General features: G+C 36.3%; 1 protein-coding gene across 2 annotated transcripts; it reads left to right on the top strand.

Annotated features, from left to right (window-relative positions):
- Positions 1-8,813: 8,813 nt before the first annotated feature.
- On the top strand, positions 8,814-64,399 carry LOC145662389 (uncharacterized). Of its 2 annotated transcripts, none has more exons than XM_081727917.1 (8): positions 8,814-9,130; positions 20,848-20,998; positions 39,461-39,629; positions 46,024-46,212; positions 51,760-52,001; positions 54,045-54,251; positions 55,111-55,303; positions 61,617-64,399. In XM_081727917.1, the coding sequence occupies exons 1-8, from the start codon at positions 9,014-9,016 to the stop codon at positions 61,753-61,755; spliced, it is 1,407 nt and encodes a 468-aa protein (XP_081584043.1). In that variant the 5' UTR covers positions 8,814-9,013; the 3' UTR covers positions 61,756-64,399. The 2 variants fall into 2 exon arrangements, with proteins under 2 accessions (XP_081584043.1, XP_081584044.1); XM_081727918.1 differs by lacking the exon at positions 8,814-9,130 and adding an exon at positions 17,853-17,999.
- Positions 64,400-69,409: the final 5,010 nt, after the last annotated feature.

Here is a 69,409-nt window from a genome sequence, read left to right as displayed (position 1 = left end):
GCAATGAGTCACGTCCTGTTGTCCCACGACGCACTAATCTACTCACAAATTTTGCCCCACTCCATCTCTGTTGATACCTTTTTCTGTATGGATGTTTAAATATAATGAACTACAAAGTTTGGAACGAATGTCCTTTACGTAGATTTGTAATCAGAACTTTAAAACAGGAGGCTGAAATTACTTTGCGGGGCTACCTTGAGTTAACTTTACCTTTATGCATGCATACCAACAAACAACTGGAAGTTTCAGGGATTGAAGGTTCTCAGAGGAGGGAATGAGTCTTCCCTAGTTACCCTTGAGCTGTAAGTCTCCACGAACAGTACATATATTTCTACATGTCATTCTCCGTTCAGAATCGGTAGGAGAAATGTAGGCCTTAGATGTTTACGGATAATAAAAGTGGCAACACTACTGTTACAACATGTGGTAATTGTCAATGTCACATATCTTGCCTTTATTTTTTCACTACGCATGTGTCGTTTGCTTTTACATCTGTATGTGCGAATTTGTTTCGTGTTTTGGTGTTCTCTGAATACATTTGTGATTAAAATGGAAAGAACAAAAGCAGGATATTCGCAGATAATTAGGAAATACTCGAGAACTGATTACCTTTTTAAGTGATTCAAACTTGAAAGACAGTGGATTGCGAAGACGATTAGGGATATACTGATGTGATTTTATTTCCCTTTTTTGATATTACAAAGCATTCATACAATGGTAGTAGCAACTTCCTCCACTTCACAACCCGAAGATGCCGACCGTACACATGGATTAGTGGTAAGTATTTTTGACTTTTATATAGCTTATTGAATATATATAGACTGTTATTAATTAAAATATTATGCAACTTTCTTAGCAATAGCGGAATGGGTGTTACCCATTAGAACACGAATTTAATATTTAAACTGAAAAATAAATTTAATCATCGATATAAAATGTTCCTTATTTCTGCAAAATATCAACGAAAGAAATACTGTTCGAATTTTGAAAAATTCGTATATTTGCTCTATATCCAGTCCAGACTCTCTATATAAGACTTTAGGTAAACTCTTGGCCAGGCACGCACCCAAAAATTGTTGTTAGGAGCAGGAGCGGATCCAGAACGGACTTCTGGGGGGCGGTGGGTTGTAATACTGCTATTTAGAGCTACTTTTAAGACCTCCAAACTCTGGGATGGGTTTTATTTATATGTACAATAAGAAAGTTTCCTCTTCTGAGGGGGGGGGGGGAGCGATTGCCCCTGGTTAGGAAGGGTCAAAGTTTTGGTCATCCAATACTACAAGCCACTACGTCTACGTGGTATTAAACGGATATTATTCTGCACCTCAAAAGAATAATTGAAGGGCAAGGGGGAAAAACAAGGAATGTCACAAAACTACATTTTCGAGATAACGGCTTTTTAATATTGGAAACCGCGTACAAAGAATAGGATTATGAAATATTTTGCCACTTTTTACATGAACATTTCTACATCTACGCATGCATGGCATAGATAGTCAAATAGTGCCAAGAGTCACCAACAGATAGGACAAAGCACCCGAGAAAGCACATACATGGACATTCCTTGTTTTTTCCCCGTACCCTTCAATTGTAAAAGTAATTGTAAAATATTTCTATCTACATTAAAAAAAAAAAAAAAAAAAAGAACTAGAATGTTTTTATAAGAGAAAACGTACAGATGAAGTGTAAGATCAAAGTCTTATGCTACATCAATAATTTCTCTGCTAAACAATTATAGTTTTATTGAGAATACGTAGAAATGTGTTGAGTTTTTTTTTTTTTTTTTTTTTTTTTTTTTTGTGGGGAGCCAACTCGGTGGACTACTCATTGGGTGCGTCCCTGCTCTTGACATTGTTTGGGTGCGTGGTCATTTACAGTGGGCTTAACTTTTCAAAGTTTATTTACTTTGTTAATATTACATAGGACCTATATAAAATTTATTTATTTATTCCAACACTGCTCTTTTAATTTATTTTAAATAGTGTAGTGGAAATCTCCAGTCTCATTATATATTTTCAAATCACAATACGTACAATCTTTTTTCCCTCAACAAATTTTGAGGAATTTTGAGTGGTTTCGTTGGTAACAATGAAAGCGAATTTAAAATTTCTTGACCATAGCCAGGGGCGGATCCAGGACGGACTTTTGGGGGGCAGTGCTACTTAGAGCTACTTTTAAGAGCTCCAAACTCCAAAATAGTGTAGTGAAATGGGTTTTATTTATGCATAAAATAAAACAAAAGTGTCCTCTTCTGGCGAGGGCGATTGCCCCTATCGCCCCCCTGGATCCGCCACTGACCATAGCACTCTATTAGCACCACAGACAATAGATCTAACAGTAAAAAATTGTAGGCTAGCCACTGCTAAGGTTGGCCCTATGTTGTAATTAGCCATCTTGCCGACCATTGCTCAATCAACTAAATTTACATTGCAATCCATTGCAATATATTAATTGCGAACAATGCCGTCTTATGTAAGGCCCACAAAGTATGCTGGTAGAGGATACGGATACATCACATATTAATTTCTGCTAACGATAGTAAAGAAAATCAGGCGAATCATGTCTTTTTGAATGAATGGGACTTGCGTTTATAAAAAGGGTTAAGAACATCGAAATATTTTTCGCCTAGATGGTTATGCAGCCCATTGCCCTTACATGCTCTGAGGTTTGCATAGTAGCGTTACACAATTTTGAATGAATGGGATACGGAAAAACACCGTTAAAACCACCATAACCCGTAAATATGTTAGCAATTGATCCATTAACGAACGCGGCCGACATAATCCCTCTAGTTGTCTATTGCAAGAAGAAGAAGAAGAAGAAGAAGAAGAAAACAGAATTCAAAAATTCGCTCTTTTTCAAGAATTATGTGTGGATTAACAGATAGACCGATATACTAGCATTACAATCTTATAAGGCTCTTAAGTGTAATCCTTATAACGCAATGTAGAGGTTTCTATTACAAAATGTATTAAGAATATCTGCCCTGAATTTTCCTTGCCATTCGTGAAATATACGGTAATGACAGGACTTATTACCAGCAAGATAGCGCCCCACCGCACCACACTATCATAGGAATGTGCGAGCATACCTGAATTAAAATGTACCAGGCCAACATATATAAGACGAAGGGGACCAATCGAATGTCTTCCATCTTCTCCAGATCTAATGCTTCTCAACTTTTCTTATGAGGCACAGTAAAAGATGAGGTGTACCATCGCAAACCACATAAGCTGGTACATTGTGGTGGGAGATTCAAATGGTATGCCCCAGGGGCGGATCCAGGGAGGAGATCGGGCGATCGTCCTCCAGAAGAAGAAACTTTCTTATTTTATAAATTAAAAAAAAAAGCTCATCCCGAAGTTTGGAGCTCTTAAAAGTAGCTCTTAGTAGCAGTATTGCAACCCACCATACCCTCAGAAGTCCGTTCTGGAGCTGCCCTGCCACTTTGGACACTTTGGTGCGAAGCACAGAAGTAGTCAGATATGTATCGATGCTGAAAGCCACCATTTTGATCATTTATTTTATAATCACCATTTGGAACATTCAATTTCATCAGAAGGTACACTTACTTTTTAAATTGAATTGTAGTCTTACCTTTCTCAGAAATTTAACCTTGTAGTTTGGAAAATGAATTTTCTATGCATTTTCACAATAAATATACACATTGTGTTTCAAAACAACACCGACAACCTTTGGGAGGGTACTCCTGGCATCGAGTATCGAGATAAGACAAAAAGCATAGACCATTAGACCAATCTGGTTGTAGAAGTGCTTCCTTTCGGCCCTCTAACCAAACGAATATTTGTAGGAAAATGAAAGAAACAGCCATAACTAAGAACAAAATATTGGATCGAAATTCAGTAAAAGGGAATGTCCATTATTTTTAGTTCTAGATTCCATTAATGGACAATTCGATGTGGTACAGACGGTGATCCCCCAAGAAAAAGAAGAATTTTGTGATACTTTATCAAATATTGACTGTGGAAAATTAATTACAATTAAATATGATATTTCAACGATTTCAACGAATAAAAGTTGCAGCATGTCGTTCGAGTAAAAAGAACACTGTTAGATTTCGAAAAAAAAGGAGAGATTTATATTTGATTGATCTACTTCTCAGTACAGAATAGGCTATCGAAGGAAGAATTAGGATAGTTTAAAACGGAAGCATTTATCGTAGCATTTCTCGCAGCAGATATGCTGCCAAAAATCTCATATGATATTCTATGGCATCAAAAGTATATGGTGCTTTTACACGGTAGCATTTTGATAAGCATCTTGTCGTGACGTAACAAACAAATCACTGGAGAAGAGCGCAATTATGGCTCCGAAACTAAAACCAGAGATTTCAGTCGCTATTTCTTCTAGACCCCTTTGTCGCATATGCTTATATGATACAAAGAACTTTTAATTTTGTACAAACAAGGATGCTCCTCATATTTTTCAATCAGCGTAATAATTGCATCCCTACTCCAATTCATTTTTCTTTGCTACAATTCAATAAGTCCGGGTGCCAAGACCGAAAACATTTTTTGTTGTATGGTAAAGGTTTTATGATTGATTTTGATAACTTAATATGTGTGGATTTCGAAACTGCTTGATGCCACTTTGCCACCATTGGGCAAACTTAAATATTCAAGATAGCGTCCAAAATGGCGGATCAAATGTGCATATTGTAAATGTAAAACGATTTCTGTAAACAAGGTATCATTTTCTATGTTTTTAGGGTGGATAATTAAAAATGAGGTCTAATCAGTGTTAAAATTAACTTTATTTTCCAAATATGTCTTAAGTAATTCTTTTTAATGAATAATTTTACGGTAGTCATGCAATAGTAAAGAAAAGTTGTAATTTATAACCTGAATATCATTCTATTTTCTGTTACATTAGCTATATTTTTTTAATATGTCCTGAACAATAATTAATTAATCCTCGATCACTAAATTCATCTTCACTATCACTCATCCTTTCTTATTCTCCCAAATTATACGGTTTACAACAATTACAGTATTTCCTGAGTGTACGCGGTGACAAAGAATGCTGCACGAAATATTACTTGACCTGCAGTAGCATCTGACTGTTTAGCAGGGTTTATTTGACAGACAGAAACGCTTCGTCATGTCAAAAATGTCTTGGAGAGCTCTACAGTGCTTTTGGAATAATAATGGGGATTACCCATTATTGTTTTTTTCTTTTTCAAATCATCCAAAAGAAAAGGGGTTGATATTTGGCAAAGTCACTTACTTACAGCTACAAACTTACTTGAAAATAAACCCATTTAACATTTTCTACGAAACTTTTAGTGATATTTTCCATAAGTAGAAGCTTTACTTTGTATAGGCTATATCTGGTGTAGTAAAAAGTAATCCATTATTTTGCCAATAGATGGCTTCAGTGATCTGTACCTCGTGTTGTATAAGTCCGATCGGGTTCAACGAGATGGCGTTCAAACGATGAGATTGCATACTACAAACACTGTTCAGATAGTTGTGATGAGTTGACTCAGTGTTGTGTGAGCGCGAGTCAAAATGGACACTAGCAAAGAGAAAATACGCTATATTTTACAGTTTTTCTTCGATAAAGGCGAAAACGCAAGCCAAGTGGCTGCAAATGTGAATAGTGTTTATGGTCCTGATACTGTAACAGCCAATCACGCGCAATTTTGGTTTCGTCGATTCCGTTCCGGTAATTTTGACGTCAAAGATGCACCACGCACTGGAAGGCCAAGTGTCGAAAATGTCGATAAAATCATGGGCATTGTTGCGTCCGACCGTCATGTAAGCACTGTGTCGATTGCCTAAGAACTAAACATTGCACAAAAACCGTGTGGAACCATTTGCATAAGGCTGGATACAAAAAGAAACTTGATGTATGGGTGCCACACGAGTTAACAGAAAAAAAAAACTCATGGACCGAATTTCCATCTGCGAATCGCTGCTGAATCGCAACAAAATCGAACCATTTCTGAAGCGGTTGATGACTGGCGATGAAAAGTGGATCACTTACGACAACGTCACGCGAAAACGGTCGTAGTCGAAGCACAGTGAGCCAGCGCAAACGGTGCCAAAGCCAGGATTGACGGCCAGGAAGGTTTTGCTGTGTGTTTGGTGGGATTGGCAGGGAATTATCTACTATAAGCTGCTCCCCTATGGCCAAACCCTTAACTCGAAACTGTACTGTCAACAATTGGACCGTCTGAAGGCAACAATCGCCCAGAAGTGGACAGCTTTGGCCAATAGGAGAGGCATTGTGTTCTACCAGGACAACACCAGACCACACACATTGATAGTGACTCGCCAGAAGCTCCGGGAGCTTCGTTGGGAGGTTCTTATGCATCCACCTTATAGTCCGGACCTGGCACCGAGCGATTACCATCTGTTTCTGTCCATGGCGAACACGTTTGCTGGTGAAAAGGTCGCTTCAAGAGAGGCTCGTGAAAATCGACTGTCTCAGTTTTTTGTCACTAGGGACAAGGGCTTCTATGAGAGAGGCATCATGATATTACCTTCCAAATGGCAACACGTTATCGAACAAAACGGCACATATGTGACCTAAATCGGATCATTCTAACTATGGTAAATCAAGCCTTCAATGTCATGCCAAAATAATGGACTACTTTTTACTACACCAGATAATTACATACACACTAATTGTTTGCTGGGCAAAACCATATAGTTTCATTAAAAATTAAATATGCGTTACAGTTTCACTAACTCTTTGGGTTCATCAGACACTATGAGATACAGGATACCTGTACAATCTTATATACAGAGATTGTAGATATAATAATAATAATTGTTCTTTATTGTTCTGTTTATTGTTTATCGTTATTGTGTATTGTTATTGTGTATTGTTTATTGTTTATTGTGTATCTTTATTGTTATTGTTCTTTATTACCACAATTTCTTCATTTCTCGATCCTGAAACAGAAAATGACATTTTGTTTATGGAAATTACTTTATATTTAAAATGCATATTTGAAAAAAATCTTTAAGTTTAACCTCCCACTTTTATGCCGGTTAGGCTAAAGGAGACGGTGATATTGAGAAATGAGTGAAATGGTGGAATGAAGACAGTGGGAGGAAACGGGAGAACCCCGAGAAAACCCACGAGCATGGTGTTTGTCCATCACAAAGTCCACACGGCGCGAGCTGGGATCGAACCAGGGACCCCAAGCACTGGAGGTGAACGCTATACCACTGAGCCACCGCGCCCCCAAATGCATATTTGATCCACCATTCCCAGGTCGCGCCGGGTGAGCTTTGTGGTAGACAAACACCGTGTGCGTGGGTTTTCTCGGGGTTATCCCGTTTCCTCCCACTTTCTTCATTCCACTGTTTAATTCCTTTCTCATCATCAGCGTCTTCTGTAGCCTAGTCGGCATAAACGTGGGACGTAAAAACTTAAAATTTTGATCTTCCATATTGGACGCCATCTTGAATATTTAGATTTCTGTAGCTTCGTTTAAGAAGTGGAGTTCATTCTTGAATTCTTCGACACAGAAAACAAAAAGAGAAAATGCCATCTTGTTTACAGAAATCGCTTTACATTTACAATAAGCATATTTGCTCCGCCATATTGGACGCCATCTTGAATATTTAAGTTTGCCCAAGGGTAACAAAGTGGCATCAAGAAGTTTCGAAATCCACACATACTAAACTATCAAATTCAATCATAAAACCTTTGACATACCACTAACAAAGGTAACCCATACTTTTCTCGTCTGGCACCCGGACTAAATTTCACACACAAAACAAAGAGCATGGATATTTGGCACAAAATATTTCGCTTCCTTTTAGCACACCACGGCGCTGCAATCGGACCGGAAATGCTGGAGAAAATGCTACCAAATAGGGCAGGTTCTATCGACAAGAAATGCCATAGGATATGCCATGCATGGGAAATGCTATAGCATTTACTACTTTACACGGTAGGATATAGATGATACGATTTTTGCTACGATAAATGCTTCCGACTAAAACTAGCCTTAAAATGATACGAAGTCTATAACATTTAACTTTTATATCTTCTAGGCTAATGAAGACTGAGATATCACTCATGACACGCGGTTTTAGCATGGAAAACTCGACTTCGATTTCCAGCAGGACTTCATATGGTTAGGATCCCACATGAGGGTGTAAGTCCACATATTATATAGCCTTGCTGCTGAAAGGGACACTAAACTCAAATCAAATTTTAAAAAATCAAATCCGATTCAATAATGGAAATAGGTGATAATTGAAAGTTAATTGATGTGCAAGAAGTCGAGAAATGAGAGTGTAGGAGAAAACAGCACAATTCCGAGAGAAATCATGGATACGATATTATACATCACAAACTTTTGTAGTCTGGAATCGAACGAGGCTCCCTCCGCGTAAGCTTATAGGCTAAAAGTTGTTCTGTTTCTATTTTCATGAACATTCGCAGAACTTTTAGAGGAGAAAAAATATTATCCCTGCAGCGAATTAAAATTTTCTTCTAGATAGGGATAAAATTTTCTCGGGCGAGAATCCTTTTCCTCGTGGCCTTAGGTTGTTATCCGAGAAGTTCAAGTGACCTTGCCATGAAAAGGCTTGGACAATATTCTTATTAAAGAAAAAAAAAATCGAGTAAGGATTGAGAAAAGTCTATCTACAGTTCATCTTTCTTTTGGTTTTTAATTTTTCCATTTTTATATATTTTTTGCTTTTCTTTCTTCTTCTTGTTGTTTATTTATTTTAATGTTTTGAATTGAGATCGCGTGACTCCATGCTGTCTTGTTTAGATCGGAGCATCCGGGGAAATTCCAGTTCTCAGTGAACCTGGTAACATTGATATGTTTGGTCTCTAATGTTTTCTGCTCAGTTTGTGGCGCACGTTCGACCGAGAGAGGACGTTGACTGTGGTACGATATACGTAATAGGAACATTTGCTGTGCGAAGAATGAAGTAGACGTTTTGGACTTGAAAGTGGCTACTTGTTTATTTATTTTCTGTGTTTGTGAGATACTGTTTTATTCCAACAGTTAGCTATGGGCTCGTTAAAAGTGAACAGTTATGATACCAGTGGTACCAAGGACCCAATCTGGACAAAAGTTTCGTGTAATCCATCTGACAGCCTTCTGTCTAAAAGCAACGCTAATGAAAGTGTAAGTTTATTTATTTATGGATTTATTACAGCTACCTTTGTTGTTCTGTTACCAGTCTTTTTTCCTCCTCTTACGAATCTCGTTATTTCTAAGGTTCCAGGTGCTACAAACTATGAAGGGCTTTGGTTCAGTGGTGACCAGTCCGATAGCCAGCCCAAAAATGTAGGGAGGGGGGCGATCCAACTATATTATAGTTCATCGCCATATTATAGTTCATTTGTAAGCCTACCGTGAAAATTTTAGGGGGGCAGCAAAAATTTAGGGGGGCCCGGCCCCTCCTAGTCCCCCCTGGATACGGGACTGGTGGTGACACCTACGAGGAACAGAGGGGGTGGTCAACCGCTCGGTGACATCGTCTTCCCTCCAGACACGGTACATTGTTATGCAGATCAATTAATAATATTTTCGGTGTACTATAATAATAACTGCTCCTCCCGAGTGTCTGCTTCTCCCTCCAAGAAATTAATGCTTTCTAGCAAGATGGCTTTTTAAATTCTTTGGATGATATTTGGTCAGCACATCGATTCCCATTCCCGCCCCCTGCGACCGCGATGTCTCAGTGGTAGGACGTTCATCTGTGGTGCATGGGGCCTTTGGTTCGATCACACTCGCGCCAAGTGAACTTTGTGGTGGACAAACACCGTGTGCGTTGGTTTCTCGGGGTTCTCCCGTTTCCTCCCACTTTCTTCATTTCACCATTTCATTCATTAAATTTTATTTTTCCCGTCCCCGCCGGCTATTTTTGACTTTCTTGACCGGAGTTCGATACCTTTCAAGTTTGTTTTTTTTTAAATCTAATTCCGGCCCAATGTCGGCTCATTACAAAGTAGTTTATGTTTAGTTTCGAGCAACGGTTCGGAGGGAATAACTTTGAGACCATAAGAAAAATTAAATAAATTTTAAATGTTGAAGGACTTGCACGGTGCATGCTCGAAAAGCGATTTTGCATGTCTATCCTGATCGTCTTTGGGGCACTGGGTCTCGGGTTCGATTCCCGGTGGGAGATTCTTGAAATTTCAACACAATTACGGTGGTCCGGATTTCACCTGAAACTGTGGGTCCACTTCTCATATAGCCGTGGCGCTGAAAAGATACGTTAAACTCTAACCAGCAAATGGTCTTGTTCCTGCCTCCGAAAATGAGGTGGCCTTAATTTATTGAAGAGTCAGAATTGAAACTTGCAGTTTTCCTAAAGACGGGTTTAACGATTCTCTTTATATTTCGTAGATCAGTACTTTATTGACAATCTTATGACATGGATATTTCTACAAGGAATAGTTGTCTCTCTTGGTTGGATGTTTTTTTGTTTCATTTTCTCGAACGATTATCTCAAAAATGACTCCGTCGATTTTGTTCATCTTTCATGGATAAGTATCCTACTTATACAGTCTTACAATATGAAACAGCGATTTTCTTGAAAAAGTCCACAATGAGTTTACTCTTGGGAATTTTTCTCAGAAACTGTCAAGAGGATTTTTTTTTTTTATTTTCACAAGTTTTGCATTAACAACCCTATTATACAGGGTGTTTCAAAACAACGACAATGTTTATGAGGTGATTCCTGACACCAAGATAAGACAAAAAAATATAGACCAACCTGGGTGCACAAATGCTTCTTTTCGGAGTTATAGGCTGCCGAAAAAAAAAAATAAAAAATGAAGTTTAAATGGCCATAATTCTAAAACTATAGTACCTATCGTAGTCGGGTCAAGACTTCACTTATGAACTAATATGTTCGTTATCCAAAAATACATGTTTCAGAATCCTGCGGTACTCACGCAGCAATTTTTATAGAGGCATTTTGGCTACAAGCATATAATTTCAAGTACTCACCAACTACCTCTATGAAAATTGTTACGGAAGTACCTTAGGATTCTGAAATCTGAATATTTGGATAGGGAACATAGTAGTTCCTATGTGAAGTATTGACCCGATTACGGTAGGCCCTATAGTTCTGGAACTATGGACCTTTGAAGTTTATTTCATCATGTTTTCAGCAGCTTATAACTCCGAAAGGAAGCATTTGTGCATCCAGGTTGGTCTATACTTTTTATCTTGATGTCGGGAATCACTTCCCAAACGTTGTCGGTGTTTTTTGAAACACCCTGTATAGCATAGTATTTTCTTTGGTAAAAGGTAGATGGAGTGAGTTTTTGTTCTTCATAGGATAATATTAGGTAAGACTTGGTCGTAGTGAGAAATATAAACCCGACATTACAATGGACTTACGCCGTATGTGCCTAAATAGTAAGTTTTGGATTCCGTCCGTCCGTCTGTCTTCACTGCAGTGATGATTTCAGATTTTCTTTGGAAGGGTGGGGGGATTTCGCTACACTGGAAGTTAAAAGTAATATTACGAACACACAATCCACGTTGAGCACGAAAGAATATACGGTTCCAGGGAGGAATTTTGTTGCTCCGGGAAGAAATGCTCGTGGACCGCCCTCTGAAGTCATCACTGCTTCACAATGTCTAGCACAAATTTTAACCATTTTTTAAAAATTAGATTCTCCGAATTTTCCTCCTACTTCAAAATATCAGGGTAGGCTAATTGGGCAGAGAGCGAAAATCAATATTATCGTTTTTCTCAAAATTGGTTGTGTTATACGTTTATATTTCACTAACATTAACATTAACGTATATATTTCATTAACAAGTATATCATTATACAGTATCCGTGGCGAACGTTAGGAAGAAGAAGGGGTTCAAGACACCCTTGAACAAGATATTAAGCAAAAATAAATATTTACCATATTGAGATACGTATACAAACATCTGAAATGGTATGGAATCTTTAACCTTCCTTTGATGAATTCCAGCGCACGCCACTACACAGTATTGATAAATATTTCATTAATGATGTTATAGTAATTCATTTATCCTCATAAAATATCAGAAAGGCTTGTTTGCTTGAGTTAATGTAAGATGTTCTTGAATTTTGCAAATATTTCTCTATTAACCCTAGAATATGGCATGATCGGTATCTTTTGAAGAGTATGAAGACCTTGGAAATGGTGTTCTGCTGGTATGTTGAGTTTTCTTCGGACGAAGTTTTCCGAAAACACCCATTATAATTTCACTAATATTTAGAAACAAAAGTTCATAATGACTGAAGAATGATGATACTGTGTACTTAATAGGCTATAAGAAGAGTTTAGTGCAGTAGGCCTCAATAGCGCCGATCCTGGGGGAGGGGCAGCCCCCCCAAAGCCCATGTGGGCCCCTATTGTATTTATGAATATACGGTATTTTTCATAATTTGAATGCAATTTGTCTCAAAATCCTCATATATATATATATATATATATATATATATATATATATATATATATATATATATATATATTTACCTTCTGCATCAGAATGCCCCCTCCCCAAATTTACAGAGAAATCGGCGCCCTTGGTGGGCCTGTACCTTGTATTCAAACTTGATCTTGAAAGCTAATTTATGAGATCAAACGACTTGATGCTTATGAGAAACAATTGGGTTTAGTATATATTTTTTAAAACCTTTATACTGTTACCACTTTACATGAGATTTTTAAACTCCGCGCTTTTACCACTTTATATGACAAACAATTGGGTTGTATTTTTTTTAGCTCGTTATGTTGAAACTTCTTTGGAAACGTGAACAAAGATTGAGTTTTTATGTTGCGTTTTTAACTCTTTATACCAGTGGTTCCCAAACTGGGGACCGTGAAGAACGATTAGGGAGGGCGCGAGTTGTAGACAGATGTAAGTTTTAAAATTATGGCATTATTTGTAATGACCGTTTACAATTTAAGTTCGACAAAGTTTACAGGCGCTACATGTTTGACTACTAACTACTACTCTCTTTCTACATTAGGCCCACCCGTAACTCTTAAGCCTTTCGGTTAACAATAAAATTAACTTATTGTACTGTCCAAATGGTTGTCTGTATAATGATAATATGTGCATCAGTGCATGTTACTATGGACAATGGTCCGTAACGTATGATATAATTTTCTTCTATGGCCAGATCTGCTTATTTATGTTATTTATTATAGTTTGGGCCAGACATGAATATCTAGGCTTTTTATAGTTATTATTAGAACGCTTTGCTGTGGGTTTCCTCAGGTTTTTTCCTTAGTTACCGTACAAATTTTCATTCCACTAATTCTTCTGAAATCAGTCACTTTCGTTTATCATCGGCCTATTTAGTTCCAAAGGCAGGCATGAAATACTGAAATAAGAATTTATTTATTTATTTTACCAGCATGTAGAAAATGCGTCGTTATCACGTATTAGTCTGTAGCTACTAACCGAACGTTTCTCTATCTTGCATATCTTTTTCGGAAACATTAAAAACCCGTGCATTTACTTTTATGTTGTCTTTTGGACATGTTTGCTTTATCAACTGAAGTTTCTCGAACGTACCCTAGAATAGGGATGCGCACGAGACAAGATTTCTGGCTTTCTCGTCTCGAAAATGTGCTGTAAATGTGATGTCTCGACTCGAAAAATGTATATTTTTCTATTGGAAGAGCAGTGTCTCGACTCGAATTTTGTCAGGAAAATCCCTGTCTCGACTCGACTCGTGCGCATCCCTACCCTAGAAGCAAGGGCGCCGATTTATCTGAAATTTTTTTTTGGGGGGGGGGAGCAATGGTCGAAGTGATGCGGTATGCGGTGGTATGCCATACCGCCTCTGGTTTTTCAGTAATGAGGACATGCCGTCTCTGGTTTTCCAGTGATCAAGACAATATTTAAATATCCGGTATGTTGAGTCAAAATCATAATAAAACATACCGCCTCTGCTTTTTTTTTCCACCTCGAACACTGGGGGGCCCATTCAGATGCAGAAGGCATATAAATTGCATTCAAATTATACCAAATATTGTATATTCATAAATACAATACGGGAGCCCACATGAGCTTTGGGTGGACCCGGGTTCCCTTGCCTCCCAGGATCGGCGCCCTTGCCTAGAAGTACTAGATGTACTTACAAAAGAAGCATTAGTGTGTGAAGTCTCTTCACGACAGTTCTCGTGACTGTTTTGAATTTTAACGAATAATTTCGACAGTCTTATATAGTATGTTTGTTTGTATGTCCCGTATACAAATCTACGCCGTTAGCTGTGGCATAGCGAAAGAAACTTTAGCCGCGTAGAATTTATTTGTACGTATTCTAGGTACTGGCGCAAATTCCAGGAGAGATGAAGGGGACATGTCTCCTCCAATCTTGTAACTAGGGGGGACTGTCCCCCCAATAATCCGATTTGAAATATGTTTTTGGGGGAGAAATGTGATGATTTGTGTCCTACTGCCACAAAGGAAAGTGAGATGAAATTGATGTCCCCGCAGAATAAGCCTCAAATCTGCCCGCTTCCCAATGTTGAAGACAGTGCTGCTTCCCTGATCCTGCACAGTATTGCTTTTCAACTTCATAAATATTTTGAACATCACTATATATATATATATGCCGATGCCCGTTCCCCCCAATGTTGACGACAGATTTGCGCCGATTATTCTAGGCGAGGAGGTTCAAAGGAAAGTGGGTTAAAATTTGTGCCACAAGTAGAGTAGAGTATTTCAGACATTCTTCAAGTTAGGGAGATGAAACTCAGGAGATAACTTGTCATCACACATTTTCTACCGGTTTTTTTTTTTTTTTTGACTAGTCTGCTTAGGGAGGGAGGAGGAAGGGGTGTTTTTTCCTAATATTGTTTGTATGTTGTTCACAAATTTACACCGTTGGACCGTCTGAAATGAATTTTGGATCATAGACGGAAAATTAACATCGTTTTAGCACTTTGGTTGAGCAGGGTTATTGTTTCACTTTCATCGAAATACATCCTAATAGAATTGGTTCGTTGGATGAAATTTATCGTTCTTCCCAACATCGAGGCTATATGATACGTGGCCTAAATTAGCTTGATGTGAGATCGGAACCGTATGAGCTCCCGCGGATTCCAATCCGGGTCTCCTTGCACCCTAGGTGCATACGTTAAGCATATTAGACAGAAGGGAGTCGCATGCTAAAAGGTTTCAAATATACCTGTGTCTCTCATCATCTCAGGAAGAAGGCTGAACTGTTTAAAATGAATTTTTGGAATATAGCATCGATAATCACAGAGGGTATCTTGAAACCAGCTGAAATTCTTAGATGTGAAATGGTTCCTGTGATAAGTCATTCGACTCTAGGAAGTAACCAAAAGAACGAATCCGATATCAGATTTTATCTAATTTTATTCCTGTGATTGTGATCTTTCAGTGAGATCAGCATGTTAATAATCATGAGACGATTTTGGATGTCTTTTCGTTTTTTAAAGTTGTCGTTAAAACCAGAATTACACTAACCCTTCAGCATCGCATGGACATTGTGTTAATGAGTGCTGGACCCAGTACTCGAATGATTGCGAATGTAGGGGATTGATGATTCAATTCCCTACATCCGGAAAATCAACCCATATCATATAGTTGTAAGATTCTGACCAAATTAAGGGAAATAGGATCAGTGTACGACAAACCACGCAGTGGACGTTCGAAGACCGATACGAACAACAACAAAGAAACATCAACTGCTGTATCGGCTGTGTTTCTGAAGAGCCGAACCTGCAGTACTCGTCATGTAGCATGTGCTAGCGATGTCGCGAGGTCAAAGATCAATTGTACAATGCAACCAGTGGTACCCCTACAAGCTGCAATTATAGCAACATGTATCCGTGGATGACCCAGATAGGCAATTACCTATTTCTCAATGGCCCCTGGAAGCAGTGAGGACACTGGAGGGAGAGAGCAAAGGATAAGCACTTCTAGTGGCATCATGGCACCCCCACTGCTTCGCAGACATGTATTGTAATGTAGGTAAGGCAATATAATACAATTACATCATCATAAAAAACACCTGCTCCCCCCCAAAAAAAATGCCTCTGTCCCTCCCCTCACGAAATTAAATTTGGTGTCGTCACTGCCTGGAACAGTGTTATGTTAATCGACAGTTTCCGCATGGGGTGTTGTTCAGTGACGAGGCATTTTCCTTCACGAATACTTACGTAAACAAGCAGAACCACCGATGCTGGTGAGACAAGAACCTCCCATTGAACTGATGTATAGGTGGACAGCTGTATTGTGGAATATGGGACACATGCATTGTGGGTTCCTTGTTCATTGTAGGCACATTGAATACTAGTTGATATGGGAATCTATGACGCGAGAAGGTGTTTCCATCACTTCTTAATCCAGAAGTTGTGTTTCCAACGTATTTTCAGGATAAGAGTGCGCCTCAGCACTATGAGGTGCAAGTACGACGGTGGTTGGATCGACCGACGTCGGCCAGTGGAGTGGCCACCGCGAACCCCAGACCTTAGGACTCTGAACTTTTATCTGTAAGAACATGTAAAAGCCAGTGTGCATCCGCTTAAAATCAGCAGCGTCCTGTGCCAGCGTGGATCCTAATATGCCCCCAAAAATGCATGACAACTAAAGAAAACACTTTGTGGTGTGCATGAAGAGAGCTGGACAACTCGTTGACACGTTGAACTTTATATTAATGAAGTTAGGTAAAGACCGATGTCGGATTAATGTTTTTGCTACATTTCTGGCCTCAAATGGCATATCACATGACCTACTTCCCATCCAAAAAAAAAAAAGTCTGATTCAAGATGGCTTCCGTGATGGTCATAAAATGTAAGCTCACCCTTAATAACCAAAAGGCAAATTTCACCCCAATTCTTGCAATCATTTCCAGTTACAAAGGTGTGATCACCCAGTACATGAAAAGCTTGCTGGATGGCAGTATATGAACAAACATTGTTGAGGTCACGCTACAGCAATAGAATCTTACGTTTTTCTTTCGGAAAAAATTATATATAGTATCTATAAATAATATTTTAAGCTATTTTAAAAACCATAGCTATATATATTTTTTATTAGAACACTTGGCCAAATTATTATTTGAATTTTAAGTGTTAGAAGATTAAAGGTTCAGTTAGTATTCCTGTGATGCAACCAATAGATAACAAGGTTTTCTTTCATAATTATATAATGAGGTCAACAATTTTAGTTGGACTTAACGAATGATTTATTATCTTCTATGCAAAGAGTGGAAAACAACAACAGTAATAGTTTTGTGTGCTAAGACTGAAGAGAGCAAATAGATCTTAGATTGTAATATAAAATTTCCCTCCTATCATTTGTTCCCTGATGAAATGTTCTGTAACTATTGCATCAGCCAATATTTTTCCTATCATAGTGCAATGCTTATTTATTGACTAACTTTAAGATAGGCCTAGTCTATATAATTTCAAAATCCGAAAATGATACTTCCCGAAACAAAATGTATTACACTTTTGGTATAAAGTAAAATTTTTCGAGATTAATTTATGAAAAAATGGGAATCTCATTTGAATGTTAGCTTCGTCGCTGCCTCCTGGAAGCGTATCAAAACATGAAGTCTATGGCTTTTGAAGTCCTGCGTACTTTCGTAGTGACAACCTTGGTGATAATCATTTTAATATATAGTAAATGTACAGTACTGGCTAAATTGTGTACTTAACAAAAGTTCTGTGACACAATTGTATACATTGACATCTCATTCTGTCTAAACAGAAAGGTCATATCTTCGAGTCACTCGTGAGACTGTTGCACGTGGGACTGACCACTCGCTTATCATCAACCATAACAGAGGTTTCTCTTTGTTTACAATTTATCTCTCGTGAAGGTTATACCAGTAATTTTCTCTTCTATTTGGTTAGAAGAAATGATAAATTCTTTACTATATATTCGGTTTTATTCACAGTCCGACTGTTGTGTTTAGATAATGTTATCATAATGTAATTTGCTTTTCACATTAGATCTCAGAATGTGAAACGTAAGTGTTCAACTGAGGCTGAAGAGGAGTGCGTTGGTAAGTTCAAAGAAAGTGTAATAAGGTTTCAAGAAAATTATTTGTATGTCGCTCATCTTAGCTTCAGATCTAATGTATAGAACCACTCTACCTTCGTAAACTACTCCATTATTACTAAATAACTCAGTTATATTTTCGGCAATATAACCATTGCCTTCATCATACACATTTTGTATGATAATTGTAACACAAGTTATTAATTAAACCTTCCTTAATGGACACCTTCATAACATGTCCGAACATATTTTGTCCAGGCAAAAGTGTATATATATATATAACAAAAATTCTGCCTTATCTCTGTCTCTGAACGGGCACTCTGAACGGATCAGGACACAGACAGATTTCTTTTGTTCCAGCCTTTGGCGCGGGAGACCCGGGTTCGACTCCCGGCGGGAGCTTATGTGGTTCGGATTCCACGTTAATCAGTAGGTCCACGTCTCATATAGCCTCGCTGCTGAAAAGGGACGTTAAACTCAAAATCAACTCAACTCAACTCTTTTGCTCCAAACATTTTAATTGGATTTTGGATTCGAATTTAGCGTCCTTTTCACCAGTGAAGCTATTTGGGACATGGACCTACAGTTCAACATGGGATCCGAACCACATGAACTCCCACCGGGAATCCAATCCAGGTCTCATGCACCAAAGACGTGCACGCTTAATCTACATAGTCACGGAGAGCTTCTGAACGTTTTAATAACCTCTTCACAACGGAAAACAAAAATTATTTTCATTTCATACTTTCTGCAATTTGAAAACAACAAATCTGCGATGTGGTTCAGTAGACAGAAAATCAGTTCTTCACAAAGTACCTTCGTGACGGGTGAACCACTCTGCAGAATAGTTGCATGCTGAATCTGAAATTATTCTTTCGCCAGTCCGTGATAAATTGTTTTCCAGTATGAATCCTAGAAAATCTTCAATGAATTGCTTTTACTTTTAGTAGAGTCAGTGTGTGCAAATTAAAATATTATTACGGGGGGAGGGAGTTATTTGAGAAGAAAGTTATTATACTTGCAGTACATTTGGCAGTATAGGCCCTTATAAACACATCCAACTGCGATTTTATTTTATTTTATTTTATTTTATTTTATTTTATTTTATTTATTTATTCATTTATTTATTTAGAGCTGGAATCCCTGTAAGCATCTTCCTCATCCCCCAGTAATTCGAACACTGGGGTACAGTATATTCATATTAGCCTGGAATTACATTATTAACCAATCTATTTACTGTACACTGTATACAATTACCGCATGGACTGAGAGTAATGTAATTTATGGGACCTCTTTGGAACGAACATCTCATTTACGGACAAGGAATCATGTTCTATCGTTGTTGGGAGGTTTCACTCTATCAGTTTTTCATTTTTTTTTTTGACTATAATTAAGTGTAAAGTAAATATAATCAACTTTTTAACTATTTGTTTATTGTAGTGACTTTATTTCGAGTTCAGCGCCCTTTCAGTACGGAAGCTATGTAAGATGTGGACCTTCAGCCTAATGTAGGATCCAAACCACATAAGAATTGTTTATCTTATTATGGTATAATCACATCTTTCTCTTAGCCCCAGAGAATCAGGTTTCCAAGCTTAGAAGTCATCAGTCTTTAAAGTATTTGAATTTTGCTTTATCTTCATTCAATAGCTAAGTTTATAGTGGACAAGATATGGGGCCTTCTACGTATTTACATACATTCGAAACTATGAAGGGGTTTGAATAGAACTACAGCCTTTTCACTACACTCACTCTCTCTTCTCAAAGATTTCTGCATTACTTGAGCACGTCACAGGTCACTGGTTTTGAAACATTTTGATATACGAGGGGTGTTCATTATATTCTAAGCTGAAAGGTGGCGCAACGATCGTGGAGTGACGAAACTTAGTGATACGATTGCATCACTTTTCTTTAGCATAAAAACAAAAGTAGTATACACTACCATGTTATCGTTCGGCTTCAGTAATGTGCAAAAGTTACTCAGTGATGTCTACGAATAAGTCGCGATATTACGATACCCAGCGAGGAACTTTTTCTAAAGCTGCTATTCAACAGTGCGAATACAAACTTCTTCCCCATCCACCCTATTCTCCAGACTTGGCACCAAGCCACTTCATCTTTTTCAAAAATTAAAGAAATACTTGTGTGTTCCACGGTACAGCGACGATGATGTGTTAACGATGTTCCTTTATACTGTCCAAAACTGGTTTGACGGCTTTGATAAAAACTTCTTTTTTTTTTGCTGGTATTCGACGTCTTACTGCTTGATGTGGTATGAAGCAGTATAAGATAATGGAAAGCACCTCATATATACTCACTAACCAGAAAATGATAGCAAATAATTGCAAACGGAAAAGTACAAACATGTCTTGCTGCTTAATTGTCTTTTTGGTATTTAAATTGCAGAAGGGGCCGCGGTAGCTCAGTAGTAGAGTACTCTGGTGCCTGGAGTCCTTGGTTCGATGCCAGCTCGCGCCAAGTGAACTTCGTGGTTTACAAACACTGTGTGGGTGGGTTTTCTCTGGGTCACCCCGTTTCCTCCCACTTTCTTTATTCCATCGTTTCATTCATTTCTCATTATCATCGTCTCCTTTAGCCTAGCCGGCAAGATCGTGGGACGTAAACCTTAAAGATTTCATTTAATTTCATTTAACTTGCAGGATGATTGTATGGTGGACAAGATGATTGTATGGTGGTGCAGGGTGATGAAAAGTGTAAAAAGATTTTGTATAACAACAAACTGCTCCAGATAAGAGACAAGGTAAACAATAAGGTTTATCGCCAACATAACAGTCATCTCGGATTCGAATTTTTTAAATGTGTAATATATATTCTTTTATTTTTTTTTTCAGGAATGTGGTACCTCGGGAAGCGATAGTAGTTCTTTGTCAGGGTCTATGCGTCCAAAGAATATGTTGACAGCGTTCTCAGCAGCTATCTTCATTGCTGGAGAGATGGCTGGGAGCGGCGTATTGGCTTTACCAAGAGCTGTAGCCGACGCTGGTAAGTATTCATAATCATTCTTGTATTTAATATTTATCTCAGTTTCGAAATTATTAGTTATCGATATGAATATTCGGGATTAAACCTTTGAGCTTTTTACTGCTTTCAATATATAACAGGTATTGTTTAAAGCAAAAAAGGTAGGTAGGTTTAAGATAAGTGTGGTAAGGTAACTTTAAGGTAAGGCTTGGGTGACTGCATTCGGGATGAGAAGCAAAGAACAATGTTTCGGAGACAGACGCTCTCCCATAATAGTGTACATAACAGGGATGGATCCAGGGCTCCCCGGTCGCCCCCCCCCCCCAAGAAGAGGAAACTTTCTTATTTTATATACTTATAAATAAAATCCATCCACGAGTTTGGAGCTCTTAAAAGTAGCTTTAAGTAACAGTATTAAAACCCACCGCCCCCCCAAAAGTCCGTCCTGGGTCCGCCCCTGGTACATAACATCCATCTATCCACTTGAAACAAAAACTTGACATAAATCACATTTGCTAACTTTAATGATGTTTTGAGAACTCTCAAAATCGGTCAGATACGATATCTCTCAGGACATGAAGCCGAATTTTGTAAATGGAAAGTTTTAATTTTTATATACAAAGGTAAGCCATAAGTCTTGCAATATTTCTACAGCATTTGAGTGCCATTATCGACTAAGTACAAGGTCAGACTGGCCCAAGAGGTAGCGTGGAAGCGGACTGTTTAACAATATGTTTAGGTAGTTGTAAGTGGCAATGACGATTAGTGCTACAACGTCGTGAACTGTCACTGTATCAGTTCGAACTCGGGCATAACGCTGCGGCAGCAACCCAAACCATTTCTCATGCGATAGAGGAAGGCACAGTGAAGCACAGCACAGCAACTCGTTAGTTCCCGAAATTTCATGCAGATTCTAAAAATGTCGAACCCGGGTTCGATTCCCGGCGGGAGCTCATGTGGTTCGGATTCCACGTTAATCAGTAGGTCCACGTCTCATATAGCCTCGCTGCTGAAAGGGACGCTAAACTAAAATCAACTCAACTCAACTCTAAAAATGTCGAAGATTAGCCTAGGTCCAGCCGCTCCAGGGTACCAGATTCCCAGATCATATGACACACCATTGAGAAAAATTCACCTACGAGCACTCTGCGATTGTCAAACCAGCTCGGCAGCTTCACTGAAGTGCGTAATCTTCACGGACTCGGGCAGAGTTGGCGTGGGTCAATGAAAACTTGACCCACGACCCACTGACCCACCACCCATCATGACCCACTCTGACCCACGACCCACCACCCACGGTGATCCACTCTGACCCACCACCCACCATGACCCACTCTGACCCACCATGACCCACCACCCACCATGAACTACTCTCATCCACTTTGACCTACTCTGACTCACCAAAATCCATCTTCATCAACTCTGAACACGATCCACGGCCTCTTCTGAACTGACTAAAGAGTTTACACTTGTAATAAAACAAGACTGTGAAATTGTCACTAATCGGAGTTTGAATTTCTAGTCAATCGCTCAAGCACCACTCTGTTACAATAACAGTGGATCTGACCTTTACGATATAAAATGGTAAAGTGTTTGGCAGTGAAGAAATTGAAACAGTTCGAGGTGGGGGAAATTAGTGTATGCCTAAAATATACTTGTACTAAGAGAATATTCTTTCAAGTGTTAATTTCTGAACGCATTCCACAAAAAAACTTCTATTCGCAGGAAAATACCCCTGTAATATATGGAAAAAGTTATGGTTTCTCAGTTCACAGTATTTTTCTCACAAAAGACGAAAAATCAGTTGTTCATAGGGTATAAAGGTGCTCGGGTACCCTCTGTGAGAGCATCTCCATAAAGTATGCTCATAATTGTAATTTGTGTAATCACTAAAACACCACGTTAAATTTAAGTTACAAATATGCATAATTGCAATTATTATAAATATTTATTCAAAGTAGTTTACCTAAAGCAAAAAAGAGACTTACTAAAAATTAGGTACAAAGTTGAATAACACAAATAAGCCATTAGTAATATAAGTATACATTTTCCGTAACTCGTAATTTTCCACCTTAAAACAAATCTGATATCGGATTTATTTTCTGTTGGTAACTTTTTCGTGGTAAATCGTCCGCAGTGGAATGATGTCCATCCTTCAGTAAAGAAATAACTAGCTCGTCTACTTTGAGCTTGTCTAGCGGTGGTCCATTAACATTGATGAGCAACAAGTTAGACAATGTTTGAGCACTTAGTGTATTTCTAATATCAGTCATCTGTAAATTCATAAGGGGAAATCCCCTTTCGCACTCTGTCGTGGAAATTGATAATACTTCTACCCGATTTCTGCAACTTCTCATCGACAATCTACTGGTTAGACTTAAGTCTGATAACGATTTTTCTTGGTCAGGTTTGAAATACTCAGCAAGAAGTATCATCTCTCTATCACCATACAACATCTTTTCCATATCGACCATGTCAGTTGGTAATGTCGACCCATGTAGAACAGAAACTTCATCTACCACGCCTTTGATAGGGAATCTTGTGAATAAATTATCAATTAAAGCCTGATAAACTGATGATTTCTTATTTATTTATAAATTTAATTTTTGTAATTACACATGAAGGTTTGATACCATTACTAAGTTCCCTCCCCCGTCTAGAAAGCGAAAGGGAACGAGGTTCCTGGAAAGTGTTCAGAATTGAATGGGAATTTCCCTCCTCCTTCAACTTCAATTACCACACTACTGTTTGCCATGTGCCAAATTGCGATGAATTTCAATTAAATTATCATAGTATAATTATTTCCTTGTTGAATTATCAATACTTTTCAGTGAAAAAAAGGATGAAATTTCAAAGTTCTAAATCAAAGTAAGTAGACCAGCGTAAAGGGAGAAAAAGTGTAAAATTTTCCATACAATTATGCGTACAATCCAAACTTCAAATTTCTGTGTAATTAAGCTTACAGTACAAATTTTATGCCTATTTTTCTCACAACTTTATGGGTTGATTGCCCTGTGCTGTAAGCGCTCCATATAATAAACATAAGCTTCAGCAATTATTATAGCAGAAAGCAATTGATATATGAAGCCAAGCACTGTATTTTTTGTTTCTAATTTTTTTCTTAAATAACATCGATCGTTTTCGATCATTTTTACAAATCAACTCACTACCAATTTTCCATATATAGAAAGTGCCCTCCCCCCCACATAAAGGAGAATTTAAAAAAATGCTAGGACACACACTGTTTATTTTCAATAAAGAGTTAATACACTGAATTTCATCTCCGTAAGTTTAACGGCTTGCGAGATACTCATTTTTTTTTCCGCAAAAATTCGGATCCTCACTACCTCCTTAGGATATTATGCATTATAATAAAAGCAATATAACATCCCAATTTGGATTAAGGCCTAACTATATACCAAAAGTAATTTCATTTGACTTTGACCGTGATGATCAGGCACACATAGTTACATTCAATTTTTTATAAATAATTTATACATTACAGTGATTCAAAAATGTATTTTTTCAGTAGTTAGCTCTAAAAACTTACAGGTCTCGAAAGCCAAGTAGTGGTGTAAGTCCTATTGCTATTATTACTATTAACAATATCAATATCCAAAAGTGCCTGAAGTTCTTTTTTCACTTGGTTAGATATACTCACCTCAGGTAAGTAGACAGAAACAAGTGGAAAAGAAAGGGAAATGAAGGTCTTGAAAGTAAAACGGAGACAAATTTACTAGTCCTCAGAAGATATTGTCTACAATGCAGTGAGCAGAGAGGGTCGGTAGATCATACTGAGTCGGTGGGTCGCAGTGGGTCACGGTGGGTGGTGGGTCGCAGTGGGTCACGGTGGGAAGTGGGTCACAGTGGGTCATGATGGGTGGTGGGTCACATGCTGTTGACCCACGACCCACTGACCCACTCCATCTCTGGACTCGGGAAAACCATCAGAAGCTACTGCGTTGTGCCAAATGAGTTGAACCCAGCTCAGGCCAGAGGAGAGTGGACGTGTCTTGGAACTGCACATCCAGTCTCTTGAAACACCCTTACTCAATTTAATCATTAATGATTGTATCAGGTAGTCTAAAAAGATTAGACCTTTTGCGCACGAGATGGCGTTAGTGTCCCAAATATCAGGATGTTTGAGTCGCAGTGCGTCAGGCTTAACGTCATTGTGACAGCTGAAAGGTGATGCTAGTAGATGTGCAAAACGATACATTTTACAATTTTATCTCGATAATAGCGCAAATGCTACGCAGGCATGTGACGTAATTTGTGCTTTTTATGGGCAAGATATGTTATCAAAAGCAGCAGCCAAAACGTTTCAGTCGCTTTTGTTCTGGAAATTTTGATGTCCAAAGTACTTTTCGCAGTGGGTGACCAATCACAGCAAAAGTAGATGATATTCTGGTAAAAGTCAATCAAAACCGTCATGTAATCAGTCATGACATTGCCAATGACCTAAACATCAATCACCAGACAATGTCAAATCATTTGGAGAAAGCTGGCTATAAAAGAAGAAGCTCAACGCTAGGGTACCACATGACCTGATTGTAAATTTGGTGGGATTCCAGCGAAGTCGAGGAGTGAGCCGTAATGTTACGATACCCAGCAAGGAGTTGCTTCTAAAGCTGCTATTTTAAAATACGGATACAAGCTTCTTCCTCATCCACTCTATTTTCCAGTCTTAGCACCAGTCTATTGTGCTGCCAAAATGTCTTGAGCCGTGGCAAAAATGCAAACTAAAGCTCACACCCTCACACACCCACGCGTTGAGCCAATAAGGGTTCAGCTGTTGCTAAGCGAGAGAAAGCGAGTGGAATTCCTTCAGCCGATAGCAGCGCTTGCAACGGAAGACTGAAGTCAAGTCAATGTGATATCTTTATACTTTGTCTTGCTTCAAAAACTGAGGAAATAGTTGCGACAGCAAAGATGATGAGTTAACGGTGTTCCACTGTGCTATTCAAGATTAGTTTGACGGCTGTGACGTGTAAGGGTATCAGGAGCTTCTGCCGCTCAGCAGAAAGATAGACTTGGACCTGTACTATCGGTAATTAGCGCGAATGTATCTAGCAAGCCAAAAGAAATGGCCGGGGTTGTCAACAGAGAGACACATACACAGACATAGAGAATTCAGTAACGAAATTTTAACTTCGTTGAATATTATGTAGTGAGATAATTTAAAAATGTGACAGTGTTCCACTAAGATACGGAAACTACCACAGGATAGTTTTTCCAATTTTCTGCCCTACTTTGATCAACCTTTGACGCTGCTCAAGATAATTTGCAATGTGGTATCTTTGATATTACATTTGCAGTATCAAAAATTTTATCTGAAGTTTCGCAACATTTAAAATTTCCTTTCTCCTTCCTCCGCAATTAGTTTTGGTATGTCATGAGCATGACATTGATATCACCAGAAAGACTGATAATAGAATTTATGATTTATATTTAGAAAATACCAGTTTTGTCTGTTTACATTGCAGATCTGAATTAGTTCGAGCATTTATTAAACAAAAGTCCATAGTTCAGCCTATATTAGTAAATCATGTGATCTGATCGCCTAAGCTTTAAGAAATAAGATAAAAATTATTTGACAAATATTCTATTATTTTATTCTAATAATATGGTCATTTGAAAAGAACGAGTTTCTTGTGCGTTTTTATATTCTTGATTCCATTACCGCAGTGGCGGCTCCAGAGTTCTACAACAGGAACAGCGAAGTCACATCGGCAATGGCAATGAACTCCTTCATCCCTACGCATAGGGGCCGCGGTGGCTCAGTGGTAGAGCGTTAACCTCCGGTGCTTGGGATCCATGGTTTGATCACAGCTCAAACACCGTGCTCGTGGGTTTTCACGGGGTTCCTCACCGTCTCTTTTAGCCTAACCGGAATAATCGTGGGACATAAAACTTAAAGATTTCATTTCATTTTTCCACCCCTTCGCCGCAAAATCATTACCCTGGTTTTGGAGCCTACAGTGGTGTTTTGCTTTGAAGGCATTCTTGAAATTCTGATGCAGAAAACATTTGCCATTATACAGTAAACAGTTCTGTCCGTTTGATGAAGTTAGTTTCTTAAGTAACTTCAGAATGGAGAGACAATTTCAGTAGGCCTACAGCTTTCAGTAAATTGAAAAGAATGTAATTTTCGGTATGTTCCAGTCTTGGAACTCGGTGAAACAGTGTACGTTCCACCGTTATTCTCAAAATAAATTTTAACAAACGGAAAGAACTTTTGTCGCTGATTGTACATATCTAATATATCTCTTATGTACATAATTATTTGTATGATACATACTTCATTCAGCACAAAAAATTCAAGTTATGCAAGAACTGGAAAACAACCCACATAGCACACGGCGTCACATTTTGATCCCAATTATCCCATATATTTTTCGAGATTATCGGAACAATGAGTAGACATCCTGGGTGTCTATCGGTCATGAAAATCACGAAAAACTTACGAAATCAGAAAACGATCATTAAAGTCAAGATGGGTCACGATTTTTTTTTTATCTGTACAAATATAGGTACAACGGAAAAATTCAGCACTAAAAATGCCTATGGTCGGTTTTAGACGCTACTAAATCTAGAGCAAAGCACTCTTCTATGGCATGCATGAAAATTCGCCCTAATTCGATCTTGAGAATTTTATGGTTTCGGCAAGAATTGGTCAAGAAAATGTCACGAAATTTCATTTTGGAATTTTAGTAGACACCCTGACATTCCATGGACGCCCTGCATGGGACGTCCTAAAGAATTGCCACGTTGGACGTCCACGAAACGTTCCGAATGGGACAGGAGATTCCAGGGCTATCCCATGCTGGACATACCTAGGACCACATTATCCCACGATTTACCAGTGGACATCCCTTTGAGGTTCCGTTAAATATCCCGTTTTCCAGGATATTAGCGGACAGATGGATATCCCGAAGAGATTCTTTGGATGTCCCGGGAGCAAATTCGGTTGATCCTGGAATGTCCCGTTGTCCGTTGCGGATCAGTCTCAGACGTCTCGTGGACGTCCGTGTGTTATATGGGAATTGATGTTTATAACACTACTCAACCTAATCTTTCAATTGAATTTTCGTAATCGATTCTGCAAATGAAATGAAACCTCTGGTTGTACGTCTCATACTACTGCCGTATCGGCTAATGAAGACGGATGAATTAATAAAATTGAATTATGAAATAATTGGTAGGATGGGAATGTTAGAGGAAACGGGGGAATTCAGAGGAAGCCCACGGACACGACATTTTCAAGCTCAATTTCGCGTGGGGGATCAAGCAAGAGTTCCCCCTCACACCAGTGATGAGGATTTTTAACACTGCGACATCGTGCTTTCTTCTCAGTCGATCTGTAAAAGTCGTTCGGTTACATACCCATTAATATACACACTCAAGAATGTAATTTGGGACGAGATTAGAAAACTAAGTGTTATGAAAAAGTTAATTAGCTTCCTTTATTGCATATTTATTTATTTACTTTTAGAATAGATACACGATAATATTTTCAATATGCATTGAAATAAGTATGCAGGAGCGGCTCTATAATGTAGTCAGAAAGTCATGTGCCTTCCCAATTAATACGAAGAAAAATACTTAGGGAAAAGAATGCACATTTATTCCTGTATTAGAGTGAGCAACAAGCAAAGAAGAAAAACATATTTTAATATGAGCTTTGCACCCTATAGTGTTATGCAATAACACACAGATCGTATTAAAATGTACCTCATTTGTTTCGTTACGATTTCGACCTACCGCGAACGCATTTTATATTCGCTACTATCAAGGCTACCTTTTTCCTTACTTCGGACCCACCTTTATGTCAAAACATGTCTGCCAGTTCCATAGGTGCTTGCGTTCGTAATAATGCGTGTTTCAATGTAGTTTCCTACGCTTTGGGATGGCGCTAGTGCCAAAACTATACACTTTCCCCCACATGCACATATGTACTATTTTTCTTATTTTGATGTAAGGAATCACCTCTTACAATTTGTCGGTCTAATTCATTAATACCAATACCATGTACGTATTAATACCAATACCATATATATAAGGCAGATAGTGTGTATTCCTAGACACAACAGAACTAAAAAGAAAAAGTGCCAAATTTAGTGGAACTTCTTTTAACTAAAAGTGCAAATTTTTAAAAGAAAAAAGTTTTAAAAATTAGTTTTTCGTTTTCTCTATCTTTACAGATGTAAATGAAAATTATATATATAATAATTTCATTGGACAGGAAGAGCAGGGGCGGCTTTAGGACTTTAATTTTGGGTAGGCCCACTCCTTGCTTATGGATACATATGCACATTTGATTGATTAACGATAGTATGGGATTATTTTTACAGTACTGGTTCATGCTATTTGTTAAATAATTATCTACCATTAATATAAATATTGGGAAATATGTTTTCCCTGTATTGTATCTTTTAGCGTTTATATATTTTTCAGAAGTTTTGGGTAGGTCCGTGCCTGCCCGGCCTACTCGCTAAAGCTGCTACTGAGGAGGAGTTGAAGTTTTAATTACACAAAAGAGTCATGTGGTATGTTACAGTCCATCCTTGCTTTAACTCACTAAATATACGTTCCGTTATAAACACATTGTCCATCATTCCTATCTTTTCTCTTTACGAATTTCTCTTTGATACTTGACATTTATTATCGTACTACAGTATTTGTCCGTAGGAAATGCCCTAATACATGAGTATAATGTGTTTGCATTTCCTTATTATTTTTTTTTTTTTAAGAATCTTTCACAGTGGCGGCTTTTGAGGAAAGCCACATCGGTAAAAGAAATTAAATTTTGTACCGGTACTTGTTGAAAGGTAAGAGGAAAAAAAGCTGAAGTAATGTGCCAATTCTTGCAAACAGCTTTCTGAAGCTATATGAACCTTTCTTCCCTTAGTATGTAGGATATAATCAATTTTTTTTTTTTGTCGATATGATTTTCACTATTTTTGTTACTCGTAATTACAGTTTAATTTCTCAAACGAATCCACCCTATGCTAGGTGCTAGATAGTTCCAGGGTCTTTAATCTTTTCTCCTTGAAATGTTCTAGATGAATTTGTCTGTAGCATTCCATCTTGTTAGTACTAGATAACTGTATTGTTTCAGTACTGTCCTATCCCAATTTTATCTCTGATTTCATTTCTGTTTAGAGCCGGCTACGTGATATGGCTCACCACAAAGGCAGGACCGAAAATGCGTCACTCTTTTACTGTTACGATCACAGTATCTGGAACCAATACTCCGTGGCAAAGTTTGACGTCATGTTTGATCTAGGACGTATGATTCAACGCGTACAAACAGTAAATATGACTCCTGAGTATGTCTTATCATCCAAGTGGTCATCATGGTATTTTGTGATATATCTGTTTGCTTTGTAAACTTATACGTGTGTGTGGAAGAAATGAGTACAGAGAAAACATTTTGCGTCAAACGGTCCGCGTGCTATTCTGGTCAAATTGATATTGTGAAGCACTTCCAATGACGCGTAATAAGTATTTCTTTTTCTTTCTTTCTGTCTTTCTTTTCTTTCTTTCTTTCTTTCTTTTTCTTTTTGATATGGATATAATAACTTTTATAAAATATTCAATAAGCAAACCAAAGATTTGTTGGGTTCACGTTGAGCATAGGAGACACGGTGGCTCAGGGGAAGAGAGCTTATCTTTGGTGCATAGGGTCCCTGGTTCGATCCTCGCCGAATTAAGTTTATGGTAGATAACATTGCAGGGATGCCCACAAAGGGGGGCTATGACGCAAACTGCGTAATTGAAATATTTGGGGGGGGGGTTAAAAATCTATATAAATATGTTTGAGGGGGTGTAAAAATCGAAAAGATTTTTTTCATGGAAGAACACCTATGGATAGACAATTGGGGGTGCGTCATGGACATAAGGGGGGATAGGCACCACTGACATTGTGTCCTTAAGTTTTCTCTGGGTACTCCCGTTTCCTCCCACATTCTCATTCTATCAAGTCTTCCATTATCATTCAGTTGCCTTAATCATCCGTCTCCCTTAGCCTAATGGGCATAATCGTGGGACGTTAAACTGAATGAATTCATTCAGTTTCATTTTAGTTTAGCTTCCTTTTCAGAAGTGAAGGATATGAGACTTGGACTTGCAGCTTAACATGGAATTCGAACCAGATGAGTTCTTGCTGGGAATCGAACTCGGATCTCCCACGCCGAAGGCTAGTACACTAACCATAAAACCACGAAAAAGCTCGACAATCTAAACATCTAAAGAGTATTCATCGAACAGTAAATAAATGAACATATAACATATTTTCCAGTTCATGAAATATCAAAAGAGTGAACTTCGATCTGGACTACTTGCTCACGAAATTTGGTTTAGATCTGGCCAGTAGTTTCCGAGAAATAAAGTACCACATACTCATACAACTGAAGCAAAAGTAGAAGCTCCCGTATGCTTACGTTAAGAGCTAATAAAAGAAGTTTTTCTTCCAATTACACTCTTCCGAAGTTGGTCAACAACCTCCCGAAGCTAAGGTAAATTAAATTGCTATTACATGTCACACCTGTGCAGAGGACGTCGTTTAGCAAAAGTGTTCCAGTGAAGCCCCCTCCCATTTATTTGGATCCCCAAACAAAATTGTCCGGAAGAAAGCTTGAATATAGCCCAGCACAAATGACTTGAATTTCTGGATATAGTAGAATTATTGCTAAATATAACGTAACAAAGAGTCACAAAGCCAAATGTGGAAAACAATAGCTAGAAACGCCTTATTCTCAATCAACTATCGTAAATGGATGTCAATAGAGTCTTGCGTTTATAACTTCCTGTAATTTTAGCGTCTCACACAGAGATACCCATCCCCAAAGGCTAGAGCACAACTCCCTAAATTGAGCATTCTCCCAAATTTACCATTATTTCCCCCAAATTTATCTTTCACCCCCAAATTAAACATTATTCAGTTTGATTGTACCGTTTACAATGAAGAACTATATCCTCAGAATAAACTCTCATGGGCACAACCTGTGCCTTTAAAACCTGCCAATGGACACCCTTGATCTGAGACAAGTCATTGCTATCGAACTGGGGCCGCGGTGGCTCAGTGGTACAGCGTTCACCTCTGGTGCTTGGGGTCCCGGGTTCGATCCCAGCCCCGCAAAGTGAACTTTGTGGTGCACAAACACCGTGTGCGTAAGTTTCCTCGGGGTTCTCCCGTTTCCTCCCACTTTCTTCATTCCACCATTTTCATTCATTACTCATCATCACCGTCTCCTTTAGCCTAAAAACGGCATAACGTGGGACGTAAAACTCAAAGATTTCATTTCATTTTTTGCTATTGAAATATAAAAGTATTGTAAACAAATAAATAAATAAATAAATAAATAAATAAAATAAAATAAAATGGAAAAACGTATTGATCAAAAGGGTTAAGAAATTTTAGCTTCTTGCTAGAATTTATTGACAAATTAGATTGCTTTACTGGTCGTTAGAAATTTTAATACAATTGAAACTTATTTTAGGATCACAGCCCGAATCTGAAATCATCTAAACGTTGGAAACCCTTGTCTTAAACCGGACGAATGTTGATTTCTAGAGACTCTCGAGGCAGGGCCATAGCCATTATTGCCAACCAGAATGATTAAAGCAATTGAATGATGGAAGAATTGGTGGAATGAAATTGTGGAAGGAAAGGGGAGCACCCAGAGAAAACCGCGGACACAATGTTGTCCACCACAAACTTATCTGGTCGGGGATCGAACCAGGGACCTCATACATCAGAGGTAAGCGCTCTACTACGGTATTGAGCCACCGTGGACCTCAAAATTTTGGACAGTATAGTCAACTATCAAAGCAAAAGTGGTAAATAATATTAAAATTGTAAAAGTAAATGTAAAAATCCAGTTCCATATGCACAAGCGCGTATGTAATAAATACCTTAAATTTCCAGAACTGGAGTATGAAAAAACTGGTTCTAAAAAGTTGCCGCCCCGGGCCATGGCCAATATTGGCCCATACAAAATACGGTTCTGATCTTCATATACAGTAGTAAATGTGTATTTTTCCATAATGTTTTCTTCAAGGGTAAGTGTAATCACCCCTCACTTGCATATGCTACTGCAACATCTATTTTAGGGGGTTTGGAATTAAGTTTTCCAACTAGAATATCCACGTCACTGAAAACTTTGAGAACCACTGCCTATTTCATAATTATTGAGAAAATGGAAACTCTCAGGAAGGTCAAGTATGATATTACCGCGAAACTTTGAGGTTGACTAATCGTATTACAAGATACTATTCTACAGATAACTATAGTTGCTGACCCTCAGTGCCCTCTGACGAGTCTTTTATAGCTCACTGGAATTGCCCTTTTATACAAGGAAAATTACAGAATTGGAATATTGAGATGAAAAATCAGTTTCGTGAACTTCCCTTTGACATTTCTAGCTTGCATATACTTATGACTTCATTGATGTTCTTATCAAAGCACGTGTTTACGTTATCATAGGGCAAAGCAAAGTTTATTAAATGCGTGATACTGCACGTGTTGGCACGAAAAGAACACATTTAAAAACCAAACATGGAAAGTGTAGCAGCTATCTATAATGAAATACTTAATTAGAGAGTGATTCGTTATCTACAATTAAACTGGTGACTCAAAAAGAAATAAGTTTTAGTATCTAGCACTTGATCTGAAAGAATACAGTTGGCCTACTATATTACATCCTTCCAAGGATAATAAAATATTGTATAGTGATACTTAGAAAAAGAAAGAAAGGTGTCTTGTATACGTGTATAAGGTTGGCAGAGCAGAACTCTCATTCAGATATTGAAGATTTTTTTAAAAAACTCCTAGTCATCAAGTAAATATTTAAAGTAACTAGGTTTTATGAAATAGGTTTTTTCCTACTCAAATTATACCTTGTATTGCAATGTTTCTAGAAAAACATAAACGTCATTGGTCTTTTCTGTTGCATGGAAAAAATAAGCGTTTCGAAATTTCCGGAGGGACACAGTGACCGTGATAGAGCGCTTACCTCTGGGGCATGGGGTCCCTGGTTCAGTCCGTGGCCAAGTAAGTTTGTGGTGGACAATATCGTTTCCGTGGGTTTCTCGGATACTCCCGTTTCCTTCCACATTCTTATTCCACCAATTATTCCATCATTCTCCTGTCTTCATCATAAAAAATGAAATGAAATCTTTGAGTTTTACGTCCCACGTTTATGCCGGTTAGGCTAAAGGAGACGGTGATTATGAGAGATGAGTGAAATGGTGGAATGAAGGAAGTGGGAGGAAACGGGAGAACCCCGAGAAAACCCACGAGCACGGTGTTTGTCCACCACAAAGTTCACTTGGCGGAGGCTGGGATCGAACCCGGGACCCCAAGCACCAGAGGTGTCTTCATCATAAGACCCTACATACTAAAAATAATTCAAAATTTACCATCTTTTGCTTATTTTTCATAAGTGTAAGGAGATAATGAATGCAATTTAACTACAATCATAGATAATGTTATTCTACAACAGAAAATATGAATCTAAAGAATTTTCAGTGATGCCATCCATAGAAATTATAGAGTTGCCAAAATAATATTTCCCCCAAAATCTCAGTTAAGGCAGCGACTACAGGAACGAACTCAACTGCATTTGATTACGTATCATGTTTTTGAACCCTGTGAACTACTTTTCAAATAATAGTTGTTTTTAGTTTGTAATAAACTAAATATTTTTAACATTAAAATTACATAATAATGTTATTTAAAATGTAATTTACAGGATACCAAACGAACATGATACGTAATCAAATGCAGTTGAGTTCGTTTCTCTAACCGTTGCCTTAAATTAGATTTTGGGGGAAATGTTATTCTGGCAACATTGTAATTTCTATGGATGGAAACACTGAAAGTTCTTCAGGTTCATATTTTCTGTTGTAGAATAACATTATCTATGATTGTGGTAAGTTGCATTTCATTATCTCCTTTCACTTATGAAAAACAAGCAAAAGAAAAATGGTAAATTTTGAATTATTTTTGGTATGTCAGGTTGTTAAGCGCATAATCCCTGGGACGTTAGATTGACAGATATGGAAATGTCCGATGTGAATAACCCTTCACTTTCTTAAATCAGAAAGTCATTATAGCGATTCTAGGACATCAGAACTGATCTATTTGATATGTGTGACAATTTGAAATCTCTATATAACATATTACCTCTTTTCAGTCTTCGAATCGAAGAAAACCAGAGGCGATATGTTTTATTACGATTTTGACTCGACATACCGGCTACCTAAATATTGAAATGCAGTGAGGGTATGTTACCTAAAATATTGCATTTCTATGTACACAATGACTGAAAACAATTGAGAGCTTCTCTGTAGTAACGCGGGGGGGGGGGAGCATGAAGAAACTTCGATCCCCTCCAACTTTCTAAAAAAAAATACCCCCTTATGTTGTATTATAGAGAATTATACACGAAAATGTTCAAAAACCGAATGAGGATATTAATAATTTCCTGCGGGAAAACTCCCGGTCCCCCACTCGACTGTGGGGTATTCCAAACACCCGGAAGGTCCGCTCCCACAGCAGACAACCCTTAAACCCGCCCATGCTCAAAACACAGCATTTATATGCATTAAAGCAAGAAGACACACACATACACAAGAAAGAAACAATTCAATATGCCATATCAAAATATAAACTACGTGAACTTGTTAGTAAAAGTAGGAAAAGGTAAGAAAATGTCGGTGTTGTCAACCTGGAAATTATTTCTACATAAGAAATAAAATCTTTTACGTGCAAAATTATTCGTCAATTACTGTGTATAAAATGGACTTATTAAAGGTATTTAGCATCTATTCTCCAGTGACGGTATGTTTTAATCATTGTAACGTTAAGTAAAACCAGAGACGGTATGCCTTCATCACTGAAAAACCAGACGGGGTATTGCATACCACCGCATACCGTCTCACTTTGACCACTGCCTCTTTTCCCATCCTCAAAGGTAGCTTTACCAGAATGGTTGGAGAACACCAGCAGTTTTAGGAGTTGTGAACAAGGAATACAATAAATAAAACAGCACCCTCATCTATATTTATACAGTATAAAAATCGATTACACAGTTTCACACTATCTTTTATGTATTACAATACTTTTAACAAATGACGTAACTAAGGTACAATTTACTGCAAAAGCAAAGCAAGTGCAAAAACAAACCTATTTTTGCGTATGCAACCTATTTTTGTTCATTGATTCTCAACAATTTTAAAATGTCCGGATTTTTCGTTGATTCCTTAGTAGTGTGTGTAGTAAAATTTATTCGTGGATTTCTCTTCTAGTGAATAGTATACTATACGATTTTTTCTAGCAATTTTATATGTACTTCTGTAGGCCTATGTGTATTCTTATATATTACTTTTTTTATAAATTTAAAATACAGTATAATTAACACTAGTCTTTTTTTTAATTGTTGTATATACAACACTAGTAAAGAGAATCCTTCCAATGAAACTATTAATGTCTCTATATTATAATAATAATAATAATAATAATAATAATAATAATAATAATAATAATAATAATAATAATAATAATAATAATAATAATAATTATTATTATTATTATTATTATTATTATTATTATTATTATTATTATATTTGTTATATAAAACAGCATATGATACAAGTTATTAGGTGCAATATGTTGTTTTTCGATATGCGTTCGAAAGACCAGTCGCACACCCACATTTTTTTTTAGTTGAGTTGATTTTGAGTTTAACGATTCTTTCAGCAGCGAAGCTATATGAGACGGGACCTACTGATTAACATGGAACCCGAACCACATGAGCTCCCGCCGTGAATCGAACCCGGGTCTTCCACGACAAAGGCGCCAGGCCCGTATCCAGGGATCTAGGGAAGCTCCCAAAAATTTTGGCGGCCCTCCAAAATTTTCACGGATGTAGATGAACTATAATATAGTTGTATCGGGCCTCCCTAACTTCAGCCGATCCTTCCCCTACATTTTGGGGCTGGCTACTGGCCTGAAAGGCGCGTACGGTAGCCACTTAGCCACGAAGGAGCTCCCAGAAATTTTTGTTGTGGGGAGGTCCAATATTACAAGCCACTACGTCTATGTAGTATTGAACGGTTGTTATTCTGCACCCGAAAAGAAAATAAGTAATTGTAAAATACTTCCATGTATATTAAAAAAAAAAAAACAAACTAGATTGTTTTTATAAGAGAAAGTACATATGAAGTGTAGGATCAAATTTTCTTGCTACATCAATCATTTTACCGTTATAGTATAGTTTTATTGACCGAAGTAGCTCAAGTGGTAGAGCGTTGGCTTTGCATTCGGGAGGTCGGATTCCCGCTGCCGATCATCCTGATTGGGGTTTTCCAGGGTTTTCCTCAATCCTACCAGGCAAATGCCGGGATGGTACCTACTAAAACAGGCCCTGGCCGATACCTTCCCAAATCCTTTCCATTCTTGTTGTTATTGTTATATATCCAGTATAAAATGGCCTCAGAGCTGTATCTGGTAATTGTTGAATAAATAAATAAATAAATAATTAGAAAGTGTACAAATATATACGGTATGTCGGGAAAGTAACGAAACTTTCTTCTTTACAGATAACCACTAGCGCCATCTATTTAAGCAACATATCATCGTGAAGCTGGATATCTGCTGATCAAAACGAGACCACAATCATGAGAACCGATTAACGGAGTGTCAAGTTATAGCACGAAACGTGAGTGTATCTGGTGTCACCTCGTCACAAAAACACAATGGAGCAAAGAACCAATATTAAATTTTGTCTCAAGCTAGATAAAACAGTTACACAAACATTGACAATGGTGAAACAAGTATATGGCGATTAGTGTTCATCTTGTACACGTGTGTTTGAATGGTATACGCGATTCCGGGACGGTCGGGAGTCCTTAGAAGACGACCCAAAGCCAGCCAAACAGAAAAACAAAAATCGCGATGATTTCGTGGAACAAGTGCGTGAAATGATCGCCCACGACCCGAATTCGACTGTGAGATGATGGCGGAGGAATTAAATACAACTAAAGACATGATTCACGAAATTTTGACAAAGTATTTAAAGAAACGAAAAGCCTGTGATCGATTTGTTCCACATACCTTAACTGACGATAAAAAAATTGCTCGCTTTGAACATTGAAAGCACCTGACTAAAACAGCCAGACCGAACAGAACATTCCTAGAATCGATTGTAACTGGTGGTGAGACTTGGTGTTTCAAGTACGATTCGCAACGCCAAAATGCTACGTAGAGATCCCCATGTTCTCCGAAAGCGAAAAAATTGAGTTTTCAAAAGTCACGTGAAAAGACAATGTTGATTTGATTTTACGATTCCAAAGGTATTATACTTCGGGAATTCGTTTCACAGGGTCAAACTGTTAATGTTGAACATTATCTGGATGTTATGAAGCGTTTGTGGAAGCGAATCGTTCACGTAAGGCCCAAGTATCGAGCGGCACGCAGTTGGTCTTTATTGCACGACAATGCACCTTGTCAGAACCGTCGCAGTTCGTGATGTTTTTGGCTAAAAAAACAAATCTCTGTGCTTTTACATATTCAGTGCTCCATATTCGCCTGATTTATCGCCGTGTGACTATTTCCTATTACCAAAATTGAAATTTGACATGAAAGGAACATTTTATAGCAATGTTATACACGTACAGTCTGCGATGACGAGAGTCATTGAGGTGATTCCGAAAAAGGACATTCAAAGCTCTATGCTAGTATTGGTTGAACATACTCAGCGTCGTATTGATGCGAAAGAGATGTATTTTGAATAAAATGGAACTTCAGTTTTTAAAATACGTACTTCTTTTTTTAAAATTAAAAAGTTCAGGTATTTTTCCGACATACTGTGTATGTTGAGTAAAGAAGTTTTCGGAGGATCCGAACCCGGTGAACCCCCCATGGGTGCACCCCTGCGAAAGGCGACAGTTAACTTATGATCGAATATTATATCATAATTATTGATTTTTGTTCTCCTTTCCAAAATATTACCATCCATCTTACACTTTAAACAGAAAAAAAATCTGTCTTTTCCGATGCCTGTGCCGTAAAGTTTATTTAATTTTCCCCTATTTGTACTTAAATATTTATACATATTAAATATACCAAGATTAATAGTTGAGGTTACAAAATAAGCCTATGAGAGTCGTGCGATTTGAATCTATCAATGCAATCCAAAGTATTAACATCTCTGCACATATTAATATTTCCACTTGTGTTCTGCCTTCAGATCATGCGTGAAACAACAGGGAGTACAACTGTACCACCATTCCCTCCTGGAGTTGCCAGTGTTGGAGGGTTACTTTGCTTTGGGTGTGTTTCGTTTGAATGGTAGGGGCAAACATTTAGATGTAGTATTAACGTGTTAATTTGTTCATTTTATTTACTTTCTATAAAAATTTCAACACCCTCTTCGAATCTTTTATTATTTGAAATGATGTTTGTATTTCTTTCAGGTTGGATTGGTCTTCTGCTCTTGATAATATTGTGCATAAACGCTGGCTTCGGTGGGACGAGACTAGGCATGTGTTGGTCAATAGTCGAAGAACGATATCCAGAATTTCGAGATAGAACAAGAAATCCTTATGCATCCATAGCTATGAAGGCTGTTGGCAGGAAAACAAGGTGAGTAACAACCTGACAAATAATTATTTCCCTTTATTATTATTATTATTATTATTATTATTATTATTATTATTATTATTATTATTATTATTATTATTATTATTATTATTATTATTAGCAAATGCTCCTACTTGTTTCTGAGCCCATTATTTTGCGTTCTTCTTTCTGCAAATTTCATATAGAATCTATATGAGCTTGAGGTCTCACAAATTCGAGCGTCGCGAATGAGCATCTTAGGGAAGCACTCCTACCGATTTTTCTTCTATCTAAATCTAATCTAAAGACGCTAAAACACAATTATTTTACTTAATTATTTTAGATAAAAAGTACAAACACCAAATTTCATGTCTCTAAACTTAGAGATTCCGAGATATGGATATCTTATTATAATATAATAATTGCAACCCACACCTCTTTTACTATTCGTCTTTTCCTCCCTTCTAGAACAAATATATATATTTAAAAAACGCTGAAACATATATCTAATTATTTTGAATAAAAGGTCTAAATATCAATTTTCATGTCTCTAACGTTAAAGGGTACCGAGATATGGCCATCTTATTATAATAATCTTAATAGCACCTCTCTTTTTTTCCTACCCACTATCTTTTCTTCTTTTCTAGATCAAATATTTAAAAAAATAAAGACACTGAAACACGTGTCTTATTATTGTAAATGAGAAGTTCAAACACCAAACATAAAAGTACATCTTATTATGATAAATGTAATCCCCGCCCTTTTTCTTCTTACTCTCTTTTCTTCTCTTCTAGGTCGAATATTAAAATACGCTGAAACATGTCTTTAATTAACATGTCTTAACTCTTAAGGCATTTCAAGATATGGCTTCTTATTATAATAATTGCATCCTACTTTTTTCCGTTTTTTTTTCTTCCCTTCCAAAAGAAATAGTAAAAAACACTGAAACACATATTGAATTATTTTAAGTTAAAAGCCTAAATATCACACTTCATGCCTCTATCTTTAAAGGATTTCGAGATATGGTCATCCTTTTATAACAATTGTAACCATATCCTTTTCCTTCCCGCCTTTTTCCTTCTTTCGAGGGGGAATACCGGAAAACGGTGACATACTGTATATATGTCTAATTATTTCAAATGGGAAATCCATATACCAAATTTCATGTCTTTACCATTCAGAGATTTAGAAATATGGACATTTTATTACCATAATTACCACCCCCATTTGCCCTCCTTTCCTATCGAATATCCAAAATTCTTTCCTTAGTAGTACCTTATGTCAAATTCTATACACTCTTCAAATGAAGTTTCTACTCGTAGTTTAAGTGTTTATCAGTTAGTTAGTAATTCAAGAGTTCTTTTATACCTGTATATAAACTAACTTGGAATGAGCATATTTCTCAACTCAACAAAAAATTAAGTAGTATTTGTTTCGGCTTCCGTAGACTAAGAGGTAATGTCACAACAGAGGCTTTAGTTTGGGTGTACTATGCAAAATTTCATTCTTTAATAACTTACGGTATTATTTTTTGGGGTTATTCTACTGAATGTATTAGCACGTTTCGCTTACAAAAGAAAGCACTAAGGGTTGTATTTGGATTGTCACCAAAGTCTTCTTGAAAGCCCATCTTTCGAGGACAAAAAATATTACCATTACCTTGTGTGTATCTATATAAAATTATCTTGTTTACCGTAAGTAACAAACACTTATGTATTGAAAACAGTAACGTCCATAAATACAATACTCGATTCGTTAATAATTTGCATGTTATTCCCCAAAATTTCTCGTTTTTTCAAAAAAGCGTATATATTAACTGTACAAAAATTTTCAAAAGTTACCTGACTTTCTAAAGCAAAACAAATCATATTCTATGTTTAAATCTGATCTTCACGAGTTCTTAGTAGATAAATGTTACTACTCGGTAAATGAGTTTTTTTGAAGACAATGTATAATTTTTTGTTAATTATATTATGAATGTGTAAGCCTATAAAAGTCATAGTTATATATGTATTACTCTATCTGTAAGTTATGTATGTATTACTCTATCTGTAAGTTTTTTTATAGGATATATATAATTATTTTGTAATTTTGATAACTGTATGCGTACTCGAGAATACTCTCATTTGTATGCAAAACAGGCAAATAAATAAATAAATAAATAAATAAATAAATAAATAAATAAATAAATAAATAAATATAGGGATTAGAATAAAAATTTAAAAGAAATGTGCTTGGGTTTTTTTTATCGTCCCTGAAATTCCACACAAATATACATATCTCAAGTTCTTATTCTTTTTCTTTTTCGAACTAATTACCAAACTTTATTTTCTTTGTTCTCTGATTTTTTGTATGAATATCAAGTTTAATTTCTTTCATGTTTTTCTCAAGAGCGTTTAAGGTACGCAAGTTGTCGTGGCACTCACATTAAATTGATACTTGTTGAATTTCAGATACTTGTTGAAAACTGAATCGTGGGAAGACGTTTATATTGAATGTAATGTTAACGACCAATTTAATTCCTTTTTATGTATATTTGCTGATTATTTTAATATTGTTTTTCCTAAACGAAAATTTGAAATAAATAAATCGGTAAATGTCAGTTCGAAGTGGAAGACTTTAGGAATAAAGGTTTCTGTAGAAAAAAATGCGCTATTTACATCAACTATCCCGACGGTGCCGTACTCCCGTGTTTAAACGATACCACAAAATGTACAGACGAGTTTTACATAAGGTCATAAAACAGGCAAAAATGTTAGAGAATGATACTTACATTGGGAAAGCTTCCAATAAAATTAAAGCTACATGGCAAATTATTCGGAAAGAATCTGGGGAACGAAAACCCTCCTCTAAGATAACTAGCGTTTCTTGTCAAAATAAAATTATTAAAAAACCGACTGAAATTGAAAATGCTTTTAACGATTACTTCACGAATGAAGTGGAAAAGCTTATCACTAATAACGTGAACAATAAACTATCTAGCAAACAATACGTTAGTAGACACAACGATATTTTCGAAAAATCATTGTTCTTGCACCCAGTAACTAGTCAGGAAATCTTAAATACTACGCTGAAAATGACAAATAAGAGTTCTTCAGGATATGATGAAGTTCCTGATAAAATTCTATAGCAATGCTCTTATGAAATTGCTGATATCTTATGCTTCATAGTAAATAACTCATTTAGTAGTGGCGTTTTTCCTGAAGCATTGAAACTAGCAGTTGTTAAGCCCTTATATAAAAGTAGCAAGAAAGATCTTACATCGAACTATAGATCAATATCATGTCTGTCTACCTTCTCTAAACTTTTTGAAAAACTTATGTATATAAGACTAGTTAGCTTTCTAAATAATTTTAACTTAATATCTCCTGCTCAAAATGGTTTTAGATCAAATAACTGCTCTTTACTCCTTTCTCTATTCCCCTTTAAATTCATTAAACGCTAAGAAGTATACAACTGGCATATTTCTTGATCTTAGCAAAGCTTTTGATACAATTGATCATCAAATTTTACTTAAAAAATTACAAGATGATGGTATATGGGGAAATGCTTATGAGTGGTTTAAATCGTATATATCCAACAGAAGGCAAACTGTTGAAATTAACTGTCAAACTCGAGACACACAGGGAGTAAGCAAATGCTATTCAGATACCAAAGAGTTAAAATTTGGAGTTCCTCAACGTTCCATCTTAGGCCCTATTCTATTTTTAATATATATAAATGACTTGCCACAATGTTTAGACTCTGCTAAAATTGTTCTGTATGCTGGCGATACAAATATATTAGTAACCGGAGAAACTTACGTTGAGTTATGTAATGCAGTAGATTCCACCATGTCTGCCGTCAGTGACTGGGTGGATAGAAATAAACTAATACTAAACACAACAAAGTCTTCGTACATGTGTTTTCACGTAGTAAAAAACGAGATAAAAGAACGCCCTTGTGTAACAATTAACGGCAAAACGTTGAATTACGTCTCGGATATCAAATTTCCTGGTCTTTGGGTGTCAGATACATTAGATTGTAAAATTCACATTCAAAAATTATCTAGTAAATTGGCTCAAACCTGTTACATGTTAAAGCTTTTACGAAATAGTGTCAGTCAACATGTTCTGCTCACAACTTATTTTGGACTTTTTCATTCTAAATTGAAATATGGTATTATATTCTGGGGATCTACTGCACTGCTAAATTCCATATTCGTTTTACAAAAGAGAGCTTTAAGGTTTGTGACCGGAAGTAAACCTCGAACTTCTTGTAAACCTCTATTTAATTTTTTTGGAATTTTACCTCTTCCATGTTTATATATATATATATATATATGAACTTCTAAAATTTGTAAGAAAAGATATACAGATAGGTACAAGCAGCTTCCGGTTGAACTCAAATATTCATATGCATAATACAAGACAAGCGTCAGATCTTCATGTAGAGTCCTCACGTTTAAAAGGACATAAGAATAGTACATTTCCTATGGCAGTAAATATTTATAACAAGCTTCCTTCCACTTTAAAAAACAAAACATCCGGTTTCAATAAAGCAATCAAGTACTACCTACTCAAGCACTGCTTCTATTCTGTAGAAGAATATCTCGCCTGTAGTAAATAAGGTTTAAAGTATATTTTGTATATCTATAATGTAAGGTTTTATTAACTGTTATGTTGTTTTATATCGTATGTAAATTGGAATAATGAAAAATTGTACTTTTTTTAAAACATAAATTCACACTATTTTAATATTGCATGTAGATTTAAATGTATACTTATGTACACATTCAGTGTTCTTGTCACGTGTCCAACTCATACGTTCACGTTGTGAACAATTTGTATGAAAAAGGATGAAAATAAATACAATACAATACAATACGATATGTTATCATGTCGCTCCTATGACATTTGTTTCAGACATTTTTCTAAGTACTGTAAAATATACTGATTTGCATATAGAATTTAAGGGCACAGTAACACAGTGGTAGAGTGCTCACTTTTAGACGAACCAGTGGTTAGGATACAGTACGTACTTGTGAGTTTCGCTGTGTTTTCCCTTTTTTCTCCAACGTTCTTTACTGATTCCTCTCTATTAATTCACATTCATTTATCATTGCCTTCTTTCGGTTATAGGCTATAATCATGGAAACTTAAAGATTTCATTTCGACGAGTAGATTGCAACTTAGGTTGTGGAAAGAAATTTAAACTAAAATCATGTTCAAGATGTCGTCCCACTATATCGCTTCCCATCTCATCATTTCTCGAAAAGAGAGCGTGGTTTGATCCACTTCATCGTTCGGGATGACAAGTGTGGCTTTTTCTGGTTAGCTCCCATTTCATCGCTCGGAGGAAATAAACCAGCTCGAAACAAATAAACTTTTGCAAATGTGAAATATGTAACAAAATAAAGAAAAAAAAAATAAACAAAGCAGCAGTTTCTCTGGAAACTAATCCCGATCCTAATCCTGAGCAATGAGGTGCAATATACATGGAAATCCATAATGAACGAAATAGATCTGCTTATATATCTCATCTAAGACAAACACGTAGGTGACTCCTACATTAGCCTTGTCACGGTTTTGTTGTATCCATGAAACAAATCGACATTGGAGGAAAGAATGAACACTCATTCAAGTATTACTATGTAATAGATCATTTTTGTGCACAGTTATTGCTAGAGGGTGGAAGTTAAACCAAATATATATGACCTATAAAATGCTCTAAAAACAGAAAAATGACCTTAAAATTGTGATAAAATATTGTTTGTAACGGTAACTTTAGAGAAATACAACAAACATACTAAATGATGGGCATTATATCCAAGATATCATAAAAACTGATGTAACGTCTTCAGTTGAAATATATAAGTTTGAAAATTATTTAAAATAACCAATTAAAATATAAACAATTTAATGACAAAAACAAATACAGTAAATTATTCAGTGTAAAAGGTATTCGTTTCCTTCCATCTCAACCTTCTATGTAACATTATGCATTTTCGTGTGTTGCGCGTCACTGCAAAGATAAAGAACCTGTAATAATAAAATCATACATCTTCAAAGATCTCGTTCCAATTAATTTCCATAGGAGTCTTTCACTAAGCTAATGAATGCACTTCATGTTAATTGTGTAGGATAACCTTTAAATAAAACACTGCCGAATTGCTTCGTGCTTACAAAATAATGCAATTCTTTAAAACCGAATCAATACCATATAAACCAACATAACTATGATACAAAACTATACCTTCGAAGACTCATCACCATTACGAGCATCCGTATAGAACTAAATATTTATTTATTTATTTTATACAACATAATCCTCTGAAAATTTTGTTAAGTACATAACTAAAATAAATTATAACATTTAAAAAAATATATTGTAAGACTATAATTAGTATGTAAATATTAATATGTTTTTTACATTCCAGCTTACTTGTTTCTGGGTGTGTGCAGTTCACATTATTTGGCGCTGGAACCGTATATATGTTATTAGCCTCACAAATTGTCCAAGACCTTCTTCGACCGGTTCTTCCCAATATCAATTTCTGCCTGTGGTTTCTGGTTATCGCTGCTGCCTTGTGTCCAGCTATGTGGCTTGGAACTCCAAAGGACTTTTGGTAAGAAGTAACACTTACGTTAAGCTCGTAGATAACGTATTCTACAGTACAGTAAATAACCTACATACTGCAGCAATTAAGAAACGAGAGTGTTGCTACGAAGTTAGTATTGGCACGGAGGTAGGTATTTTATAATGGTAAATCTTGCATGACACCTTCTATAACGACTCACCAAGGGTAGTCGTTAACCTGGTTCGATCAATGATATATATCCTGAGTGGTAGTAATAGTTTGCATGTAAAAATATCTTTAATAATTATACATATTATTATTCTCACCTTTTCTATCAAAATTATAACGTCGATGAACGGTATGAAATGTTTTATTAGTTGATACACTTTTATGTATTCTTATTCAAAACGTCATGCACACATACAAGATGATTAGGTATCCATAAACAACTACATAGCAACTAACTACCTAACACTATCCCATAATAATAATTTTACATATCTTGAAAAACATTCTTCTTTTGTTAATATGAAATTAACATTCTATTAAGTATAGTGCACATGTATGAGCACTTTCTGCCCACGGTACAGGTAATTATTAACCTATCCAAAATATTTTGTTATATAAAATGTCGCCCGACAAATGGACTGAATATAAAAGTCATAAGTGAGCTTGGCTTTTATCTTCAAGAACCACTGGTCCGTTTACAATACTGTTCTTACATTGCATATGTCCATCACATTTTGATCGCACCTCATATATATCTTCATTACATTTCATATATATATATATATTTATAACAAATATTACACTTCATCAATACTTATTTTTAATTACATTCATTATATTATTATTATATTTTCTTATTAAAAATATCGTCGCTCATTTATTTAATCGTTGAAGGGTGCGAATTCAAAAATCGGAAGGGACAAACATGAGTTACAAATAGTCAGGGCGCATTATATGATAATCATTTTAGGTGATATTTTAAAATAAACATTAGATTAATAAGGCATCACAACATAGAAGAATCTCATTCAAGATAGTTGTCGAATATTTAGTTTTATAGAATAGATCTTCTTCTTAACATAATCTTTGACAGTTATATATTTTTTTTTACACAAATCAATCTAATATAAATAACCTTTGCTTTTAATCATTTAAAAATCGAATTATAATTCTTACATATATTAAAAACATTAACAAGAAAGAATAAAAATCATTTGAAAATTAGCTTTTCAGTCTACCTAAAACTCTATTTAAGCACTTCAAGTATTTATAAGAATCGTTTTCATTATTGATATTAACACATAAACTTAAAAACAAAAATTCACAAGAATCTATAACTGATATGAATTCAACCCAATTTCACTAACGGTAATCAGGTTACGTTCGCACTTGCATATGAATCCAATAAAGTACACTGTACTGCACAATCATTATTATGTCTCCTATTACTGTTCTGTACAGGAATTACTTCAATACCTGGATTCGGATGTGAAGTGCCATCTCTTGATCTCCAATTATGTCTATCCGCATAGTTTACTGTATTCCTGGAATTTTGCCATACATTCCGTCTATTTTTAAACCTATTTTGATTATATGGTTTAACATATGGATTTCTACGATTAATTAGGTTAGGCGGATTCCCTACATAACTTTGTCTATTTTGCTCATTTTACTGCTAGAATTTACTCGGCTTAGGTTATGTTCCGTATCATTCACACTTCGGATATTTAGATTCCGAACAGGTACAAAATGATCTGAATTATTTTTACTTTTACCTACTCCTGCTTGTTGATTCATAGCATGGTATTGGGTTTCATAGCATTGGACAAGCATTAATAAATGGTTGAAACTCATACACTGTGTAGAGAACAAGATCTGTTGTAACTTAAATGGGAGCAAATTTCGAATCGATGCTATTATTCTAGATTCCGATTGCAAGGGATTTAACGACTTTTAATTCGTTGTATGTATTTACAACAAACTCTACAACAGATTTGTGCAAACGAGGATTGAAATGTTGATTTCTAATGGTTGCATCTCGATTTGCAAGCAAAAAGTCATTTTCATAATTCGCGATCAGTGCTGCCTTAAATTCCTCATATGTATTGATGTGATCACGTACTGCTTTAAACCATAAAGAACATGGTGGGAGTAATACATGAGGGATTAATTTCATATATTGTGATCTATCTATACACATTATATTACATTCGTCCTGAAATTTTTCCAGGAAAGAAGTAGCGTTTTCATTACATTTACCACTGAATTTACTCATAGCCCGTATTTCACTCATCTTAACACTTAACTTTACCTTCCTTTTATCATTCCGTGTTCTTATTGGGTGACAATTCCTATCCATGACGTGATGTGTCGTTGCACCATCCCTTTTCCGCCCATCTGTCCTCTTCGGATGAATTTCTTCCAAAATAATATCCTCATCAGACACAGGTGAAGGCGAAGTCATCTCTGGTGAGTGGGGAAACTCCAAGCGATCACTACCCATATTATTGTGGTATGTGTTGTCCTTAACCTGTAGCGTTCTAATTTCTTCCTGTAGAGTAGCTATCAATTGCGCATTTGCACGTATGTTGTTAGAATTATTGATAATCTGAATCTTTTGCTGTTGAACAGAAGATTCTATTACTTCTAAATCCTTTTTTACACCACTGATTTCTTGGATTTGGTGGTTGTGCTTATCCTGACAATCCTCGGATATTCTTTTTAACTTTTCCTCGAACTGCGAGGTGATGTCATTCATCGCCTGGACAATTGACTGTTTCGTTTCATCAGACTTCTGTTCCATTCGTCTACTTAATTCCTCATATTGCTTGTTAGATTCTTCGGACTTATGCTCTATCGTCTGCCTTAACTCCTCGTATTGCTTGTTAGATTCTTCGGACTTCTGCTCTATCGTCTGCCTTAACTCCTCGTATTGCTTGTTAGATTCTTCGGACTTCTGCTCTATCGTCTGCTTTAATTCGGTAGACATCTGAATCAATTGTCGCTGTAAGGCTAGCAAGATTCGGTCTTCTGATGTCATTCCTGGTGCTACACTAGGTTCACCGTTGTCACTATTATTGGATTCTTTTTCTATTGCCTCACCGTTCATTTTTCTTATAATTATTCTACCACTTCTTAGTCTGGTGAAATTCGTATTCATCAACTTTATTACAAAAGTAAATTCACCCTTACTTTGCTTCGGGGTATGAATTTACAGCAAATCCCGGGTGAGGTAAACCAAAATTTTTATCTAATCCCGGTGTGAAGGCACCAAAATTTTTATAACGACTCACCAAGGGTAGTCGTTAACCTGGTTCGATCAATGATATATATCCTGAGTGGTAGTAATAGTTTGCATGTAAAAATATCTTTAATAATTATACATATTATTATTCTCACCTTTTCTATCAAAATTATAACGTCGATGAACGGTATGAAATGTTTTATTAGTTGATACACTTTTATGTATTCTTATTCAAAACGTCATGCACACATACAAGATGATTAGGTATCCATAAACAACTACATAGCAACTAACTACCTAACACTATCCCATAATAATAATTTTACATATCTTGAAAAACATTCTTCTTTTGTTAATATGAAATTAACATTCTATTAAGTATAGTGCACATGTATGAGCACTTTCTGCCCACGGTACAGGTAATTATTAACCTATCCAAAATATTTTGTTATACTTCAGAATACGTGGAGAAATTTCCAGCTCGGCCGATTGGCACTGTGGCGCTGACGCGGTTAAGTATAAACTAGAACAAAGAGTAAATATCAGGTGCTGAGCGCCCTTAGGGAAAACTCCAACAGGAGCATTTGAGATGTTGAAAAAGATTTGTGGGGACTACTGCATTTCTCGTTGTCATATTTTTGAATTAGGAAAGGTTCCAGTGGTGACGCAGAATCTGTGGAAAGTAACGAGAGCCCAGGTCCAAACAAATCTGTTAGAACAACTGAAATAATTGACAAAGTTCAGGATATCATTTTGAATGATTGAAATGCAAGTTTTAGGGTAATATCATACCTTGTGAGAGTGAATAAGGCAACTGTTCGCCAAATAATAACTGAGGATTTAAAGAAACTGAAGCTATAGGCTCTCGTCATCTTTCAGAAGCTCTCGTTCACCATTGAAACTCTTATACCATTCAAAAACAAGATACTGTAATTGTTTTATTTACCACAAATTTAAAACACTACTACTGAAGCATTGCTTTTATGACGACGTTTTTTCCATTATCTAAGAAGCAGTGACGACGACCATGAACACTAATGCCGTCCAGGACTTCCAGAAATCATTCCATGACTTACTGGACCGTGCATAACTATGTATGGACAAAAGAGGTTCCTGCCTCAAATAAATCGAGATAAGTTTATTTCACTTGTTATTCATTTATTTTTAACAGACCCCCGTTTCGTTTTTTAATTGCCGTACTATGTATATTTGAAATACAGGTTGTTCATGGCTCAATGAGACTGTAACAATACTACCTTTGGCTTTGGTAACTGCGAAGTTTTGCTCATAACCAACATTGTTTCCGTGTACATACATATCATGTTATTTATTAGTTCCAGTAACAGTACAAACAGATCGTACAAGAAAATGGTAATTTACCCGTATCTGGTAACGTATGCTAACCAATAGTTCTAGTATTGTCATACTAAAGAACCTTGCTAATCTAAGCTCAACATTATTACCAGGATTGACAGCATTATATATTCAACATTATCTTTTTCCTCTTTCATCATGGTATATTCTGCATTACAGAATATGTTCTGTCCAAACCATATTCACATACCCAACATGTAATAAGTGCCTTTAAAAAAAAAAAAAAAGTTGAAATATCAGCTTCGTAAGATGGCAGCTTCAGAACATTGTATAGATGTTAGTAACATTAATATTTAAAAGAACAAGAATTTTAGGAAAACCAAAAATGGATCAAAAGATTGCGATCTTGGCCAATAATTAGTCTTTGGGTCAGGGGCCACAAAATTTTTGAACGGCCTCTAAATCGAGTTTTCGTATTTTCTACGGAATAAGCACATCATACTGAGTTAACTGATAGTTTGGGTTCAGCTACACTATATGTAATTCTACATTAAGGCCTACAAAAAATATTAGATTAGAATATATTGGATCTTTTGATCCAAAAAGCTTGAAAAATAATAAAGTAATGAGTAGTCACTGAAGGAGAGATATTGACACATTTAAAAATTTTAAAATGCCACCTCTAAACTCGCTTTACTTTTGAAATTCTTTAACAGTTTTCCTCAGTGGCTTTGAAATTTTTGCTGTAAACTTACAGTAAAAAAAAAAATGTCATTCTATGATAGAAAAATAACAGCTCCTACAGTTTGAAGACCTAGAAAAATAAGCCTCGGAGAGCCGCTGAGAAAGACTAGAGGACTTATTGAAACTATTCGGAGATCCGAAACCAGAACCCGTTCAAAGGTGAATTGTTCTGAGAAGGCTAATTAAATATTTCCGCGAGAATTTCGTGTAACATATAAGACAATGTTTTATCACTTCAGTTCGAAGTATTTTTAAAAATCTTAATTTCCTGCTTTATTTTACAGGGCTGTTGGTGTGGGAGCTCTTGCTACAACAGCGTTTGCCTGTGTCTTCATTTTCAGCCAAATTATGATTGATTCGACAAAAGTGAAGCAAGTAGTACATACTCCACAAGGCTTAGAAAACTTTTTCTTAGCATTTGGAACAATTCTGTTTGCATTCGGGGGTGCGTCAACATTTCCCACGATACAGAACGACATGAAAGACAGACGAAAATTTCCGATCAGCGTCACTGCAGCTTTCTGTGGTAGGTGTGCTCTTTCCAACCTAATCAACTTCTTAGTCCTTTTTTTCATAGGAACATACAAAATAATTTTATGTTGCTCCATATCTTAAACATCGTCTTTCTAACACGACGCCTATATATATATATATATATATATATATATATATATATATATATATATAGGAAAACATTCTATTACATCAGAACAAACAATCTATATATTTGAGAGGGGGAGGAGCAAAACAAGCGTATACTAGTGAATGCCTTCTTTTATATCAACATTGATTAAATCATCATATGTTATGGGAACATCATTAATCGAGGTGTAGTGGCTAGCGCGAGCGCCTTTGGTGTAGGGAGTCCCGGATTCAATTCTCGGTGGAACAGCATTGATATTTGAATGCATTACGCTGATTCGAATTCCACCTTAAGCTGTTGGTTCACTCCTCATATATCCTCAGTACTGAAAAGAAACTAAAATTAAAAATAAAATAAAATGAAATAAACAATTATCATCAGCAAATGAGCTCACTGATTTAATGGCGAGAGTTTCGAGTCACTACTAAATTAGGTAATGTCATTATTCGAATCCTTAGTGCTCCAATTTTATCTGCTGTTTCAGAAAGAACTTTCTCTACATTCAGTTGGATCCATAGTAAAGGATTTAATTGTTTATCATTGGAGAGGCCAGGAAACCTAATATATCTTTCGTATAGTGAATTCCTCGTGGTTAAATGTGGAGATCTGGGTTCGATTCTGGGTGGAAGTTCAAGTGGTTTGGATCCCTCGTTAAGCTGTAGGTCTAGGTCTCGTATAATCTCGGTAATGAACGGTACACTCAACTCCAAAACAACGAATATCTTCCGTATAATTGGAAGTTTTTAAATAAGGACTTAATAAAAGAAATCCCTGACTACAACGCTCACGACCAGTGTCATTAAGGAACCAGTCACCAGCTGTTGGTACGGAACACAATAAAACACAGGGATATTGGGAGATTATTTGTTCTTTTCCATTTGTTAAGAGAAAAGAGTAGTCATTCGGAAGTGACTTGTACAAATGGTCGAATATATTTCTGTTCAAACAAGTAGGACTATCTCGATCAAAACATTAAAACAAGAAAAAACAGTTTTTTTTTTTAATTTGGAAACTACAACTTTTATTTAATATATATATATATATATATATATATATATATATATATATATATATAAACAGAATTCATTATCTTCATTCATAATGTACTTAAAGTTATATGTTAATAGATGGACACGATGGAAATTGTATATGGTCAAATATATGGTCTGCATATCAATATATACACTGTATATCAAACTGTAGGCATATGTTCGAACAGTAAACAACCCAAAGTTTAGTTTGGTTTCATGTTAGAATCCTAGCGAATACCCATAATAATTGGATGCAGTCAGTAGAATTTATGGCGCTAGAGGAACCAGTTCATTTGCGCTAAAAAAGGGAAATATAGATTTAATTTTTAAAAAAATGATAGTGAATGTAGGTAGCTTAGACAATCAACACTATGCTACTTAATTAATATACTGTATATCAAATTAAATCTTAATAGGGAAAGTTTGTGTTCTGTGATTGTTTAGTGGTCCTGTTGGAGGTGATACAGATAAGCAAGAACGAAATCCAAATATTGATAACTGAAACCTAAATTCCCACTAAAATACCTATTTTGGACGCAATTTTGGGTAAATACCCTGATATTTACCTGCTAAAATAAATACCCAGGTATTTTACACCACTAGTTGAGATGTGATTACTTTTCAATGGAAATACTTAGCTTTGTTTCCCGATAAATAATTCTTTTCGCTAAAATACACATATCATATATATATTTACAAATCCGTTCTAAGTTAGTATGAGTTGGGATGATGGCATTAGCTCCAGCTATTGAAACCTAAACAAGAATTAAAATATAAAGACACTTTAAAAGATACCAACTCCTAGTAGCCAGTATTAGTTTTTTTTTTCTTCGATTATTCCAATACCAACTTTTTTTTCTGTAATTATTAACCACATTTCTTACTTTCTTTTCAGCTATTTTAATAATGTATCTTCCTGTGGCTGCAGGAGGTTACTTTGTTTACGGTGACTTTGTGAATCCAAACATAATTCTTTCGTTGACTCACACGGGCTTGGTTACAACAGCTAACTTCTTTTTGGCAGTTCACTTGGTACTTGCCTTCCTTATTATCATTAACCCTGTGTGCCAAGAGTTGGAGGAAGTTTTCAACGTCCCTCACAGTAAGTATATTACGGAAGTTAACCTTACATAATATCCATAGGATAGTATACACTCTCAATTTTGAAAGGTATAGCCTCAAATAGATGTGATATCTCATTATGAATATAGAATTATTCTTGTAGTTACCACTAGGTATTTCTGCGAAAGACGTTTGAAACTTGTGTTGGGTTCGTCTTCGGGTTTTTTAGGAAATAAGGAGAAAAATGATTCAAATTGAAAACTGAAATTAAGAGGAAAATCTACATGGGTCATTCCGTTTCCACGGAGACTTTGTCTACATATTTTCTTATGGTGTCGTCACGTTATGTGGTTTCATAGTAGCATTCTTCCATTTCGAAAATACATTCAGAATTATGGTTCAGCTCTGTCCAAATTTAAATCCTGGATTGTTTATTTGAATAAAAAGATTCCATAACCAATCTCTATTCTTATTAGATCTACATGAAACTTCGGTTTCGTTAGTGTCATGTGGGTTGTTATATTTTCAATATCGTGATTATCCAGAAGTTGGAGGTTTCCTTTTCACATCATGCTTTTTATTCTGGTGAATGTATATTTCTTTTTGTGATTCTTAATACTATGGTGAATATATATTTCCTTTCACAAGCACGAAATTTGATAAATTCTACGGGTATGCAAAAAATAACTTCCGTTAAATGTTTCTATAAATTTTAGATTTAATTCTCTATTTAAGCCGAATCTTTTGAATATTGTTTCTAATTTATTGTTTACGGTTTGAAAGTTTGGTAAATTAATCAATTTTTCATTTATATCTGGTTCTGTATTTTGTGTGTGGTTATGGCTTAGTTCTGCCTAAGATTTTTTAAGTAATTAATGCTTTTCTTATATACTTTATAGAATTTCATTGGAAGAGATGTCTCTTACGTACTGGAATGCTGCTTATAATGGTGTTCTTAGGCGAATCAGTGCCTAGATTTGGTAAAATATTAGCGCTGGTTGGAGGCTCCACCATTACAATGACAACGTTTGTGTTTCCACCGTTATTTTACATGCTACTGTGTGATAAAGAAAATGATGGTTGGCCTAAGAGGTACGTATCTATAAAATACTGAGGGCAATTGCAAATGGATGGACATCTCTGTGCGCCTATCACAAAGAAATCATTCATTGTAGAAACATGTATGAGACAAGAATAGATAGGAATTGTTTGCAGCAGAGACCTACCACTCCTAGAGCTTAGGGTGCAACCTTTCCTCAGATATTTCATTCTTCCGTCCAAAATTTATCACTTCCCCTTAAATTTACCTTCCTCTGCTTCCTTCAAATGAACTTGAGTTCTTTCATTAATTATCATATCTCTAAGATAAAGGAATAGGGATTTTGCTAACATCTGGCTTCTAATAACAGAAAAAGAGTTCTTTCGTCAACTTAGAGCGTAAACTACTATTAAATAACAAGCTCTACACAGAGACGAGTAACCACATAGACCACTGAGCAGGTTCGAAAAATGATTAAGTTACTTCTTAGATAGATATGGACAAATTAGTAGCGAAATAAATAATGGAGACGTATTTGTAGAAACAAACTTTTATTTCTCTAAATCTTAAATACATATAAGACTAGTTACTGATACTATACTTCGTATAACCCAGCAATTAAGGCTTCAAAATCTTTTTGCTTATTTTACATAATGTTTTTCTTAAATTTGAAAATTTAACACCCTCTCCTTAAATGATAAGGCTATATTGTATCAATTAAGTTCTTGTCGTAGGTCATTAACCTTTGATTTTGCCACAATGACTCGATAGGATTCACGTCGAGCTTTTCTTAGCCGTTAGTGTTCATATTTGGACAATTGTTCCACTCTTGAACATTAGAAGTGCCTCTCGAAACGAGTTTCTTACTCACAGATTTAGTCGATGACAAGGTTGCGCTGTCGTGCATAAATATTGCATCACCAGATGGAAACCATTTGTTTGTTATTGATCCCACGTATTCTCTGATGACTTTATATATTTCAATGTTTATATTTCTTCTCCGTGTAACGTGGTTTCCTGTCACCACGGCATGGCGCGTCCTCAGGCTGCGGATCGAGGAGAAGGCCTCTAGATATAGAGGTTAGCTGCGAATATACTGAATAAGCAATCGCGGACAGCCGACTAGGAGTGGTCCTCCAGCTTGGGGGGTTGGGTAGGGCTAACAACTTCATCCTGTAAAAGAAAAGCACTTGTTCAGAAATATTCACAAAAGCCTCGGACAAGGACTGATAACTTGGCACGACCTCAGCAAAAGAAAATGGACATGAGATTTGGAACATGGAATATTAGGAGTCTTTATAGGGCAGGCGCGTTAAAATCCGTAACGAGTGAGTTAGAGAAATACAGGATGGACGTAGTAGGAGTTCAGGAAGTTAGGTGGGAAGGAAATGGATCTGAGAATTCCGGAAATTTTACGTTCTTTTACGGGGAAGGAAATAAAAATCACCAGTTAGGAACAGGGTTTTTCGTTCATAAACGTATATTACCAGCAATTAAACGGGTTGAATTTGTTACTGATAGACTTTCTTTTATTACTCTTAAGGGACGGTGGTGTGATATTATTGTTTTAAATGTACATGCCCCAACTGAAAATAAGGATGACGATATAAAAGACAGTTTTTACGAAGAAGTGGAACGGATATTTGACCAACTCCCGCGATACCATATGAAAATTCTATTAGGGGATTTCAATGCGAAGGTAGGACGAGAGGATATTTTCAAACCGATTATAGGGAACGAAAGTCTGCATAAGGAAAGTAATGACAACGGTGTTAGACTCGTGAACTTTGCAACATCCAAAAACCTAATCGTGAAGAGTACAAAATTCCCACATCGCGACGTTCATAAATACACTTGGACATCACCAGACGGAAAAACACACAATCAAATTGATCACATTTTAGTAGATAGAAGAAGGCAATCCAGCGTAATTGATGTCCGGTCGTTTAGAGGGGCTGATTGTGACACCGACCACTACCTGGTAGCAGCGATAATACGAGAGAGGTTATCGTTGAATAAAGGTAATATTCATTGTCCGAAAACTGAGAGATTCAATTTAAAGAAATTAGAAGAGAGCCAGGTAAGAGAGAAATACCAGATTGAAGTTTCGAATAGATTCTCGGCTTTGGAAAATTCGGAGTGCGCTAGTGTTGAGGATATCTGGATTGAAATTAGAGATAGCATTAAAATTTCAGCAAAAGAAACATTGGGACACGCGGAAATACGTAGGAACAAACCATGGTTCGACCAGGAATGCATAAAACTAGCAGAGAAGAGAAAACAGGCTAAATTACGCTGGCTACAAAATCCGAATGAAATAACTACACAAAAGTTCGCAGATATCAGGCGGGAAACTTCCAAAACTTTTAGAACAAAGAAATGCGATTTTCTGAAAGCTAAAATTAAGGAACTTGAAGATAATAGTAAAAATAAAAACATCCGGGACATGTATAAGGGAATCAACGAATTTAAGAAAGGCTATCAACCTCGTGCTTATATACTAAAGAAATCTGACGGTACAGTTCTCATTGACACGGATAGCATCTTAAATAGATGGAAAGATTTCTTTGACGATTTGCTTAACACGCAACCAAAAACTAGTGTGCGTGGAGAAAAGGTGATACACACCGCAGAACCGTATATTCCAGAACCCAACCGAATAGAAGTAGAAACCGCTATAAAGAAATTAAAGAAACATAAATCTCCGGGTGTAGATGAAATTCCGGCTGAGTTAATTTTAGCTGGAGGCGAAAAATTGTGGAACAAGATACACAAACTCATTCTCCTTATCTGGAACAAGGAAGAATTGCCACAAGAGTGGAAAGAATCAATCATTGTTCCAATTCACAAGAAAGGCGACAAAACTGACTGTAATAATTATCGAGGCATTTCTCTTCTGTCAACATCCTATAAAATCCTTTCAAATATTCTGTTAGCAAGACTGACCCCTTACGCAGATGAAATTATTGGAGATTATCAGTGCGGATTTAGACGAAATCGATCAACTATCGACCAAATATTTACCATTCGCCAAATACTCGAAAAAAAGTTGGAATACAATACCCCGGTACATCAACTATTTATTGATTTTAGAAAGGCGTACGACTCGGTTAGGAGAGAAACATTATACAACATTCTTACAGAACTTGGAATAGCGAGAAAGCTAATTAGATTAATTAAGATATGTTTAAATGAATTTCAAAGTAAAGTCCGGGTAGGAAAATTTTTGTCCACGAGCTTTCACGTCGAGAATGGCCTGAAACAAGGAGATGCGTTGTCGCCATTATTATTTAACTTCGTTCTAGAATACGCTATAAAGAAAATCAAAGATAGCAACCAGGGCCTACAGTTGAACGGTATTCTCCAGGTTAGGGCAAATGCTGATGATGTAAATTTAATAGGGGGTGATAGGAGAACAATAGAAAGAAATGCAGAGATCTTATTAAACGCTTGCAGGGACATGGGTTTAGAAGTAAATGCAGAGAAAACTAAATACATGGAAATGCGTCGGGACCGTAATACGGCAAATTGTGGATGCGTTAAAATATTAAATAATACTTTTGATAAAGTGGATACTTTCAAATATTTAGGATCGATATTAACAGACGAAAATCATATTCACGAAGAAATTAAATGTCGACTAAAAGCAGGGAATTCGTGTTACTATTCGGTTCAAAATCTCTTGTCGTCGCGAATTCTGTCGAAGAATTTGAAGCTTAAAATATATAAAACGATAATCATGCCTATTGTTCTGTATAGTTCCGAAACATGGTCGCTTACTCTGAGGGAAGAACATAGACTGAAAGTATTTGAGAACAAGATCCTGAGACGAATATTCGGACTCAAGAGGAATGGGAATGGGGAATGGCGGAAACTTCATAACGAGGAACTACATAATTTATATGGTCTACCCAACATTGTTAGGGTCGTCAAGTCTAGGAGGCTTAGGTGGGCGGGTCATGTAGCTAGAATGGAAGAAAGTAGAAACGCTTTCAAAGTCTTGACTGGAAGACCAATCGGAAAACGACCATTAGGAAGACCTAGGCGCAGATGGGAGGACAATATTAAGATGGATCTCGCAGAGATTGGAATACAAAGTAGAAACTGGATGCAGTTAGCTAAGGATAGAAGTCAGTGGAGAGCTTTTGTGAACGCGCCATTGAACCTCCGGGTTCCATAGGCCATAGAGTTAGTTTTAGTTTAGTTATATTTCTTCTATGACATGGATTTTGCTTGGACCATACAGCAAAACAGCACTCCAGAACACTATGTGCGTGGGTTTATTCGGGGTTCTCCCGTTTCCTCCCACTTTCATCATTCCACCATTTCATTCATTTTCCATCATCACCGTCTCCTTTAGCCTAGCCGTGAGAAGTAAAACTCATAAATTTCATTTCATTTATCTTCACTTCAGTAGGATATTTTACGTACTGTACGTTTCATTTTTTTTTTTTTTTCAAAACATCTGCTGAAGTTTTCCTTACATATTGCAATCTTTTTTCTGTCCTTCTCTTTGCATTAATTATAGTTCTATCTCTGAACACCACATCAAGGAAGATACGTGATGATTGTTTTATGTATTTATGAAGTAAAGTAAAAACAAAGGATTATCTGAAATACATATTTCTTATTAATTTCATCCCATTATTAATTTAATCCCATCAATTTTTATTTTATTTTAGTATATCAATTTTAAAATTAATATACAGCATTTGTTTATCTTTCTCCATTGCTCAATAGTCTAGTTTCAGTATAATTTAGTTCAGTTAAGCCGTTTCTTCCTCATAACGGGTATAAATTTTTGTTCGTTACGAGATCGCTGTGCCTTCAAACCATCTTTAAATATCCTCCTCCGCACGTTCCTTAACAAACATTTTTTCATCATGCTCATCCAGGGCACATTTTTGTTGTGCTGGGATGAATTCCCTGTTTCGAAGTGCTTTCGTTAGAAATGTCAATCAGAAACCTTTCTGTCGCTTTAAATCACAATTGTGTTGCCGATTTTCATAAGTTCAATGAATTGTGGAAGCCATTGCTACTTACTTCCACACCTTTGCATCTCCTAATTTCTATAGTAATTTCTTTTAAGCGATCTTTGACTTGGATACTGTTTATAAGTCGTCAACGTTGTGTATAATGTCCTTAGTGTACCAAGAGACGAAATAGACAAGCACAAAATTACATAATTCCTAGTATGAAATTACTTAAATAAATACTCGTATAAAGGATGCTTTCAATGCAATAACAATTCAAAATGAACTGCCATTTGCTTCATGACGATTAAAAGCAGATCTGGGAATATCATAAACGAAGCACAACAGATAAACCACAAAAACAGAATCTTGTCCTGAAAAGTCAATTTTGCTAATATTTTGTTCACGTATTACATACATTAGCTAGTAACTACAAATATATGTAGTAATTGAAACAGTGTGTAATAAATTTCATTTATAGTACAGAATGTATCAAAAAGTACTTTACAATTTTGAAAACTTATATTAATTTATTTATTTAGCTTACAGACATGGTTTTGGTGTCATTTTGTGGCAAAATACATAAATTTTTTACCTTATACCTAAAAATGTTCTATGTGGCTTCCATTGGTGAAGCGGCACACAACCCATCTGAAGTCCCACTTGCTCTACAACGCCTTCAGACTTACGGGGATAACCTGAAGGTTTGTTGTGTCTTACCAAACATCCAGTTTCAATAAAACACTTATGCCACTGACAAATAGTATGCCTAATGGAAGGATCTTTACCATACTTTGTACGAAAATTACGTTGCACAGTTGTCGCAGACTTGGATTCTTCAAACCAAAACACACAGCTAGCACGCTTGAGACCAGTAAAGGCAGCCATCTTTGCTCCAACTGCCGCTAGCGCTAGCGGTGGCTTGTTTCTGAACTAGTGTACTACGTGAGTCAAAACTTGATGTATTTTTCTACAAAATGACATCAAAACCATGTCTGTAAGATAAATGAATAAATCAATCTGCGTTTCCAAAGTTGTAAAGTTCTTTTTGATACACCCTGTATTATTACTATTTGCATGCCATGTAGATTGTAAAACATTATTTTATTTCGAGATTTTCTTTAAAACTGTATCCAATTATTTTATTTCTTCTAGATATTGTATCTTTTTCAAATTCTATACCATTTTGTACAAAAGTACATGAAAAATGGTGTACAGAATGATTAAATAATATTAATAATAGGGGGAGGAATGTTCATAAGAGGGTAGGGAGAGCTTTTTCATCCCTTTACAGTTAATTCACGCCTTGTGGTAACTTAATGCACACAAGCAATGAGCTCTTTTATTCTTATCATTTTTAAAATATTGATACACACTTTTGATTTGGTTGCAGGCACATTCCACTACACGTACGAGCATATCTGTGGGAATTAATAATTATTGGCCTACTCGGCGGAGCTGCATCTACGTACAGTGCTGTGTTAGCCATATTTGGACCTCATTCTATGACAAAACCGTGTTACGTCAGTTAGTTATTGTTCTAGTCCTCCGTATTTATTTGCGTGTGTATATTTTCTACTGTGATTTTCATATTTGTCTACACGTAACGCCAATACAGACACGTGTATATTCCTTTTTTATCTGTGTGTAATTCAGAAGTATATAAATTTATATACATAAATGTTGTGATAGTTCTTGTGATGAAATCTATAATGACACTGTTAATGATAGTTGGTGATTCCTTAGTGGCATATGTTGATAATAGTGAATATTTTATGTGGATATCGTGTCACATTCAGAAATATTTGTACCAAAATTAGTGGTATGAAGACTTATAGTCAGGGGCATACTAACGTAAAGTTAGTTTTCATGCTGCCATGAATTTTGCCAGACAGTAAACCAAAATACTTGCAAGACCAGAATTCCAAACTAATGATACGGTTGGTTATTTTCTTCACACTTTGTAAAATTTTCTGTTGATTACGGACCAGTGTATAAGCACAAATTGGTTCTTGAACTTTCTATTCAAGCTTTCTGCTTTCTCTTTGTGCATGAAAATGAAAAATAAGAAGAGATGGAACAAAATATGCTGAAATATGTCCATATGAAATATACGGAAATCTTATGAGTCTATTCCAATTTTTATGTTGGTCCATGTTCTTTGTTTTTATTTTATTCATTTTCATAAGCAAGGCTTCAGCTAAAGGCCGAAACCTCGGAGGAAAATAAGTTCAGGAGCCAGTTATGTATATGTAAGTAAATATTATGTACAGTTTAATACTCAGAAACTACCACTATTTTCCTTTTCCAAAATCATTAATATTTGTGTATAAGCGAGTCAAAAAGCATAATATTCCACTATGTAGCTATTTTAATATTCTATACCCAGTATTTTTTTTTTTTAAGTTTATCTAAATTTAGTGGCGATTCAATGTTATGGTCTATAATTTCTAATTGTCAACTGAAAAACATCTGAACTACTAACTTTAAAATTGACTACAAAATCCGGATCAATTCTGAAAATAAAACATTGATTTGAGAACTATACAGGGGCTGTATACAGAAAATAACAGATGTTTTGAATTAAGAAGAGTAATAGAATGAACAATCCAAACTGTATTACATACATTTGAAAGGTACTCTTAAGCTATTCTTCCACTTAATCGTCATGCAAATTAAGACACTTATCATACTGTGGCACAAGTTTTTTTTTTAATACGGTCGCAGTAGAAACCTGCCGCCTGCAATTTCAACCACTGGCTTACATCGGCATGCAGTTCGGCGTCAGTATCAAAACGTTTTGTAGCGAGCCATGTCTTCATTGCTGGGAAGAGGTAGTAGTCGCTCGACGCCAAATCCGGGTTGTATGCTGAGTAATCGAACACCTACCATCCAAAACTATCCTAGAACTCTCGGGTACGCTTGGCCGTATGTGTGTGGACGTGCACCATTGCTTCACTTGGCCTTCTCTCATTATTCCTTGTCCGTACACGTCACACAGTTGGCGATGTATTTTAATTGGCTTGTGTTTTTTTGCCAACAAAAACCTAATCACAAAACGCGCCTCACAAGAGACGGAATTTTCTATTTCAGTGCACATTGTAACACGTCACTCAGAAGAGACGGAATTTTCTATTTCAGTGCACACTGTAACACGTCACTGAAAGCACAATAAGAGCGTCACAGTCTTCACGCCACCACAGCTGGATGCATACTGAGTGTGGCAATGTTCTAACACCAAGATGGTGAGTCTAGCCCAGCCCACTACTGCGGTAAACTAAAACATCTAGTATTTTCTGGAAGCCGTCGTATATTCTAAATAGTGAGGAATTTATTTATTTATTTATTTCAAAAACTCGTTTAGATACTAAAATATTAGAAAATTATAAAATGGCTGGAATTTCAGTTTGTATTTTTCTCTAAGGTCTTCGCTAATCTCACCCCATTTTTTTAAAATTTTGGTGAATAACTTAAAGATAATTAATAATATCAAAAAATGTAAAAAGTAAGCAAAGGTACCATCTACAAAACGATACTAAATAAATTAATAACCGTTTCCAAGCCTTTTCCGAAAGACCAGATGTTTGGCTATGCAGTTTATGACGTCATCATTGCTGGGCACCCAAGTATATGCACTTTGCGAAAGGTCTTGATAACAATTATTAGTTTGTAAAACAGTGTTTTGTAGATCCTATCTGAGTTATTTTCTAGTTTCAGTTTGAGCCTGGAAATGTTTCTTCCATATTTCTTGATTTTCAGCTTCCTCTTTTACTCCCAATATTTTCTATTATTTTTCAAATAATCAATCCGTTGTGTATTCAAAAGTCAATACTACTTCAACATATATATTTTGTTTCAACAAAGAAACAATGGAGTATCGAACTCATTCATACATTTAAAAGCGATTCTTTTGACTAGAGCAAGCAAATTAAAAAAAAAAAAATAAATAAATTTCTTAATGTAATTTAATACAGCGTGCAGTGTGTGTGAGATTTGTTATAAACTACACATGTATGTGTTTTGATGAATATGTCAGTCTTCTGTATTTAAAAAGTGTGATTGTTATGTACAATACTTTAGAACGTAAGGTATATTTGTAATGTTGTTGCTATCAAGAAGAATTTTCAAGATCTATATATATATATATTTTAAATAAATGTTTTCAAGAAGTTTTAACACTATTTTTTCAGTTTATTCTGAATACTTCAAACTACACAACGTCGCTAGATCTTTCTGGAATGGTTTAAGTCTCCTCAAACACAGTTGAATCCTCCCAATTCGCAGAAAGGAAAGTTAAATCTATGGTATTTAAGTTAAGCAGTACACACACGATACGTCAGAAGTCCATTTCGTATTTTCTAGTTGATTTCCGAAAGTGCTAAAACAGTTATCAGAATGGATAATTTTATCTTGATTTACAGGACTAAATTTCTGAATTGAGAATCTTAAGTTAAACTTATAGTTTCTTGACCCCATTCCGATAGATGCTGGAGAATATTTATGATTTAACATGCTAAGCAATGTGATTAAGTAATTAATAAATAATAATAATAATAATAATTTGAAATGGAAACAATAAGTATATGCAGTCCGCAGCAAAAAACCTGCAACATGAGCATGTAATTTTATTGTGAAACTACGTCTAACAGCGCAGGGAAACAACATAACGTCTAAGTGGCACGAATCACGCCAGGATAAACCTCGGCGTCCTCCCCTGCACATTTATTTTGGAGCAGAAGACTTCGTCGTTTTACAAACTTACGTGCTCATGTTGCAGGTTTTTTTGCTGCGAATTGTACAAACATGAAAAAGTGACCCGAAACCAGAATAACCTTTAGCTAAAATTAGCCCAATATAAATTCCTGTTTATGGTACTACTGCCTATTATGTAAATGTGGAGAAATCTCTGTGTATTTGGATTTATATCAGGACTGTGTGCTAAGATAGGGAGATCTCGAGGCTTAAACACCAACTTCCAAATTCTAACTTGAAAAATGTTGTAAAATGTACGTATTATTTGTTCCATCTTTACTCCTAAATGTCCAAAAATAAAGCCACATGTCACTAAAGCAAGCTAATTGGCTGCTGAATTATTTACGCATGAAGTTTAAAAGTAGAGATGCAATGGAGAGATAAGGGTATACCGGTGTACAGCGTATACCTGCCCAATATGTTTATAGTTCAGAGTACACTACTTCAAATCAGGGATGCAATGGAAGATATAAGGATGAACAGTGGCGGTAGTGGATGTTAAAAATGAAGGGGGCAAAACATGATCTGAACTTTTGTATATCAATGTTAGTTTACGTTTTTTTTAAAAACAAACACTTTGTTTGACGAAAGGTTGTATAACCGATAGGATACTATCTTTTCAGTTAAAATACAGTATATTGTATTTCATATTTTATTAAGTAAATTGACAAGAGCAACGCCCTTTGTACTCTTAAATAACGAAGGTGAGAAAAAAAAATGATTCTTTGCTCATGAACGTCTTACAATTCTGTCTGGAAAATTGTACGATCAGATTATTTAATAATAAATTTGCAAAACACATAACTAGAAAGGTTAATATTAATCATAGTAATGAATAATGAGGCTTGTTTTGTAGAAGCTATATTAAAACTGGGGATTAATGAATAACTTACATTTAATTTCATGTGTGGAATTAAAAATGTATTTTATTACTCTTAGAAAATGAAAGACAGTAAATACTACAAGCATATGCTACGACATTTAAAGAAATACGCAATTGCATTATTAATTGCTTTGAATTGCAATTAAAACGCAATTTCTGTAGCTTTCGTAACTCCACGGGAAGACAAATAACCAATACGTAATCAAGCAACGGCAAATACTATGTGGTACCATTTTTTTTTCTATGAACCAGTAACACATACAAAAATTTGCATTTCCAAATGAAACTATATACATCACTTCACTTCACTGTATCACTTCAAAAAAAGTGAGGGGAGGGGGCAACTGCCCCTCTTGCTCCCTTAATCATCGCCCCCTGAGGACGGGTATACGATATATTTTTTTTAAAACCGTAAGTGTATACCTAGCAAAATACTAGCAATACATCACTATCTAAAAGTATAATCTATATAACATTAAAGACACTGTAATAACGATACCACGAACTTGTCTGCAAGCGTCCATCTACATGCATAAAAATGCACACCCATTGTGTCTCAAACAATTATGGAGATTGTCCACGAGTTGTAGCATTAAGCTCTTCCTCGCCTACCATATTCTTCTGACGTTTTTCCCACCGACTACCACTTCTTCTGGCATCTCGATTTTTTTTTGGGAGGGGGGTTGGAAGAACTTCGCTGATAATCAGGCGATGTAAGAGTACGATTATACCAGAATTTTCCTATTTCATCCTTCCATTTTTAATTTTCCTATCTCGAATTATTCTTCATAGAACAGCATGTTTATGTCGAGTTTAGCGATCTATTTTCCTCACTCAGAGACAAATCAGGGTTGGCAGCAAAAGTGTTCTCTGTAGCTCAGACAGCAATAGCATATGTGTAATAAACAGAACATCTATAACTTTGTTTTAAACGCCACTGAACAAGCAGAACTGCTGTTTTTGTGTGTGTGAAAGTGATAATCAGCACATTGTCAACTTGATTGCGCGCTGTCAAAAGGAAAGAAGACACGAAATTTGATTCAGGATTATGACATTACCACATTTCAATTAAAACAATTTCTTCTGTTTTTCCGTCCCGTTGAAGAACGAAAGGGGAAGCATGAAATAGGAAATTTTCGGTATAACCGTACCCTAACGTGCGGTTGAGATTTTTTTTGCATTACAGATTCCAGAGTTCTTTCGTCTTGGAATCGTAATCGTTGGCTGAGCAATCATGGCATGGATATTTCCTTCCCTAAAGTTGTACCGTATAAGACCACGTTACCAAGTAACTCATCACCATCTCGAGATTCCAAAATCCGAGGAGCACATTGCTTACTTTTTCATCACCATCGCTCCAGTGTTTTTTTATTTTCGTTATGTTTGAACAAATATGTAAACCAACACAACTTATCCTTACTTTTCTGTGTTACTATTAATATCTTAGCAGCACAGAGAGTAAGAGCAACAGTGGGGAACGGTAAGCTAGCCAACTACCAACGCAACTACACGTTGATTCTACGTTGCAGTTGACCGCTTTATGAAGCATATACCAACCACTCAATGGCAAACGTAATCTTTACGAAAGAAGTCAAATTGTGATTAGGATTACGCAGTCAAAGTTGTTGTTTGGTTATCATACACTTTAAACTACGTCAAACAAATGATTTTTTGCTATCACCAATTCCCAACCATGCTGACCATTAGGGTGTTAATGAATTATACCAACAAATGTGAGAGGTAATTCATCATATCAAAATAAGAAAAAAGTTCTTATAGTGCTATGGGGGAAAAGAGTATAATTTTAGAGCTAATACCGTAGAAAAACTACATTGCAGCAGCATTATTTCGAGTACGAGAAACCATGGAGAGGCGGTTCATGTCAGCCTAAAGGGAGTCACACATATGCCATGCAAAAATACCTACTTCAGAAATGTGCACGCAAGAGATTCTATAGGGTTTAATTCCCAGATATGTTCCCAACAGAATTCTCAGATATACTCTGAATTAAATGTGGGTCCAAAGTAGGCAAAACGTAAGTCTTGACAGCAGGAAATACGTGACGTGTCGATGGGAAGTCGTAAGTGTTGGGGACTGTCAGCTCTACGGTTCCTCGTGTTTCGAATGACACGTGCTGCGATGTTTTGTTTTACGGTATATTTTACGTTTTTTTTTACACGTATAAGCATGAAACAATACATCGCAGCACACGTTATTCCAAACACAAGGAATGGTGAAACTGAAGATCCGTAACACCTCCAATTTCCCGATGACGCATTACGCGCTCACTGCTGTCAGGGCTTACCTTTTGTCTACTTTGGATTCACCTTCAAGTCAGGCCATATCTGAGAATTTTGTTTGGAACATGTTTGAGAATTATGTCCTATACTTGCGCACATTGCACACTGCTGAAATATGTATTTTTGGGTGTAAAATTTCCTCCTTCTGCTGATATTGACTGACACACAAAGTTCAAAATAACGCGTGGTGAAGTGTAGTTTTTACACGCTTTCAGACAATCTTACTTTGCCGGCATAGTTCATTAACACCCTATATTTGTGTATATACAGGGTGTTTTAGAACAACATCCACAACGTTTGGGAGGTGATTTCTAACACCAAGATAAGACGAAAAGTATAGACCAACCTGGGCACAAAATGCTTCCTTTCGGAGTTATAGGCTGCCGAAATCATGAAAAACGAAATTTAAAGATCCATAGCTCCAAAACTATGGGCTCCCGGAGTCGGATCAAGACTTCACTTAGGGACTAATATGTGTACTATCCAAAAATACATGTTTCAGAATCCTAAGGTACTTACGCAACAATTCTTATGGAGGCAGTTTGGCTACGGGCATATAATATGAAATACTCACCAGCTACCTCTATAAAAATTGACGCGGAAGTACCGCAGGGTTCTGAAACATGGATGTATGGATAGGGTCAACACTTCTAGTCCGAGTGCCTGTATTTCTGCACGAATATTCTCCTTGAGTTTCTGTATTGTTTGTGGTTTCTTCACATATACTTTGATATCAGCAAAGAAAATAATCAAGCGGAGTGAGCTTAGGCGAACGAGAAGGCCTGTTTATGTCAGTGTTTTTCGAGATGATGTGATCTCCGAAAATGGTCCTCAGAAGCCAAATCGAGGCCCTTGCCGGGCGTGCTGTGACCCCATCTTGTTGAAACCACATCTCAGGCATGTTCTCCACTGCAGGACGCACAATAGTCTCAATCATGTTTGGATATCGATCACTAGTTACCGTTACTACATTGACTCCATCATCTTTAAAAAATATGGAACAATGATCGTTTCTGACGTCATGCCACACCACACAGTGCAATTCATAAGATGCAGTTCATACTTATGTATGGCGTGTGGTTTTTCGCTGCCCCCAAACCGACAATTTTGTCTGTTAACAAAGTAATGAATCATGTGCTACACAGGGTCAGTAGTGAGGCCGATAATGGCGGACACCTACCTGAGATTATATTCCACACACAATCTGCTATCCTTGGTCCTTAAGTGTAAAATATCAATGGAAACTAATGA

Source organism: Thermobia domestica, chromosome 10, assembly GCF_964235325.1.
Source record: "Thermobia domestica chromosome 10, izTheDome1.hap1.1, whole genome shotgun sequence".
NCBI classification, from domain to species: Eukaryota; Metazoa; Arthropoda; class Insecta; order Zygentoma; family Lepismatidae; genus Thermobia; species Thermobia domestica.
Note: the sequence above shows the minus strand (reverse complement) of the source record. Positions and strands in the feature narration are given on the sequence as shown.

Bases quoted from the DNA above. Each gene is read 5' to 3' on its own strand.
- LOC145662389 (XM_081727917.1), top strand. From the start codon at position 9,014: ATGGGCTCGTTAAAAGTGAACAGTTATGATACCAGTGGTACCAAGGAC. The intron at 20,999-39,460 runs GTAAGTATTCAT...TATTTCTTTCAG, and splicing joins AAGAGCTGTAGCCGACGCTG to GTTGGATTGGTCTTCTGCTC. The intron at 54,252-55,110 runs GTAAGTATATTA...TATACTTTATAG, and splicing joins AGTTTTCAACGTCCCTCACA to AATTTCATTGGAAGAGATGT.